Raw genomic sequence first — 60,948 nt, forward strand, 5'->3', positions numbered from 1 at the left:
GCTTAACCATTCAATTAGAGGTAACCTGTCTCCTTCCTGCCACCACTTAAGATTTGTCAAGTTGACCCAGATAATTTTAGCTTTAGGACAACCTCTTAGTAAATAACTCATGTCCTCTCTAGCAGTTTGACATATGGAGCAAGTGTTTGAATCTGTAAGGTTCCTTGTGAGTCTCATCTGGTTTGTAAGTAGTCTACCATACATGGTCAGCTAGAGAAAGCTTTTTAGTTTCTGAGGGGCCTTGATTTTCCAGACCCATTGCCAGTCCAAATCATTCTTATCATGTTTGGTAACGGAATTGTAAGCAGCTGAGGTAGTAAAGTGCCCATTGTTGGTGCCTTGCCAGGTAGGAGTATCCATGAAAGTCACAAACCTAGGCCTGTGGATGTATGGAATGCTAGCTTTGTCTTGTTAGGAGATCAGGTGTTGAGTTGGGATCAAGTCCCATTAGCCTTCATCATCCAAAATGAAGCTAACAGGTGTTGTGCAATCAATGTATGAGCCATGTCTATTGCTGCCCAGTGGTGCTGTGCCATACCACCAATCAATCCAGAGTGAGATGTTATCACCATTTCCCACATTCCATTTGATATTTTCCTTCAATACCTCTCTATTTTTAATTATGTTTTTCTAGGTGTGAGATGTTTTTTTCTTGATGGGCTAATTGAAAATAGAATGGTTCTTAAGTTATTATGATTGAAGAATTTTGCACCAGAGATTATCAGCTTTACTAATAAGTTTCCAGCCCAGTTTGGATACTAGAGCAGAATTTTGCTCCCTGATTTTCCTAATACCCAGTCCACCATTTCTTTTGTTTTTGCAAACTTGGTCCCAATTAACCAAGTGAACTTTTTTAACAGACTCCGTACTACCCCCAAAGGAAATTTCTATTTAATCTATCAATGTTATCACAGATATTCCTAGGTAATTCCATAGTTTGCATGAGATGATTAGGTATGACAAAGGTAACAGATTTCGCAAGGATGATTCTACCTGCTAAGGATAGGTTTTTAGCCTTCCAACCAGACAACCTATTAGCCATTCCCTCAATGATGTCTTTTATATGATTCTTATTGATTCTGCCATGGAGTAGAGGGGTTCTACGATACTTGCCCAGGTCACTGGTAAGAGAAATGCCACAATGGTAACTAAGTGGGAAAGCTTCACTTCTAGGAATGTTGGGAGAAATAAAGATCTTGGATTTTTGGAAATTTATTTTTTGCCCAGATATATCACAAAAATCATTCAAGACTTTCATGATGGCATCATAGTTTCTGCTATTAGCTTTGGCAAAAAGAATAAGGTCGTCAGCAAAGAACAAGTGAGAGATGGGAGAACTATGTTTAGCCGCTTTAAGACCAGTCCAATCACCACTCTGAGTTTTAATTCTTATCATGTTAGAGAGATTCTCCATGCAAAGCACAAATAGGTAAGGGGAGAGACGGTCGCCTTGTCAAAGGCCTCTCCCAACACTAATATTAGGGAGGGCCTCTCCATTCCAAATGATAGAAGAGTTGACATTAGAAACGCAGTTCATGATAAGAGTAATCCAAGTAGGGTTGAAATCAAATTCTTTGAGGGTATAATGGATAAACTCCCAAGATATACAATCATAGGCTTTCTCAAGGTCAATCTTAAGCACCATACCACCTGTTTTACCTTTCTTGGTCCTGAGGATGTGAATGATTTCCTGAGTTATGATGATATTATCAGTGGTAGTTCTACCGGGGATGAAACCACTTTGATTGGGGCTAATTAAATCAAAGGAGAGTGGTCTGATTCTATTGACAATGATTTTGGTGATAGTTTTGTAAGTTACATTGCACAAGCTTATAGGTCTAAATTGTTTTATAGTCTCAAGGTTTTCCGGTTTGGGAATTAACACAATCTAAGTTTCATTGACCTCCTCAGGGATGGTCTGGGTAGAAAAGCATTGTTTAACAAAATTACACATGGAGGTTCCTATAATATTCCAGTTTTGGTGATAGAAAGCAGCTTGCAAACCATCTTTTCCAAGAGCTTTAAAAGCTTTTATATTTTTAATGACAATCCAGATTTCATGATTAGTGATTGGAGTTAGGAATTTATCATTGTCTTCTTTGGTGAAACCAGTATTAGTGATATTCCTCCAGTTATCCAGCACAAGAGTTTCTTCATAGTGAAACAAATCATGGAAATGTTGGCTAATGTGAGTTTTGACATCTTCGGAATTGGAAAGCCAGGTGCCATTATTATCCTTGAGCATATTGATTTTCAGTTTTCTGCGTTTATTGAGGGTAGATATATGAAAAAAAAATTGTATTTCAATCTCCCATGGTAAGCCATTTGACTCTGGATTTTTGAAACTAGATAATCTCTTCTTGGAAAAGGGTCATATTATACTGCTTTATAAGATTTTGTTCTAAGGGGAACAATTTATGGGAGAAGGCTTGGGTTTAAGATTTTTGAATTCCTTCTATTCGGACCAACAGGTTTCTTTTTCGTTTGTACACATTCCCAAAAACATCTTTTTTCATTTTTTAACATTATGGTTAAAGCCATCTATGGCCTCAATCAGATTAGAATCCATATTAGTCCAGGACTTGGTGACAACATCCGAAAAAGTAGGGTGACAGAGCCACGCTGGTTCAAATCTAAAAGGCCTAGAATTATGGTTAGAGGAGTGCATACTTTGTATGAGCACTACGAGTGGAAAGTGATCGGAGTAAGTCCTGGGTAGTGTTCTTACTGTTCCTTCAAGAAATAAAGCTCTCCATTTGTCATTACTCATGGCTCTATCTAGACGCTCCATGGTATTTACCAAGCCTTTTCTGTTGTTTGTCCAGGTGAGTAGGGCTGACACTACCAAGATCAATGAGGTTGCATTTGTTAATTCGTTCAGCGAATCTCAGGACGCGATTGTGGTTGTAGTTAGGAGAGTAACTTCTTCTTTCATTGTGATTGGTGAAGTCATTGAAGTCGCCCGCAACCATCCACGGTTTCCCCATGCTCCTAGCTATGTCTTCAAGGCTGTTCCAAAGTTCGTCCCTTTGCAAAGAGTGATGGCTAGCATAAACAGCGGAAAGAATCCATTTCTCATAATCTTATTTATGAATGGTGGCCTGTATGGCTTGGTTAGTGACATATGAAGCTCGTATAGTGACATGGTTCGTGTCCCAAAGTAGCCAAATGCCTCTTGCTCTTCCTATTGGATCCACGACAGTTGCAGCAGTAAACCCCATGTTGGTGAAGAAATTTCCCATTGAGCTATATGAAACTTTAGTTTCCATAAGGATAAGTATCTCAGGTTTGTGAGTGCTAATTAGCTCTCTCATGTTGCGTTTAAAGACATTATTGCCCGCCCCTAGGCAGTTCCAAAAGAGAATGTTGAATAAATCCATATTAGGGTATTTAGGTAGGGGATCAGTGGAGAAACCAAGCAGTATGCTATAGATTCGTCTATGATCTTGATCCCTTGATCTCATGGATGCCATCTGCACTAAGTGAACTGGAAGCTTGGCTCTGCTGGTCCAGCTTGGTTCTACTCACATCCGTATCTGCTCTATCCACCACACCGTAGCGACGAGGTAAAGTGCTTCTCCCCCTTACTCTGACAACAGAGTCAGAGGGTGGGTCTTCATCCGGTGTGTAATCACCTCCAGTCTTGGACTCTCTTCGGCCTCCATAACTGAGGGTTTTATGTGTTTTGTGGTTATGGTTCCATCTCTCTCTGCTGATGAATGTTCAAGGATAAGTGAGTTGGGTGCGTGGGTTATAAGTGTTTCATTTTGTATATCTGTCGTTGGGATTTCTGGTGATTCAAAATCGGTTCCCAGTGTACTGGGGTTGTCAGGTGGGAGTGACTAGTCTGGTTGGTATGAGGTGCCTGGGGTAGTGTGGCCAGATCCTCAGAGATGATGTCAGTAGAGGGGTTCTAATTAGGTGAAATGTGGGTTTGCTTTGGATTAGCAACAGGCTGTGTGGCCTTGGGCTTGTTTGGGATTTATGGGGCAGATGGCCCAATTTGGGTTTTTTGGTTTGGGCTAGATGCCTCTTTTTCAAGGCCCAATCTTGTTGTTTTCTTGCCCCTACCTGGGTGTTTTTCTTGTTAGATCTCTTTACCCAATTCTGAGAATTTGTTGGAGTTTGAGCTTGGTCCATTGGTTCGGGCCTTCTTGTTGATCACAGGCTTACGCGTTCTCTTTGTTACCATCATCCATGGCCCAAATGTGTGATCTTCTACTGTTGGCTGTTACAGGTGACCGTTAGCACCGGAGCTGTGATGTCCCAAAATTTAAGGACATCACATTAAGATTTAGAACTTAAAATCAATATTGCCACCAATATTACCAACATCCATTAATTAATAACCCCAAAATTTTAAGTTCTTAAATTACAACTTAGTCTTAGTACATAAAATAACACAAATATATAAAAAAAGGAAAACTAAAAAATTTAAAAAATAGTTCATGGAACTTGGACACTCTTCAAGCTAATCAAGGTTGAATGTCACCTTGCAAGGCCTCGGTGCTCCCTTCGGTTTCTTCAGTACCTGGCATAAAACACCAGGGCAACGAGAATGCCAATGAGTGACGAGCTCAATAAGAATATCCACCCCGATAATAATACTCATAATTAATGAATAATGTGTAGTAACAGAATAACAAGTAGCATTTAATAAGCATAATAGGAATGCTATCAGTTGAAATAATAACAATAGATAATAATAAATAAATAAATAAATAAAATGGCAAATGGAAACAGTATTTCATCATAAGGAAAATGCCCACCTTTTTTTTTAAATTCTCATATATTTAGTTTATCAGATAAATTTAAATAACTCCCCGCGAAGCATTATTTCCACTCAACCGCTAAGCAATAATCGCGGGTAATTCTGACTCCCCTTTGGTCAAATATTCAAATGTTACTTGCTGTAACTACCAATGATGCCCACGCACCAGGGTTACGTACCCGAGTCATGACATCACGGTCTACCCCAAGGGAACAGTCTATGTTGTTACACCCGCACCACCAACCTTATATCGCCCACACCGATAGGAGCCGAAATACCTTCCCGTGCCATGTTAGGGTTCGCAACTCACTTGCGCAAGATTCTAAACCAGGCTCACCCTATCACTTTTAAATGTTAATATATCATCAGTTCAATTTCATGTTTCTTTTAGTCACCAATAATGGTATACCAACTCATTAAAATTCCCAATATAAAATATTACACAGGTCACACAATAATAAATCAATGTAAAAAATTAAAATAAATAATTAATTTAAACCATGGTATGAAATAATAATTTAGATATAAAAACAAATAAATCACAATCACATATATGCATGGACTTTTAATTTACAAGATTAAACTAGTACAATATTAAATAAACCACAATACACCTATACATGGACTACTAATTTACAATATATAATGAATTAGACCAACACAATAATTAATTTTTATCCAAATAAATAATTGAAGTAATGATCTTAAACCTGTCCAAAAAATTTCAGGTTATACATTAGCTAATAAAAATTATAAATAAATTATTTATACAATTCTAAAATTAGTGAAAATGTACAGAATATTCAATAAAGATATTTCGGTCATTGTTTAGAAATAATTTCCCAAAAATAAGTTATAAATAATTCTATAAAATTTCCAAAAATTTTTATGACACAGATTTATCACATTTTCTTAAATTCCATATTTAAATTCATAAATCAATTCCATAATCTAAAAATTTATTATGAAACTAGACTTCTCAAATTTCATCTTTTATTTAGAAATTACCAGATTTGGCTTAATATAGAATTTTTAATAAATTTTCAAACATATTGTAAAATCTGTCTTACAGTTTCGGATTTAATTAAAATTTTGTATAAATTTGTACAAAGCTCAATAATTGTTGAAAAAATTTCTAGATGAACTAGACATCATTCTAAACAACTTTTTAGAAGGAATCATCTTCAAATTTTGAGTCTAAAATTTTCTAAAAATTCATACAAATGTTTCTGGCAAATTTAATAAAATCTTCAATAACCTTTTTAATGGCATAAACTACGCATGCAAGTCCAAATTCCACAATATTATCGTGATTTTAAGACTACCAATATCTTCAAATATTTGATATACAAATCATAAATTTACATACAATTATAAATAAAATTCTATTTACAAGTTTAGTCATTTTATCATATGAATATCATATGAATACAATCTAAAAATTTCAACATTTTTTTTTTTTTTTTTTGTGAGGGGGTTAAGAAGGTTTTCTTACTCGGACATGCAAGGCTTCATTATTCATGGAGGGAAAATTTTTATGCATTCAAGAGGTCTTTCAATGTGTGACCATAGGGCAATGAAAATATATAAAGAGAAGATGGCAAGAGATAATGCAAAGTAAGTTAAATCTAAAACATGTAAAATAGGCCCTTCTCTTGTTGAGTTCATTCATACTTCCATCATGAATATAAAGAAGTGGAGTATTCCTTAGTATCCTACCTCAATGAAGTTAAAAAAATTTCAAGTGTTGAGACCCCTTTCTTCTTCCTTTTTCCTTCTCTTCCTCTTTCTCTCCACTCTTTCTTTTCTTTCTCAGCCGTGTGTATGCATTATGGCTGATGGTGAGGTCACTTATATAGGGAATATGGGAGCAACTTTTTGTTTTATTTAATTATTTCCTTTCTTTAGCAAAAAAAAATTTCTATTTGTTTGGAATTGCCATCATATGCCATGTTTGCTTCTCTAGGGACGTTGAGTGTGAAATTTGGAAAACAAGCATGCCTTGCATGCAACAGAGCAGCCTAGGGAAAAGAAGCGGCAGTCAGCCACCTTTCTTGCAATTTGACATTTTTTTTTATTATTTTATTTTGAATTGAATTGAAATTGATGCCAATACGATATCAGTATATATATATATAACCTTTTTTTGGCTTGATGGTTTTCTTCTTACTAAACTCTAACTAGCTTATTTACTATTAATTTAATCTATTTAGTTTTCACAACTGCATTAGCTACAGAATTTTATTTTTTTTTTATCACAGGAAGATAAATAATTTTATTTAAAAGAATTTAAAATTAGTATTAATCATGATGCTATTAACACTATAATATGATAATTTAATAATCACTATTAATTAACTTAATATTGTTATTAACAAACTAATTAGCTGTCCAAAAATTCAGATTCTTTCAACCTATTCCCCTTAAATAATTTCGCCCTCGTATCGCATCCTCTCTTTCCCAAGTAGACTCATCCACTCCTCGATGTTGCCACAACACTCGCACCAAGTGGATGGCTTTGCCTCGCAAGTTCTTTTCTTGTCGATCCATAATCTTTATGGGCCTTTCTTCAAAACTTGTATATTCATTGAGATCAATCCCTCTCCAGTCCATAACATGAGAAGGATGTGGCTCATATTTCCGTAACATTGAGATGTGAAAACATTGTGCACCACTGCGAGCTATGGCGGTAGTGCTAAACGGTATACCACTTCTCCTACTTTGCTCAGAATTTCGAAGGGTCCCACATATCGAGGTACAAGTTTTCCTTTCTTCCCAAATCATGTAGGACCTCGACGAGGTTGAACTTTGAGAAAAACATGATCCCCTACCTCAAACGTTAAGGGTCGTCTCCTTTGATCCGCATAGCTCTTTTGTCGACTTTGGGCTGTGGTTAGCCGTTGTTTGATCAGTTTTATCTTCTCAGTGGTCTCTTGAACCAAGTATGGTCCTAACAAGGTTGCTTCCCCTACTTCAGTCCAACAGACTGATGACCGACAAGGTCGTCCATAAAGTGTTTCATATGGTACCATTCCAATACTAGTTTGGAAACTATTGTTGTAAGCGAACTCAATGAGAGGTAGGTGTCTCTCCCAACTTCCCTTAAAATCCATAATGCAAGCTCGAAGCATATCCTCCAAGGTTTGTATCGTCCTTTCAGACTGCCCATCGGTTTGTGGGTGAAATGTCGTGCTAAAGCATAAGTTCGTTCCCATTTTCTTCTACAAGCTCTGCCAAAATTGAGAAGTGAATCGAGGATCACGATCAAACACGATGCTAACTGGTACTCTGTGTAATCCGATCACTTCTTTGATGAACAATTTACTGAGTGAATCCAACGTATCTGATGACCCAATAGGTAAGAATCGGGTTGTCTTAGTTAATCGATCTATCACTACCCACATGCCGTCATGTTCCTATGGTGACTGAGGCAAACTCATCACGAAATCCATGGTTATGTGTTCCCATTTCTACTCCGGGATTGGTAAGGGTTAAAGTGTACCTACTGGTCTTTGGTGTTCAGCCTTTACTTGTTGGCATGTCAGGCACTGAGACACAAACTTCGCTGCATCCTTTTTCATTCCACTCCACCAATATTGGCGTTTTAAGTCTTGATACGTCTTAGTACCTCTCAGATGTACTGCGAATGCTGAATGGCGGAATTCCTTGAGTACATTTTTCCTTAGTGAGTTGTCGCTTGGCACGAACATTCGACCCTGATATTTCAAACTCCCATTAGTGTGAATTTCCCAACCAGGCAGGGTTTCACTAGATTCCATTTGTGCCTTAATGAATGCTACCTCCTTATCGTACTTTTGTGATTCTAATATCTCGCTCAAAATTTTAGACGTAGCAATCTGAGTACCAAGGTAAGCCTTTTCATCTTGAACCCCCATTTGCACTCCAAATTCATTGAGCGTTCCAACCATATTCCATTCTCTAAGTGCTAAACTAGTAACAATCCCTCTATTCTTGCGACTTAGCGCATCTGCCACCACGTTAGCCTTGTCGGGATGATAAAAAAGGGTAAATTGGTAATCCTCGAGATACTCCATCCAACGTCTCTGACACATGTTCAGATTTTTTTGGATGAACAGATACTTCAAGCTTTTGTGATAAGTGAATATCTCAAACTTTTCACCATACAGGTAATGTCTCCAAATTTTGAGTACGTGAACTATAGCTGCTAACTCCAAGTCATGGATGGGATAATTCTTCTCATGGTTCTTTAATTGCCTTGATCCATATGCCACCACCTTGCCATTTTGCATCAATACACACCCCAGACCTTTTTTGGAAGCATCACAATACACATTATACCCAACGTCATGTTCTGGTACTATGAGAATAAGGGCACTCGTTAATCTTTTCTTGAGTTCTTGGAATGAATTTTCACAAGACTCGTTCCATTCAAACTTCACCCCCTTTTGAGTCAAATGTGTCATTGGTTTGGCCAATTTTGAGAAGTTGTAGAAAATATCAATATCTCATTTCTTGAATTATCAGTGATGCAAGATCACTTATTTATACAACTTATCATATACAACAGATATGTATCTAATAACCTAACTAATCAATCTAACTGATTTACACGTGTGTTAACAACTAGTAATAGATCTTCTAACAGACTCTCTAACCACTATTGGTGTAGTTAGTAAAGCAATGGAGCTACATGGTAAATGTGAACTGATAGAACTCTTCTTGAGCTGATTGAGTTGAGGGAGAGATGGACGACTGAACTAAGTAGGTTCAGGTTTTGAGCTGAGCTGAGTAGGTGGTGTTGCAGAGTTAGTATCAGCAGAGTTAGTATCATCAACACCCCTAGCAAATGAATGGGGGAAGAAGGACACAGTGTGAGCTTGGTTTTAAGATATAAAAATCGAGAAACAGAAAAAGGCTTAGTGAAGATGTGAAAACCCACATTTTATTATTCTTAAAAGAAAATTAATTAATTAATTAATTAATTTTTTCCAGAGTCTATCTGAAATATGTATTAGTGTAAAAGTTAGTTTTAAATTAACCTAATTCAATCACTAACAAGGATATTAAAAATAAAAAAATAAATAAATAATAATAATAATTTTGTGGGTGTTCAATATTTGTTATTTATAAATTATTTTATTAAGGATTTATTTTAGAATTAGAAATTGAACGTCCAAATACCCTAAAAATGTGAAATTAATAAGTTAAATCAGTTTAATTGCAAGTATTGGACCCTATGAAAGTGTAATTAAATATTCGATTCAGTTTAATAAAACTAAGGTTTGATCAATTGGGTCCGAATTGGAGTTAATTTAGTTGTGAGGATTGAGAATTTAGATTATTATGAACTAAATTTATTTATGAGGTACTCAATTGAATATGTAATTTATAGATGGAGATTTTGAGTTTGATTTGAAATTTAAGGCTTTAAAGATTTGAGAAACCAAAATTGATGAGCTCAATAAGTTTAATTTGATATTTGGAGCCTTTTGGGAGTTTAATTTGAAATCTGATTCAGAATGATAAATTAGACAAAATTAATTAGGCATTAATGGAAGTCAAATTAGACCAATTAAATTATGTGGGATTGTGATTACGTTTGATTAATTTAATTATGTGTTAATCAAGATTTATTAAAATTAAGCGGTGCTCAATTAAATTAAGCAAAAATATAAATTGAATTATGTAAGAGTCTAGAAGTGAGAGTGTTTATGGGTATGGGTGTATTGAGAAATCTGTTGTGGGTGTGTGTGCATGTGAGTGATGTGTTGGAGCCTCAATGAAATGTGTTATGTCCATGTGCACACGTGTAATGGAAGAGTGAGGTGTATGTATTGTGCATTGTGCTGAGAGCATTTCCACCAAAAAAAAAAAATATATATATATATATATATGGGTTTAAGAGTTGAGACATTGTAGAGAGAGAGATTTCAAAGCTTAGAATTCATGTGCTGGAAATGGTAAAGAAAGGCTAAGGAAAAAGCTTGGGAAAGTGAAGAATTGAAGAGGAGTTCAAGATTTTGTCAATGATTCATTAATTGAAGATTTTAGGTAAGAAAACCCTCTCAACCCTCTCATTTTTTTTATATGATAAAATATCTAAACTTGTAGATAGAATTTTATTTATAATTGTATGAAAATTTATGATGGTATATCAAATATTGGTAGTCTGAAAATCATGATAATATTGTGGAATTTGGACTTGCATGTATAGTTTATGCCATTAAAAAGATTATTGAATATATTATTTGGCCCTTTAAATCTGCCAGAAAATTGTACGAATTTTTAGACATTTTTATACTCACAATTTGAAGATGATTTCTTCTACAAAGTTGTTGATAATGATGTCTAATTCATCTAAAAAAAATTTCAACAATTATTGAGTTTTGTGCGAATTTATACATATTTTTAACCAAATCTGGAGCTATAGGCAGATTTTGTTATATGTTTGAAAAATCATTAAAAAATTTATATTAAACCAAATCTGATAATTTCTAAGCAAAAAATGAAATTTGAGAAGTCTAGTTTCATAATAGATTTTTAGATCATGGAATTGATTTATAAATTTAAGTATGGAATTAATTTAAGAAAGTGTGATAAATCTGTGTCATAAACACTCTTGGAATTTTTAAGAATTATTTATAATTTATTTTGAAAAATGACAATAACATGTTTATTGAGTATTCTATAGATTTATATGAATTTTAGAGTTGTATAAGTAATTTATTTATAATTGTATTTGCAAGATATACATTCTAAAAATTTTGACAGATTAAGGAGGAATAAAAACCTATCTCTTCAATTGTTTATTTATAACTTATTTTTGGGAAATTCTTTCTGAAAAATGGCCTAAACATATTTATTGAATATTCTGTACATTTTCACGAATTTTAGAACTGTATAAATAATTTATTTATAATTTTTATTACCTAAGGTATAACCTAAAAATTTCTGGACAGATTCAAGACCATCACTTCAATTATTTATTTGGATAAAAATCAGTTATTGTGTTGGTCTAATTCATCAAATATTGTAAATTAGTAATCCATGTATGGGTGTATTGTGGTCTAGTTAATATTGTGCTAGTTTAATCTTATAGATTAAAAGTCCATGCATGTGTGTAATTATGATTTATTTCTTTTTTTTTTTTTGTATCTACATTATTATTTCATATCATAGTTTAAATAAATTGTTTATTTAAATTTTGTACAATTGTTTATTATTGTGTGACATATGTAATATTTTATGTTGGGATTCTAATGAGTTGGTATAACATTATTGGTAATTAAAATTTGAATTTTTGTGAATATCTCAACAAGTAAAGAAACACAAAATTTAACCAATGAAACATTAAAACGTAAAAGTGACGGGGTGAGCCCGGTTTAGAATCTTGCGCAAGTGAGTTGCGAACCCTAACGTGGCACGGAAAAGTATTTCGGCTCTTATCGGTGTAGGCGATATAAGGTTGGTGGTACGGGTATCATAACATAGACCGTTCCCTTGGGACAGACCGTGATGTCACGACTCGGGTACGTAACTCTGGTATGTGGGCATCATTGGTAGTTACAGTAAGTAACAATTAAATATTTGACTAAGGGGGAGTCAGAATTGCCCGTGGCCATTGCTTAGCGGTTGAGTGGAAATAGTGCTCCACGGGGAGTTACTTAAACTTATTTGATAAACTAAATCTATGAAAATTTAAAAAGAAAAGTGGGTATTTTTCTTATGATGAAATACTGCCTTTGTTTGTCATTTTTATTTATTTATTATCTATTGTTATTATTTCAACTGATGGCATTCCTATTATGCTTATTAAATGCTACATGTTATTCTGTTACTACGCATTATTCATTGTGGGTATTATTATCGGGGTGGGTATTTCGGGTTGTAGTATCTTATTGAGCTCGTCGCTCATTGGCATCCTCGTTGCCCTGGCGTTTCGTGTCAGGTACTGAAGAAACCGAAGGAAACACCGAGGTGTTGGAAGACAACATTCAGCCCGGATTAGCTTCAAGCGTGCCAAAGTTCTATGAACCATTTTTCTGAGTTTTCTAGTTTTTCTCTAGTTTTTTTTTTATTTGTGTACTAAAACAAAGTTTTAAGTTTGACTGGAGTTGTAATTTAAGAACTTTTAGTTTTGGTGTTGTTAATTAATGGATGATGGTAAATTTGGTGGCAACAGTGATGAGGATTTTTAATTAAGAAAATTGATTTTAAGTTTTAAACCTTATTATGATGTCCTCAAATTTTGGGGCATCGCAGAAGATGTCAGCCAGTTGATCAATTGTAGGAATGTACTGAAGAACTAGCTTCTTAGCCAAAACCTGATCACGCACAAAATGGAAATTGACCTCAATGTGTTCAGAGCGTGAGTGAAAAACAAGGTTGGAGGCTAAAGCAATTACAGAAACATTATCACACCAGAGTGTAAGGAGTACAGGAGAGACAACAGACAGATCTTAAAGAAGCATACCAATCCAAGCTAATTCAGCTGCAGTATAAGCAAGGGACCTGTACTCTGCCTCAATAGAAGATCTGGAAACTGTATGTTGCTTTTTGGCTGACCAAAAGACAAGATCACTACCCAAAATTATGCAGTAGCCTAAAGTGGATTTGCATCAATGATATCACCAGCCCAGTTTGAATCAGAGAATGCATGAACATCAAAAGAACTAGGGGAATAAGACAGACCATGAGTAAGAGTGCTTTTGACAAAATGAAGCAACCTTTTCACAGCAGCAAAGTGACCAACTGTGGGAGAGTGCATATGTTGGCAAGGTTGATTGACTGCTATGGAAATGTCAGGTCTAGTAATGGTAAGGTACTGAAGAGCCCCAACCAGACTACGATAAATGGTAGGATCACGAAATGAGTGATCAACATTTGGAGGAAGAGTGGGCTTAACAGAAATAGGAGATGAACAAGGCTTACATTCAGCTAGACCTGCTTTCTTGAGAATGTCTTGAGCATATTTGGTTTGAGACAAAACATAGCCTGAGGCAGTAGTGGTGATAGAAATGCCAAGGAAGTAGGATAGATCACCCAGTTCTTTCATGGAAAAAGCTGTGTGCATATGAGAGATAAGGGACTGAATATGAGAATGATTATTACTTGTAAGCAATATATCATCAACATAGACCAAAAGAATAGTAAGGTTTGTGCCCAATTTCTGAATGAACAAAGAAGAGTCACGCTTGCTATTATGAAATCCCTGAGAGAGCATATAGGCTAAAAATTTTGAGTACCAAGCTCTGGGGGCCAATTTTAGGCTATATAAAGCTTTCTTGAGATGACAGACCTGGTGAGGATGAGCTGAATTAACAAACCCAGGTGGCTAGAGCATAAACACCTCTTCTTCTAGGATACCATGCAAGAAAGCATTAGATATATCTAACTGTTTTACGGGCCAGCTATGATGAAGAGCCAAGCAAATCAAAATTCTGATAATAGGAAGTTTGGCCACTGGGCTGAAAGTTTCTTGAAAATCAACCCCTTCTTGTTGAAGGTAACCCTTGGCAACAAGTCGAGCCTTATGCCTAGCAATAGTTCCATCTGAATTTCTTTTAACCCAAAACACCCACTTGCAACCAATAGCATTTTTATCTGGAGGCAAAGAAACCAAGGACCAAGTCTGTTGCTTATGTAAGGGATCAATTTCTTCTGTCATTGCTTTATGCCAAATAGGGGAATGAAGAGTCTCCTTATAGAAAAGAGGTTCAATATCAAAATAAAGAGGAGGAGAGATAACAGAAGGCTGAGGATTAGTGTGAATCAAACAATATGAAGAAGCCTTGGATCTAGTAACCATGGGATGTACATTAGAAGAAGAAGAAGGGAGGAGAGGCAAATTAATAGAAATAGATGAAATAGGAATAGGTGCATGTGCAAGAGAAGAATTAGGAGGTGCAATAGGTGGAGGAGAAATAGGAGAATGTGAAAGGACAGCAAAAGACTGATTAGAAGTAGGAGAACTCCTAGAATTAAGAACAACAGCAGAAATGGAGGGTGAAACAGATGGAGACAAGTTAGAAGAAGAAAGATTAGATGAAGACATAATAGACCAAAAGAATGACTGAAGCTGAGGTAAAGAAATGAGAAAAGAAGAAGAAGAAGAAGAAGAAGCAAAAGGAAAAACAGACTCATTAAAGATGGCAAGTCTTGAAATATAGAATTTGCCAAAAGAAGAGTCAAAACATCTGTAACCTCTAGCAAAAGGATGATAACCAAGAAATACACAAGAAAGAGATTTATAGTGTAGCTTATGAGAGGAGTATTGCGGAAGCTAAGGATAACAAAGACAACCAAACACCTTGAGAAATGAATAATCAGGAACCTGGTGAAACAAGACCTCAAATGGAGTTTTATGATTTAACTGAGTAGAAGGAAGTCTGTTAATCAAGTGAGTGGTTGTAGCTATGGCCTCAAACTAGAATTTGAGAGGCACAGAAGAGTGATGAAGTAAAAAGACAGTAGTCTCTGTGATATGTCTATGCTTTCTCTCAGCTGTGCCATTTTGTGGTGGAGTGTACGGACAGGAATGCTGATGGACAATACCATGAGTTGAAATAAAATTTTTCATTTTAGCATTACAATATTCAATACCATCATCAGTTCGAAGAATTTTCAAAACAGTCTCAAATTGTTTCTCAGCATAGGCTTTAAATTCTAAGAATTTATCATATACTTCACTTTTGTAAGTCAATGGATATAACCAAGTGAACTTACTGAATTCATTAACAAAAATAACATAATACTTGAAAATAGAAGAAGAATGGAAAAGGCCCCATACATCACTATGAATGAGAGAATCACTATGAATGAGAGAAAGGGGCTTATTTACAGTGCTATTTCACAAGTGAAAAGGAAGCCTATGGCTTTTGGCAACACAACAATCTACACAATCTAGACTATCATATTGAAGAGATTTCAGCTTCAAGTGTTGCTTGAGATGATGAACCTTTAAGGATGAAGGATGGCCCAATTGATTATGCCACAAAGTAGCAGATTCAAGATTAGTCTTAGTTATGTAAGCATGAGACTCAGATGGAGATGAAGTAGATGGCTGAAATTGGTAAAGACCATGGATGCTAGTTCCCTTGTGAAGGACCTTCTTGGTAAATTTGTCCTGAATCACAAAGTTAGAATCATCAAAAATGATAACACAGTGATTATCTTGAGCTAGTTTTTGAACTGAAACCAAATTAGAGGAAATTGAAGGTGAATGCAGAATATTGTTAAGGCAGAAGGAATAGTGAGGAGTAGGTAAAATTCCATTACCAGTATGAGTAATAGGCACTGAACTTCCATCTCCAATAATAACCTGATTTGCCCCTTGATATGGTTAATAGCATGTGCGATTAGACAAGTCATTAGTGATATGGTCAGTGGCAGCAGAGTCCAACTACCATAGACCTGGAAAAGCAGATGAAGATGTATCATTAGATAAGGCAACAAAGGCTCTAGATGTGGAATTAGGCATAGTAGTATGTAAATCCTGATTTTGAAGAGAAGACTAGGAAGACTGATAATAAGAATCCATTCTATGCCAACAATCAAGAGCCAAGTGACCAAATTGTCCACAAATCTAACAAATCATATTAAACTGAGAATGAGAAGAATAAAATCCCCCTCTACCTCTAGGAGAAGTGGTGGATCTGCCAGTACCATTGCTAGATCTACCATTGCTTTTATAAAATCTGCTTTCTCTATTACTCCGAAAAGAATTGCGACTTCTAGAATAGCCGAAATTATGGCCTCTGGTTTGAAATTGAGTAGAAAATTGTGGTGAAAAACTTTGCTTTACTGAGGAAAATGTAACTGTTGGCTCTGACAACTTCCTAGTCTTTGCATCTATATGAATTGCTTTAGAACACAAGAAAGAAGACAGATCTTCCATAAAAATAGTACCAGATCTAGCTCTAATTGTAGTTTTAAATGCATCAAACTCATCTTGCAGACCATTCAAAGTTAACAAAACAAGATCCTCATCATCAATAACTACTGACGCAAGAGCCAATTGATTAACAATCTCTTAAATCTTTGAGAGATAAGCCTCCATGGAATCAGATTTCTTAACAACAGAGTTCAATTTATTCTTGAGCTGATGTATATGAGATCGTGAAAATGAATTGAATTTCTTATTGAGTGTAGACCATACCTTAACACAGTGATAAAACTGAAGAATAGTGGAGTAAATGAAAGGAGATAATGTTGCAGTGAGACAACTTAAGAGATATGCATCGATTAAACTCCATTAAAGAAAATCTAGATTTAAAGATTCAATACCAGTGTTATCAACGACTATAGAAGAAGGACGAGGAATTATACCATCAACATATCCCAAAAGATTGGTAGCACAAAGCATGTTGGAGATCTGACTCTTCCAAATGATAAAATTTGTTGAATCTAGCTTTACAGTAACAAAAGAAGAAAGATTCGAAATAAGAAGAGTTAAATTTGATGGAATGGAAGATGAACGAGATGAAGTGGTAGCCATTGTTATCTTGCTCGTAAGAGCTTAGTAGCTCTGATACCATATAAAAAATATCAATATCTCATTTCTTGAATTATCAGTGATGCAAGATCACTCATTTATACAACTTATCATATACAACAGATATGTATCTAATAACCTAACTAATCAATCTAACTGATTTACACATGTGTTAACAACTAGTAACAGATCTTCTAACAGACTCTCTAATCACCATTGGTATAGTTAGTAAAGCAGTGGAGCTGCATGGTAAACGTGAACTGATAGAACTCTTCTTGAGCTGATTGAGCTGAGGGAGAGATGGACGACTAAACTGAGTAGGCTCAGGTTTTGAGCTGAGCTGAGTAGGTGGTGCTGCAGAGTTAGTATCTGCAGAGTTAGTATTCTCAACAGAAGTCTTGAATGAATCTTCGATAGTAACCGGCCAATCCTAAGAAACTAAAAATCTCAAATGTGTTCTTAGGTTGCTTCCATTTTGTCACTACTTCTACTTTAGTTAGGTCTACTGATATTCCATTTTCAGACACCACGTGACCCAAAAACTTTACTTCCTCCATCCATAACTCGCATTTACTAGCCTTAGCATATAGTTGGTTCTCTCTCAAAGTTTGAAGTACTATTCTCAAATGTTGTTCGTGGTTTCCTTCAGACTTGAAATACACCAAAATATCATCTATGAAAACTACCACAAATTGATCTTAAGTAAGGCATGAATATTTTGTTCATTAAGCTCATGAACACGCCTAGTGCATTGGTTAGGCCGAAGGGCATCACTACGAATTCATAGTGGGCGTAACAGGTTCAGAACACAATCTTAAGAATGTCTTCTTCCCAAACATGCAACTGGTGATACCCAAACCTGAGGTCTATCTTTGAGAAATACTTTGCTCCTCTAAGCTGATCGAAAAGGTCATCAATCCTAGGTAGTGGATATCGATTCTTAATGGTGACTCTATTGTGTTGTCGGTAATCAATGCACAACCTAAGTGTCTCATCTTTCCTTTTAGCAAATAAGGCTAGTGCTCCCCACAGGGACGTGTTTGGCCTTATAAATTCCTTATCCAATAATTCTTACAACTGTGTCTTTCGCTCTCTCAATTCAGCTAGTGCCAGACGATGTGGTGCCATTGAGATCGATGATGTACCAGGTTGTAGTTCAATGGTAAAGTCTACTTCTCGTTTTGGGGGTAGTCCTAGTAGTTCCTTTGGGAATACATCAGCATACTCGCACACCACACGAGGTAGCCCTAGTTCCATACGTTCTTTGTCTTCCAGAACTAAGCTGGCTAGCCACCCAGCTAGGTGATCGTGCCATCTTAACCTTCGAAGTGTCGGTGATAGAGAATTTTGTCTATCCCCCTTAAATTGGAACTGTGTTCCATTATGAGAGTAGGCAGTCACTGTCTTTTGATAGCAATCAATGGTAGCTCTATGGGCTAATAACCAGTCCATTCCTAGGATAACGTCAAAGTCTAACATTTCCATGACTTGTAGGTCGCAAGTTAAATGCAAACTAGAGACTCCTAGTTCACATGATTTACATACGAGATCTACTCGAGTCTGACCTCGTAGCAGTGAAGCTACACTCATAGGTGTTTCTAATCGTTCAAGCTCTAATCCCAAAGTTGCAACACATGAAACAGATATGAAAGAGTGTGATGCTCCAGAATCAAACAAGACTTGTACACAAGAGTTCATAAGGATGAGTATACCTTGAATCACTGAATAATTTCCAGTGTCTTTTCCTTCTTGGAGTGCAAAAACTCTACCGGTGGCACCCTGATGTGGCACCCAAGGTTTCCTTGCATTGGTATCTCCTAGTTATTGAGTCCTCAATTGTCCCACATTCTGATTAGCTGGCGGCTGACCTCTGCCGGATTGGGAATTTTGCACAGCTCGTGTTCCCCTAAGTTGGCGCGCATTTGTTTTGTTGAGTGGCTTTCCCTTGATTGTTGTAGTAGCCTGACCTTTAAGGGAAATTGTTCCTAAAATGCCCTTCTTGGCCACATTCATAACAGCTTCTAGCCCCTTCCCTACCACGTTGTTCAGGATTGTATCCTTGTTGTTGTTGTAGCCGCCTAGCATAGGGTACCGAAGTAGTAGGGGTCCTATTGTTCCTTGAGGGTCTTCCGCTTCTTTGCTGGTTGGCCCTAGACTGCTGACCTTGAATCCTTGCAGTGTTCATCTTCCCTCTTTCTAGAGTAAGAGCCCTATCTACTACCTATGCATAAGTAGGTAGCTGCACTGCAACCAACTTGTCTCGGATCCCCAAATCAAGTCCCCACTCAAAGCGCCTTACTTTCTCTATTTCATTTGCCACTATAGCTGTGGCATGTCGAGAAATGGCCTCAAATCGATTGGCATACTGTGTCACAGTCATGTCCCTTTGTTTCAGTTGGAGAAATTCTTGGATCATTTCTTGCCTTACTGAGTTTGGGAAATACTTTTCCATAAATAGTTCCTCAAACTGTCTCCAAGATAGTTCTGTCACTTGACGGCTTTCCTTAATCATCGTCCACCAGAAATCGGCCTCCCCGTCGAAGAGAAATGAAGTGAGGGACACTTGGTCCTGCTCGTTCTGAATCTCTAGCATCTCCAATATTTCCTTCACTTGCCTTATCCATGCCTTAGCCATGTAGGGATTGGGTTCTACAAAAAAAATTTGGGGCCTGAGTTTTTGAAATTTCGCTATTAATTCTGCTTTGTTGTTTTCACGCCTTGATTGGTTTCTTAGTTCATTAGTAATTGCCTAAACAAAATTCATGATGTCACTGTTGTTGTTGTCGTCATGGGATCCATTTGCTCTAGTTTTTCCAGCCATTTTCTGTACGAAGGATATTATTGTTACACCATTTATTTATTTATTTATTATTATATATATATATTATAGATAAAATGCAAGTAAAATAGTCCAACACACAAACGTTTAAATGCTCGGATTTTATTAATGAAAATAAAAGATCAGTATATTCATAAAAAAAAATTCATTTTGCCCCTTCCTATCTCATTGTGGTATTCTTACCAAAAACCCTAAGTTAGAAACTAGGACTATTGCAATTAAGTGCTGCAAAATTTGTTGTTGTCCTAACTTCTACACTTGTTATTCCCTAACCAAGCAAATGGGCACAACGTGGACGCACTGTCTCCTTCAACTCCCATGCCTCATCGGGTAGCCCATAACAGCGGACAAGGACCATCCGCACCCCATTCTAACCCACCATTCGTTTAATCACGTAGGTAGGGATCTCGTGATATGTGGAAGCTCTATAAAAATCCACCAATGGGTCTAGGGTTCGGACAACATGACCGAAAGGAGGTTGGGTAGTCTGGATATCCTGGAGTAGAAACGCATCACCCTTGTTGGCGACTTACTGCGGTGGTAAGTTCCAACCTCGATAGAAATTATTGTCCAGACATTCCCTTATCTGAACAGGCCCGATAAACATGTCCCTTCTAGGCGAGCTCCTCCAATAGCATAACCTAGTTAGGGTAACCCTCACAAATACTGCCTTTCCATGTAGCAGGACAGGCGGCACCATCATGTGTCTCAAGGACGCCTCAGGGCCATCCTCTATTGAGGATTTAGGACCAGACTCCTCCATTCTCTGATCCGAGTCAAACTCAGGATCGGAATCACCCTCAACTCCTACTTCGAATTCTTCTTCTAAGTTCTCTTTTGGCTCTTCTTCTAGGTCCTCCTCTGGATCCTCCGCCCAGTCAATAGGCTCATCTAACATCTCAAGTTCTTCCTCCAACCATCCATTTTGATTTTCGTTTACCATCTACAAAAATCAAAATTTTACTTGTAACTAAAATGTTCACTATAACTACTAATAAGTTATTTAACAAGCAAGCTTAAGGTTCCTCAAGGTCTCAAGGGTTTCTCAACCTAAGCTCTGATACCATATTGTGACGCCCCAAAATTTAAGGAAATCATATTAAGATTTAGAACTTAAAATAAATATTGTCACCAATATTACCAACATCCATTAATTAACAACCCAGAAATTTTAAGTTCTTAAATTACAACATAGTCTTAGCACATAAAATAACACAAATATGTAAAAAAAGGAAAACTAGAAAATTTAGAAAATAGTTCATGGAACTTAAGCACTCTTCAAGCTAACCAAGGTTGAATGTCGCCTTGTAAGGTGTAACGACCCAGAACCGTATACTATGATTACCAGTAATTAATTATGTGTTAGCATGATTTAATTGAAGATTATCTGTTGAACTTAGAAGAATATCTGTTGAGATGAGAACTTTGGGACTGAAATTGATGACCGTAATGGGTTCGGAAAACGAAATTGAACACGCCTATGTGATACCGGGAATTTGTAGAACCATTTGGGAAAATAAATTGAGAACTGAATTTCGTCTGATTCGTTAAGTCTTGTTTGGCTCAAGATAATGGCACAATTCTATTTTTATGGTATATATATATATATAAAGATGTTGACCATGTTTTGACTCAAAACAAAAGAGAAGAAAAATCTGGAAAGGAGAGAGAGAGAGAGAGAATTCGTGAGAAAGGGGAAGAAGAGGAGAAAAAGAGAATCAAGCTTAAATCTTCCTCAATTAAAGAATCAAGGTAAGGATCTTCTCTAAATTCTTGAAGTAAGGTTGATGCATCAATGATCTCATGTTAAATAAGAGGATTGAAAGGGGAATATGTGTTTAATTTGAGCATGCATGGCATGAATAGATGATTTATGGTTATATTTGTCATATTTTGAGGAAGAACCTCCATGGATATGAAGAAATGAAGCTTTTACATGAATAGTTATGATTCTTCACTTTAAATCATGGTTTGATCTTGTGCATGATGCATTTGGGTTTGTTTAGAAGCTAAAATGTTGAAATCAAGTGGGTTCCAAGTGTTTTGGGACTTGGGTTTTCATCAATGTTGAAGTGTTTTTGCAAAAAGGAAAGGTTAAAGCTTGAGAAGAGTCCAGAATTTCAGATTTTTCGCGCGGTCCGCTCGAGCGGAGGTATTCTCGCTCGAGCGTGAAAATAGGCCTCCCAGCAGTTTCGAAAAATTGTGCAGTCCGCTCGAGCGGACAAAATGGCGCTCGAGCGGGGACCTCTTTTCAGGAAATTTTGAGAGGTTGAATTACTTGATTTTACCATGTTATTGACATCATTTAGCATCTCATAATCATAAAATAGAGTAAAGAAAGGATAATATGGCATGTATTAAGTGATTTAATGATAATGTGTATGGAGAAATGTGTTCTAATGTTGATAATTGCAGGTCAAGAGGCGAAGACCGTGCAATCGGTTTTGGAAACCCACTGTGAGTAACATTTCTGTAAAGATATGTTAGTATGATCTATGTTTAAAAGTGCTACGTTATGCTACGGTTTTGAAATGATAAATGTTTTCTGTGAACGAATGTCCAGTTTGCAAATCTAGTATGGCATCCATAGATAGTCCTAAGTGGACCAGTTTACGAGATCTCGGTATGTGTTTAATCGGTGTCCGGGACCGGTTACTCTAGTCGTTGGACGACAAATGTTATGTTCTATGGAGTATGCCATTATGTATGTTCTGGTATGAGATGATTATGCTTATGGATGATTTATTTTATGGTATATGAATGTGGAATCCGTTCACTACCCCTTTACGTTAATGTTACTTGCTGAGCTTCAGCTCATTGTTTGTATATATGTATTTATAGGTGAGCACTCTGGGAGTCAAGCCTAGGCGGGGTCCGAGCCGAGCCGCCGTTTTGAAGCCTACCCGGTGTTTTGGTGCCTCCGAGTTGGGGCTAGGCCTAGAAGGCCGTTAGGAAGCTTGGTTCTGGCTGTGCATGTGGCGTGAGCCTATGTTTTGTACATGAATCTTGTTTATATGTGATGTACAGTTAGTGGGTAAATTAACCACATTTTTGGCATGTAATGTATGTTCATATAAATGCACAGCTCTTTGGGCTATTAGTGGTTATTGTTTTCGCTTCCGCGAGCCCTTTTTTTTTTTATGTTTTGTATAGCAAGGCCTGTGGTAATCTAGGATTACTGGCCGGTCTCGTTGCCAAACTTCTAGGGGCGAGTTTGGGCCGTGACAGAGTGGTATCAGAGCGCACGAGTTAATTTACCCACACACGTGTCCATCAGAGCTGTAGGGTGTCATAGAAAAGAAATAGAGCATGGCATATATGTGTGCATGTGTGTGTGTGTTTGAAAGAGAAAGAAACGGGAATTGTACGATGAGGCAACAGAGGAACTGTTATGTGAAAATGAGATGTTGTATTTTCTATGGGTTCTATAGACCAATGGAGGACGCCAATGCAAGAAATGCAGATGAAACAGGACCTTCTGATGCTAGAATGACTCGATTAGAAAGAATGGTTGAAGCTCTGACTGGATTGGTTAGACAACAGCTAGAACAAAACCAACAACCACAACAAAGACAACCTTTTCCACCACCTCCTCCACCACCTGTTCAAGTGGAACCGATCAATTATGATGACATCATTACAATGACACAGAAATACAAGAAATTGAAACCGCCAGAATTTGCAGGAGGTATTGAGCCATTACAAGCAGAGGCATGGGTACTTGAGACTGAGAAAATTTTTGAAGTGTTTCCATGTAATGATACATATAAAGTTCTATTAGCCACATTCACTTTGAAGGAAGAAGCGAGAAGATGGTGGATGCTCATTCGAGATATGAATAGGGACTTAACATGGGATCGATTCAAAGAGACGTTTTATGAAAAGTATTTTCCACAATGCATGCGAGATAGAAAAGTATCCGAATTTGAACAGCTGAAGCAAGGAACCATGTCAGTAGCGGAGTATGAAGCGAAATTTACCGAACTAGCTCGTTATGCTCCTCATATGGTTGATACGGATTACAAGAAGGCAAGGAAATTTGAGGGTGGCCTACATGTTGAGGTACTTGACAGGGTGAATGTGTTGAAATTAGAAAAATATGTTGATGTACTTGACAGAGCCTTGATGGCTGAAACAAATATTGCTATCTTGAACATGTCCAAGTCTATAACTACACCTGAACCAGAAAGTAAGAAATTCAAGAAACAGAAAGTAGAAACAGTTAGTGAATCCATGGGCTCCGTGAATGAAAATTTGGGGTATTTGTCGCCGTGGAACTGGAGTCTGTTTCAAATGTGGACAAAAAGGACATATAGCTAAAGCTTGCCCACAAGTTTATGTAAGAAATGAAGGACCCATTGCTAGTGGAGTTAACTCAACAATGACACCAAAGACAAACGTAACATCTGCTCCTGAGGGGAATACATTGAGGCAAGGAAGGGTTTTCACCCTAGTTTCAGAAAAGACACAGAATACTGGAAAAGCGAATACAGGTATGATTTTTTTATTATCTACTGTGATGTTAGCACTGTTCTCTATGCGATGGCTATGTTACTTATGCGGTGGAAATATGAACATATGACCATGACGGAATAATATACCTTTGTTATTACTTGTTAAGGAATGATTATGTCTATATGACTACTTTTATATTGAACATTTCTGACGGAAGAATTATCACGTACAACCGAAATTTCTGATTTGAATATTATCAGCATGAGCTAAGTTTGGAGGACCAAACTTTTTAAGTTGGGGAGAGTGTAACGACCCAGAACCGTATACTATGATTACCAGTAATTAATTATGTGTTAGCATGATTTAATTGAAGATTATCTGTTGAACTTAGAAGAATATCTGTTGAGATGAGAACTTTGGGACTGAAATTGATGACCGTAATGGGTTCGGAAAACGAAATTGAACACGTCTATGTGATACCGGGAATTTGTAGAACCATTTGGGAAAATAAATTGAGAACTGAATTTCGTCTGATTCGTTAAGTCTTGTTTGGCTCAAGATAATGGCACAATTCTATTTTTATGGTATATATATATATATAAAGATGTTGACCATGTTTTGACTCAAAACAAAAGAGAAGAAAAATCTGGAAAGGAGAGAGAGAGAGAGAGAGAATTCGTGAGAAAGGGGAAGAAGAGGAGAAAAAGAGAATCAAGCTTAAATCTTCCTCAATTAAAGAATCAAGGTAAGGATCTTCTCTAAATTCTTGAAGTAAGGTTGATGCATCAATGATCTCATGTTAAATAAGAGGATTGAAAGGGGAATATGTGTTTAATTTGAGCATGCATGGCATGAATAGATGATTTATGGTTATATTTGTCATATTTTGAGGAAGAACCTCCATGGATATGAAGAAATGAAGCTTTTACATGAATAGTTATGATTCTTCACTTTAAATCATGGTTTGATCTTGTGCATGATGCATTTGGGTTTGTTTAGAAGCTAAAATGTTGAAATCAAGTGGGTTCCAAGTGTTTTGGGACTTGGGTTTTCATCAATGTTGAAGTGTTTTTGCAAAAAGGAAAGGTTAAAGCTTGAGAAGAGTCCAGAATTTCAGATTTTTCGCGCGGTCCGCTCGAGCGGAGGTATTCTCGCTCGAGCGTGAAAATAGGCCTCCCAGCAGTTTCGAAAAATTGTGCAGTCCGCTCGAGCGGACAAAATGGCGCTCGAGCGGGGACCTCTTTTCAGGAAATTTTGAGAGGTTGAATTACTTGATTTTACCATGTTATTGACATCATTTAGCATCTCATAATCATAAAATAGAGTAAAGAAAGGATAATATGGCATGTATTAAGTGATTTAATGATAATGTGTATGGAGAAATGTGTTCTAATGTTGATAATTGCAGGTCAAGAGGCGAAGACCGTGCAATCGGTTTTGGAAACCCACTGTGAGTAACATTTCTGTAAAGATATGTTAGTATGATCTATGTTTAAAAGTGCTACGTTATGCTACGGTTTTGAAATGATAAATGTTTTCTGTGAACGAATGTCCAGTTTGCAAATCTAGTATGGCATCCATAGATAGTCCTAAGTGGACCAGTTTACGAGATCTCGGTATGTGTTTAATCGGTGTCCGGGACCGGTTACTCTAGTCGTTGGACGACAAATGTTATGTTCTATGGAGTATGCCATTATGTATGTTCTGATATGAGATGATTATGCTTATGGATGATTTATTTTATGGTATATGAATGTGGAATCCGTTCACTACCCCTTTACGTTAATGTTACTTGCTGAGCTTTAGCTCATTGTTTGTATATATGTATTTATAGGTGAGCACTCTGGGAGTCAAGCCTAGGCGGGGTCCGAGCCGAGCCGCCGTTTTGAAGCCTACCCGGTGTTTTGGTGCCTCCGAGTTGGGGCTAGGCCTAGAAGGCCGTTAGGAAGCTTGGTTCTGGCTGTGCATGTGGCGTGAGCCTATGTTTTGTACATGAATCTTGTTTATATGTGATGTACAGTTAGTGGGTAAATTAACCACATTTTTGGCATGTAATGTATGTTCATATAAATGCACAGCTCTTTGGGCTATTAGTGGTTATTGTTTTCGCTTCCGCGAGCCCTTTTTTTTTTTATGTTTTGTATAGCAAGGCCTGTGGTAATCTAGGATTACTGGCCGGTCTCGTTGCCAAACTTCTAGGGGCGAGTTTGGGCCGTGACATAAGGCCTCGGTATTCCCTTCGGCTTCTTTGGTACCTGGCATAAAATGCTAGGGTAACGAGAATGCCAATGAGCGACGAGCTCAATAAGATACTACTACCCGGAAATACCCACCCCGATAATAATACTTACAATTAATGAATAATGTGTAGTAACAGAATAACATTTAATAAGCATAACAAGAATGCTATCAATTGAAATAATAACAATAGATAATAATAAATAAATAAATAAAAATGGCAAACGGAAGTAGTATTTCATCATAAGGAAAATGTCCACCTTTCTTTTTAAATTCTCATAGATTTAGTTTATCAGATAAATTTAAGTAACTCCCCACGGAGTACTATTTCCACTCAACCGCTAAGCAATAGCCACGGGCAATTCTGACTCCCCCTTGGTCGAATATTTAAATGTTACTTGCTGTAACTACCAATGATGTCCACGCACCAGGGTTACGTACCCGAGTTGTGACATCACGGTCTGTCCTAAGGGAACAGTCTATGTTGTGACACCCGCACCACCAACCTTGTATCGCCTACACCAATAAGAGCTGAAATACCTTCCCGTGCCATGTTAGGGTTCGCAACTCACTTGCGCAAGATTCTAAACCAGGCTCACCCCATCACTTTTAAATTTTAATGTATCATTGGTTCAATTTCGTGTTTCTTTGTTTGTCGAATTCACAATAATTTAAATTTTAGTCACCAATAATGGTATACTAACTCTTTAAAATTCCCAACATAAAATATTACGCAGGTCACACAATAATAAATCAATGTAAAAAATTAAAATAAACAATTAATTTAAACCATGGTATGAAATAATAATTTGGATATAAAAATAAATAAATCACAATCATATATATGCATGGATTTTTAATTTACAAGATTAAACTAGTACAATATTAAATAAACCACAATACACCCATACATGGATTACTAATTTACAATATTTTATGAATTAGACCAACACAATAATTAATTTTTATCCAAATATATAATTGAAGTAATGATCTTAAACTTGTTCAGAAATTTTCAGGTTATACCTTAGCTAATAAAAATTATATATAAATTATTTATACAATTCTAAAATTTGTGAAAATGTACAGAATATTCAATAAAAATATTTAGGTCATTTTTCAGAAATAATTTCCCAAAAATAAGTTATGAATAATTCTGTAAAATTCCCAGAAATTTTTATGACGCAGATTTATCACATTTTCTTAAATTAATTCCATATTTAAATTCTTAAATCAATTCCATAATCTAAAAATTTATTATGAAACTAGACTTCTCAAATTTCATCTTTTATTTAGAAATTACCAGATTTGGCTTAATATAGAATTTTTAATAAATTTTCAAACATATTGTAAAATCTGGCTTGCAGTTTCGAATTTAATTAAAATTTTATATAAATTTGTACAAAGCTCAATAATTGTTGAAAACGTTTTAGAAGAAATCATCTTCAAATTTTGAGTCTAAAATTTTCTAAAAATTCATACAAATTTTTCTGGCAGATTTAATAAATTCTTCAATATCCTTTTTAATGGCATAAACTACGCATGCAAGTCCAAATTTCACAATATTATCATGATTTTAAGACTACCAATATCTTCAAATATTTGACATACAAATCATAAATTTACATACAATTATAAATAAAATTCTATTTACAAGTTTAGTCATTTTATCATATGAATATTATATGAATATAATCTGAAATTTTCAATATTTTTTTTTTTTTTTTTTTTTTTTTTTTGTGAGGGGGTTAAGTGGGTTTTCTTACTTGGACATGCAAGGCTTCATTATTCATGGAGGGAAAATTTTCATGCATTCAAGAGGTCTTTCAACGTGTGACCATGGGGCAATGAGAATATATAAAGAGAAGATAGCAGGAGATAATGCAAAGCAAGTTAAATCTAAAACAACAAGATAGACCCTTCTCTTGTTGAGTTCATTCATACTTCCATCATGCATTATCAAGTATATCAGATTGTTTTGCATGCATTTTCAAAAAAAAATATAAAGAAGTGGAGTATTCCTAAGTATCCTACCTCAATGAAGTTAAAAAAATTTCAAGTGTTGAGACCCCCTTCTCCTTCCTTCTTCTTTCTTTCCCTCTTTCTCTCCACTCTTTTTTTTCTTTCTCAGCCGTGTGTATGCATTATGGCTAGGAATGGCAACGGGGCGGGGCGGGGCCGGGGATCACCCTCCCCGTCCCCGATCCCCGATGGTGAAAATTCCCCCGGCCCCGGCCCCGATCCCCGACGGGGAGCCTATCACCGTCCCCACCCCCGCCCCCTAACGGGGATCGGGTTTCCCCGACCCCGAATATTCCCCGACCAAAAAAAAAGAAAAAAAAAAAAGAACAGCAGCTGGAGAAGATCTGGAGTTACCGAGATCTTCTAGAGTATCATCAACATCAATATCAACAACAAAAAAATGTATATACAACTATACAACAGATCAGCAGTGGAGTATCATCAACATCAACAACTAGAGTATCATCGTCATCAACATCAACAAAAAAAAAATGTATATATACATCTATACATATATATTACCGAGAAGATCGGCGCGATGGAGAAGATGTGGAGAAGATCGGCGCGATGTATATATATATATTCATCTTCTCCGTCGCGGCTTAGATCTGGAGAAGATCGGCGCGATGGAGGACGGAGGAGGTGGAGCGGCGGTGCGAGGTAGACAGAGGTGGAAGAGAGGTGCGAGAGTGACGAGGTGGACGAAGGTGGAGAGTCGACGACGGAGGTGAAGCGGCAGTGCCAGTTGGACGGTGGTAGTGGTAGATCTGGATGAGAGACGCGGTGGTGGTGGTGGTGGTGGTGCGAGCTGGACGGCGGTGGTGGTGGATCTGAGAGAGAGAGAGAAGTCAGTGAGTGAGTGAGATAGAGGGAGATGAGAGACACGGCTCTGAGAGAGAGAGAAAGAAGTGAAAGTGAGATGATCTGTGAGATGAGAGACGCGGGTTTGGTTAATATGTATATATATATATAGGGGTAAAACCGTAATTTCACATCGGGGATTAACCGGGCCGGGGAACGGGGACGGGGCCGGGCCGGGGCCGGGACTGGAACACTTATCCCCGTTCCCGGCCCGAAACTGTTCGGGGATTGGTTTTTGAATACCATCCCCGTCCTGTCGGGGATATTTTTCGGGGAAAACCCGCTCAATTCGGGGTCGGGGGGTCGGGTCCCCATCGGGCCGGGTTCAAATTGCCATCTCTAATTATGGCTGATGGTGAGGTCCTTTATGTAGGGAAAATGGGAGCAACTTTTTGTTTTATTTAATTATTTCCTTTCTTTAGCAAAAAAAAATTTCTATTTGTTTGGAATTGCCATCATATGCCATGCTTGCTTCTCTAGGGACGTTAAGTGTGAAATTGGAAAAACAAGCATGCCTTGCATACAGCAGAGTAGCCTAGGGAAAAGAAGGGGCAGTCTGCCACCTTTCTTGCAATTTGACATTTTTTTTAATTATTTTATTTTGAATTGAATTGAAATTGATGCCAATACAATATTAGTATATATATATAACCTTTTTTTTTTTTTTAACTTGATGGTTTTCTTCCTACTAAACTCTAACTAGCTTATTTACTATTAATTTAATCCATTTAGTTTTCACAACTGCATTAGCTACATAATTTTTTTTTTATCACAGGAAGACAAATAATTTTATTTAAAGGAATTTAACATTGGTATTAATCATGATGTTATTAACACTATAATTTGATAATTTAATAATCACTATTAATTGACTTAATATTGTTATTAACAAACTAATTAGTAGTCAAAAAATTCAATTTCTTACAAGAGCTAGTTATTGGAGTTTGGTCCTGGTTGCTTGCAACGATTAGTTGCATTCCCTCCAACAATGGGTTGCTCCGGTGAACTGCCTGTTGCTTGGGATGCGCTGCTTGATATTTGCACAATTCCTTGCGGTGGTTCACCCTGCCATAGAAAAAGCAAAATGAATGAATAGATTCATATTCTATGTTATAACTTTTCTTACCTAGGAGGAATCTAGGGCAGAGTGGCTTGCGTAGATCCACTTCGATACAAACCCTTGCGAATCAGCCTCTAGTAGCCATAGCTGTGGTGAGGTCAATCTTTAGAGGTTTACCAATCTGCCTAACAATCGCATAAAGGACTTTCTCTTGGAAATATTCAATCGGAAGCTCCAGAAACCTAACCCATACGGCAATAGTGGTTTCAAAAGCTTCCGATGCCTTAAAATCAGGCTCCCATTTACATACAGTGAGATAATGGTCCATAATGACCTACGATCATCCGGAGTATACTTTTGCACAGTCTTCTATTGAGGAAAATTTGAACAAGAAATAGTTATTGCCCAAATCTATAGCACTAAAGTCCTCTTGTAGGCCTCATAGATTCTTAACATTTGTGTAGAGCATCCTATACCTGATGTTCTTGCCCAGTAGTCTGATTATCAGTGTATTAGTCCAAGGTTTGCGAATCTATTCCAGAAGTTTTTTCAGGAGATGTACTTGTGGGATGCCTTGTTGAGTTGGGTGCAGGTTTCCTTCATGGATGGTTGTATCGCCCTCATCATCCTCCTCGTCGACTGAAAGAGAGTCCATAGTGTCATCAAAATGGAAATCAGTATTACGTGATGCTGTTAGAGCTTCCTTGAACGATTTGACCTTCTAGCCCTCGGCAGTCAACGGTTGAGGGGGATTGTCTTTTGGATCCTAATTTGATAATGAGATAGGAGGGAGACTTGGACTTTCAGCTGTATCCATGGTCTCTCCCTCTGTGTGGTCCTTACTCTTAATTTTCTTGGTACTTCTGACCAAGCGGTCTTCCTCTTCTTGAGATTTCGTGGCTGGGGCTGAGTTGGAGGTCACTAAATCGCATATTCTGAGCTAGTCATGATTCTAACACTATTCAATTCAATCATTGTCCTGCATTCTCTTATCGGTCGTCCAGTTAGTCATCCGATAACAATGTGGCAGCCGCAGTCAACATGAATGACAACCACAGTAGATAAGTGTTGTACCGGTTATTCTGATGGTCGTCCGACCAATCAACCAGCATGCACAAAACGTGGCCTCTCCCATACCTTTGGATCCCTAGTTGCCACGTGTTTTAATCAAATGAAGAGTGCAGGAGAGTGCTGGAAAGAAGAACGCAGGAGAAAAGGCAGACCCACTATATGTATTTTTGTAGATTGTCTACAATAAGTGGTAAGTGGCCTCCCACTCCATATTCTGTCCAATCAACTAACTGGAACAAAAAGTAATATATATTTACTGAAATTGTTATACTGGTTAGGTTTGAGCTTAAGAGGGTGAATAAGTCAAGCTTCAACTAAATTTAATTCAATAATGTTAGAAATATTGATAATTGTATTAACTAGAGGGGTTGTTTAGGGTGTCCTAAATAAGTGCACTTTTTATCTTTTTGGACTAAAAAATTGAGGAAAAAAATATGGATGTTTGGGTTAACTTTTTGACTTTTTATGAAAAAAAATGTATTAAAAAATTATATAAATTAGTGTGTAGGAGAAAATTATGATTGGGAGTTGTGCAACCGTAATTTTTTACTTTTTGTGAATAGTGATAACTTTTTAACTTTTTGATTAACTTTTTGACCTTTTGACTTTTTTGAAACTTGACCTTAATTAGCATTTAAAAAAAAAATGCTAGTGTTCTTAGCAATTTAATTGCATGAAATGATTAATTAAAGTCAATTATAACCATTTCCTTATCAATTAATAATAAATTAATCCAATATGAATGCTAACCATAACAATACCAAAAACAAATCCACTAAATCAAAACAGTTACAAGTTTAATTAAATTTTAGTGTAAATTACAAATACACCTCCTGAGATTTGCTTAAAATACAGATTGTCCTATGTGGTTTAAAAAATTACAAATATCCCCTTGTTAGAATTTTTTATTTAACAAAATTAACTAAAATAATAAAATTCATAATTGCTCTCCTATATAATAATAAAATTACCTAAATTATTAACTGAAACATATTTCTAACATCATTAAAAACTATTAATTGACTTGATGATTTATTAATAAAAGGGGCGATTTGTTACTAAATTAGAAACCTGAGGGAGTGGAATGTAATTTTCAAAATTATAGGAAGCGATTCATATTTAATTAACAGTGATGCTACGTAGCTTGAAACCCCTCCCCCGAACCAAAAACGACGCCGTTTTTGGTTCGCTTTTTTTTTTTTTTTTTTTTTTTTTTTTTTTTTTTGCAGATCAGAACCAGGAAGAAGAAGAAGGAAGAGGGAGGAGGAGGAAGAGAGACTGGAGAGGGCATAATATTCGGGGGAGGAGGAGGCGGAGGCGGAGACGGCGGTTGGAGCTGGAGCTGCTGCGACGAGCTGGCGGTGAGGCGACAACGGCAGGCGGGCGAGACTCGCAGCCCTCTTCTTCCTTCTTCTTCTCTCTTTCTCTCCCTCTCCCTCTCCCTCTCCCTCTCCCTCTCCCTCTTCCCCATGCGTTTCAGTTTCAGACTGAAAATGGAGGAAAAAAAAGAAAAAAAAAAAAAAACCTAATGCCCAAAACGACGTTGTTTTGGACATTATGAGGATTCAGGGGAGGAAAGTCTCGAGCTACCAAACATTATTCTTTAATTAAACCTCATAAGTATATTTATAATTTACCCTAAATTTTATAATGCATCACGAGTCTCTTCATGTTTAATCTCCACTCTAAAGTGGCATTGATGGTGTCAACCTCCATTAGCAAATTATTTTTAAAAAAAACATCTTTTGAGAAACAGTTTTTAAGTTATTTTTAAAATTCTCAAAAGTTACTTATGAATTAAAAGATGAAAACAAGCAATATTATTAAACTTTTCATTTTTTTTTTAAAATCAAAACATGAGAAGTGAAAACTTAAAAAATAAGAACATTACCAAACGTGTCCTAAATGTCCTAACCATGCCGACATCCTTTTAATGTTCCAAATGAGGGGCCCAATATTAAAAACGTGAGGCATAATTGAGCCCACACCACAGTGAGCCCTTTTCACAGGTTTAAAAACCCCCCGGACCATTTTTTATTTTTTTTTAAAATAAACACAAAACACCTGAATTAATTCTCAATTCCAACCATTTTCAATTCAGCTTGCAAAAATTCAATTTAATTGAAGTGTTTTACAACTATACGCTCACATTAAATTCAAATGAAACTGGAATGGAAATTCATACCATATAGACAATACATTTTTTCTCCAATTTAAATCAAATATTCATAATTTTTTTTAAAAAAATTATATACATTATTTATAAAAAAAGATGTTCATTATGTTTGAATTTGCTAATTCATATCCATCTTATTAGACAAATTCAGATTTCAAGACAAACAAACATTGATCAAGCTCGAGCTGAGCCCATACAAACCCTAAACTCAACCGAACCTAGCTCCAAACCTAAAAAAAATAATAATAACAATAAAATATTTAAAAAAAAAAAAAAAAAAAAACCGCCTGTGACCTAACTACCATTCACAAGGAGTGTATGAGTGATGAATCCACCGTTACAACTTGTTTCTGTCCTGTATTTTGTTGGAAGGTGGCCTGCTTTCTTTGGGTTTTCTTTCTTGGTTTTCTTGGTTTGGTTCGGTTGTGCATTCGAGGGGTATATCTGCCTCAAATCCATCGAATATTATTTCTCCACTAAATCCTCTCTTTGTGGCTGCAAACCCTTCTCCAAATTTTCTCCTTTTTGTCTGTTTGCCAAGCTGTTCTTCCCCACCTCCCTCTCTCTCTCTCTCTACAAACCCCAAGCCTCTCAATCTGACTTTTTTTCTTTTCTTCCTTGTTTCTTTTGCTACAGAGAGAATATCCATTTGGGTTTTCCCGATAATGACCTGAATGGATTGATTATTGATTGAGTGTCTTATCGCCTCTGCAACCCATAAACAACCATGCAACATTCAAGTGTGAGTACTCAACAACCTGGTAATGTGTTTAGTTTTGTATCCAAATTGAGTCACTTTGCGTTTGATTCTAGGTTTGACAGCCTGATTTCTGATGGGTACTCTTCAATTTCGCCTAATTACTTGTACTTTGATGGAATTGGAGGTTGGGTTGGTGAGAAGAAACCCAAGTCTAACAAGGTTGTGGCTTCACTGAGTTTGAGTAGTAGAAGTGCTTCTAGTATTCGAAAACTTATCAATGAGTTCAATAGGGTTGTCAAGTTTCATTGTGAGAAAATCCCAATTGGTTTCGCCTCTATTAGGGTTGGTTCGGGTGATGCTAATGGGTTGAGAGAAGATGGATGTGGTGTTTTGGAGGATGAAGGAATACACTTGAATGGTGTCGAATCGGGTAGTCCTAAAAAAGTTTTAATTTTGATGAGTGACACTGGTGGTGGTCACCGGGCTTCTGCTGAAGCCATTAAGGCCGCATTCAACGAAGAATATGGTGATGAATATCAGGTCAGTTTTGATTGCTTGGTTTTCATAATTTAGTAAAATGTTTAGTGGGTATGTGTTAATTTATTGGTTGATCATGTTCTATGTGTTAAGAGTGTGTGTTGCAGGTGTTTGTTACTGATTTATGGACAGATCATACCCCTTGGCCATTTAACCAATTGCCTAGGAGTTACAACTTCTTGGTGAAACATGGGACTTTGTGGAAAATGACTTATTATGCCTCAGCTCCACGCGTGGTGCACCAATCCAATTTTGCTGCAACGTCAACATTTATAGCTCGGTGAGATGATTTGTTTGAAAATTCATGTAAAGTATTTATTTTAGTTTATTTGTCTTCTGAAACAAGCCATTGTGTGCTACTGTTCTACAATATAATCTGGTTATTAGTCCTCCAGTGAATTTCTATGCCAGAGATTGGTCTATGGTCCATCTTGGACAAAACATATGATTTTGGAAACTAAATTAAGTTTCTAGAGGCGTATGCTGTAAATGTTTTCATAATCCTGTTTTAAAGGCTGTGACATGAATGCAATACAGTTTTTTACAGTTTAATCAAAGTCTGCTATATTAATTCGCTCAAGTCTTCAGCTTCAACTATGGAATTTGCTCATGTGACTCAAGTAAGCTGAACAAAATACACTTTCTTAAATTTGGAATGAAATTGTCAGACACAAATTGACATAGAAGTCATGAGACTATTTTTCTTCACAGAATATCTTCATCTAGTAGTGCAAGGAGGATTTACTTCAATCTATCCCCTCCATACAAATGGCCAATTTCTTAAAAATATGATCGTGTTGCAATACCCTTAGGTAATTGATTTTGAATCAGACCTGTGTGGCTTATATTATATCTTTGGTCTACTTATTTTGAATCCCTAGATTCCAAGGTAGTGTCTTGTAGTTCTATTTTGCATTTTCACTAATTGTTATCCCCATCAATCAATGCTACTTCATAAAGCATAAAGCAATAAACCTCACAGGGAAAAAATTGATATCAATTCATTGATAACCAGAAAAGAGACTTAAAGCTGACTCTTGATGTAAGCCATTTGTAAGGGAAAGCACTTTTGTCTTACGAACTTCCTAGATTGCCTCTGATTTGAATTGAGTTGCTTGATATTTTAAATTCTTGTTGACTTAGAAATTAGCCAAATGAAGTCTCTCTCTCTCTCTCTCTCTCTCTATATATATATATATATATATATTATGTCTTTTGCCTAGTAAAAGATTATTCAAGACTTTTTCTATTCATTTTGAGATTCTCTTTTCTTGTTTATTGGCATCGAATGGTTTATAGTTCATGTGTTTGCTGTCTTTTATTTATAATTTGGTCACTTATCTTTTTGTTCTTCCCCAAATCCCTTGAAATAAATGCAACTTCTAGAAAATTAAAATTGTTCATTTTAATTTCATTTGTAGTAAGGCAGATATTCTGGATGCATTGATTGTTATTCAAATCTAATTTTGTTATCCTGTATTTTTGCAGAGAGGTGGCCAAAGGTTTGATGAAGTACCAGCCAGATATAATTATCAGTGTGCATCCTCTGATGCAGCATGTTCCACTTCGTATTTTGAGGGCAAAGGGTCTTTTGAAGAAGATTGTGTTCACCACCGTAATTACAGATTTAAGCACTTGCCATCCAACATGGTATTTTCTGCACTCATTGTTTCCTGAATGCACTGTTCTTTGTGTAGTTTTGATTTTGTATGCCTTTACTCCTGTTTAGGTTTCATAAGCTTGTGACAAGATGCTATTGTCCCACAGAAGAGGTAGCAAAAAGGGCATTGAAAGCTGGACTTCAGCCCTTTCAAGTTAAGGTTTTTGGCCTTCCTGTGCGACCATCCTTTGTTAAACCTGTTCGCCCAAAGGTTGGTTGAGTTTGTAACCAATTATTTTTTTGAAACTTTGATGACTATTTGACGCGTATGCTTTGTTGTAACATAGTGTTTCATTAGGAAAATTGTGCCTTTTGAGCGAATCATTTGTGTACTCTGTAGGAAAGATCATGCAAATTGTCTACTAGAATATCATAAGCGAAAATGTTCATATAACTAATCCATTGTATTGTTGCTAGTAAATGATTTGGGTGGATCACATTAATTATTTTGAAGATTTATGAAGTTAAGTTGTGTCCTCGATTGCTTTGTGATTTTGAAGCTAGGTGTATATGAATTTGTGGCATAGACACTATATGGACAAGGTGAGGACGTGGCAGTATATAAGTATAATTCTTATATACACACATAAAACATAAGTAAACAACTTACATATACACTTCGATAGTAAGAGTGTCATAATGTGGAAGATGAATCTTGACATGTTCATTTGATTGTTTTATTCATACGTAAAAAACTTATACGTACTTTGATAGTGACAATTTATTTAATTTTTATGTACATTGGGTCAAGCCCAAAAAAGGCCTTCATGGTGGCATGATCCAGGTAGGAAACCTGATTAGGTAAGATAAGACAATTTGACGAAGTATAAAATCCCACTTTATAAGGGATAGTGTATGATTATGATAAATATACGTTGTATCATTGTGGCTATATGAACACAAACATTTTCTCTCAAAGGACTCCCTCCATCTCTCCTTTCCTCTCCCTCCCATTCAAGAGAGAGAATTAGCCTATACAGTCTGCATTGTGGAAAAGTTGGGTTACACTCATCATTTGTAGTATAACTCCATCGTGAGGGTTATTTGAAAATCAATCTTGTTCAAGAAAGACGTTTGGAGTGTGTGAAGTAGTCTGTCATATACAATTCGCCGGTTTATTTTGTTATAAGTGCCAAAAGGTTTGCCCAAATTCATGCTTGCTTCCACTTGGTTAACATTCTATATTGGTGTCAGAGCCGACATAAGGTGTTTTTGTGCTCTAATGTCTTGATTAATCTCTGGAACGCGTTTTAAATCATAATTAGATTTTCTTTTTATAAATAGGTGATTTATATCCTTGGACATGCTATGAGGACACTCTCCTTGTTTGAAATGATAATTAACCTAAATTGCTTTGCATGCTTGTTATCATGTTTTAGTTTCACTAAGTTCAATCTTATATAAATAGGATGAATTGAGGAGAGAACTGGGGATGGATGAGGATCTTCCTGCAGTGTTGTTGATGGGTGGTGGGGAAGGAATGGGTCCTATTGAGGCTACAGCACGGGCGCTTGGAAACACATTATATGATGAGAATGCTGGGGAACCAATAGGTCAGGTCCTCGTAATATGTGGCCGCAATCAAAAGCTCACCAACAGATTGCTTTCTATTGATTGGAAAATTCCTGTCCAGGTATTAACATCCCATTGGAACTTCAAATTACCGCTTTGCTCATACTCTGGCCTTCTAAAATTTATTAGGGTTAATTATATACATGTTGAAAATTTATACGAAACTTTCATACAAATTGATTTGACCATTCACTTTAAAACAAAACATTCTTGGACATGAGTTTTATTTACAAAAATGGCATTGCTTCATGATTCTTGTAGTGTTTTTTTGTATGATTATTCTGCAGGAATAGAGTTTTCCATTTATTAAATGTTGTTTAAGGAGTTAAATTGTCTTGTGATGATTAGTCACTATTTTCATTCCAGTGGACTGGTGATTTTTTTTACGTATAATCTTCATTTCCTCTACAATCACAAAATCACGTACCCTCCCCCCCTCTCTCTCTCTCTCTCTCTCCAAGATGCTTGCCTTCCCTCTCTAAAGTTCAATTTGAGTATAGTCTTCAAATAATTCTTAAACTCCTGCAATTGTGCTGTGAACGTGTACATAATGGATGCGCATCTATTAACTTACAGTATGGTCCAGATATAATACGGATAAGGTGTGTGTTTTTAATTACTGTAATATGTATATATATATTGCCATGACTTATAATAGAAGATGCTTGTAACCTTAGATAAAGGGGTTTGTTACCAAAATGGAGGAATGCATGGGAGCTTGTGATTGCATTATTACGAAGGTAAATCTCTCGTGGCTTTGATTGCGGTTGTAATAACCACCATTAACCATTTGATATTTATTTATTCATTGACTTTTATTATAGGCTGGTCCAGGGACTATTGCAGAAGCTATGATCCGAGGACTCCCCATAATTCTCAATGATTACATTGCTGGGCAGGTAATTCTTAATTTTTAACTTTCATTGTTCCTTATAATAAATAAACATGAAGTTAAAAAAATAAATAAATAACAGCTTATATTCTTATGTCCTTGCAAACGTAAGCACACGGCCTTCAATAGTCAAACGTTCATGAAAGTTAATTTCTCGCCATTGGATAGTATTAGAAGTGTGCTTTCTAGATTCAGGAAACTATGCTTAGAAACAAGAGCAACTCAAACACCTAATTAAAAGGTGACACATGGGTGGGACTAGAGTTGTGCAAAAAACACCCAACCCACCCAAACAACGCCAATCGGCCCCACTCCACACTGTTTGAGAGTGTTGGCAGAGCAGGTTAGGCGGATCTAAATATGATTTACAGCGACTTGGTTGATGTGTGGTTCATAATTTTACAAACTGCCTCAGCCAAATCAACCTCCCCAACTATTGTGCACTCATCTACAATCAATACTCGGACCCTATGTTACATGGATTCTTCAAAATATATCAAATACCCGTGTCAGACACCCAACACTTAGACAAGGGTATGGGATATATGTCTGATACAAGTTTGATGGATCCAACATCTATAAAATTACTTAAGCTTTTGGGTTCAAAGTTACAAAAGCTATGGTGCTCTTCTAAACGTCAATTTTTCTGTTTCTGTTTCATGTTACAGGAAGCTGGAAACGTGCCATACGTGGTGGAAAATGGATTTGGTAAATTCTCAAAGTCGCCAAAAGAGATAGCGAATATTGTTGCTCAATGGTTCGGGCCAAGAGGTGACGAACTGAAGGCCATGTCGCAAAATGCACTGAGGCTGGCAAGGCCAGATGCTGTATTTAAGATTGTCCATGATCTTCATGAATTGGTCAGACAGAAAAGCTTTGTACCCCAATTTTGTTCAACCTAGCTCAAATTTTCAAACACATTTTTGGTTCACAGTTTTCCAATATAATATAACATAATTGTTGGTTAATATGCATGTTTCTTCTCTGCCCTTTCATTCAATTGCTCTTTTCGCGTTTTAATTGATTTAAATGAATTTTGAGCTGTTGGCATGCCATATCACTTTCTCCAACATGAAAGTTTCATGACCATTGTCATTTAGACAGTTTATGATCTTCTTTAGTAGTTTGACACCTCCAAATTAGAACTCTAAAAGGAGGTTACTTTGTTTGCTTATTGTGTGCATACTAGCTAGCCGTTTCGGTGTCCCAACTTAAAAAGATAAATATTTGGCATATAAGATTTTTGGACTTGTAACTGTTTAACTGCTGGATTGATTGAACTTGAGATGATAAATTCTAATCAACCTCACTTTCTATGATTTATTAATCTCAAATATTTCTTAAAAGATCAATTCAAACATTTGTTAATCGGCTTAAATTTATTTTATTATTAAATTTTATTAATGGCACAAATTTAAATAATTATTAAAAAGGAAAAAATGACGGGAAAAAATTATAAACAAGTAAAACACTTATTTGTGTTACAAATTTGTACCAAACTAGTTTTGTTTATACTTGTCAAAAAACGTTATTAAGTAAATTTTTGTTATCTCAATATATATTTTACATGTTTCAAAATATTTGTACATATTTTAAAATAATTTTAACACATTTCAATTTTTTTTTTTTTTTTTTAACATATTTTCTAATATTGATAATAATCCTTAGGCTATTTTTAGCAATTTTCAAATTCAATTTCAACCGAAGTGAAGCACAATCCCTCGACATTTTATCAATTTCATACTCTTTAAAATTCTACTTAGATTGGTTGAGAATAAAAAGACATTTAAAAAGTGAATATATATATATATATGTGTTTGTAAAAAGAAAAAAAAAATTACATTTCATATAGTTTTACACAGTTTTTTTCCTTTCTTTTTTTAAATCGTTCAATCAACCATAGCTTTATATTATCTTTGGTTAAGAGATTTGGAGAGAGATTTAGAAATGAAAAGGAAAAAAGTGTGTGACACTAATGATGTGTTTGGTTGGGGGATTTGGGGAGGGATTTGGAAAGGAAAAGGGAAAAAATGTGTGAAATTATGTGAAATATATACATATTTTATTCACATTTCACTTACCTTTTCCATTTCTCTTTCCAAATCCCTCCCCAAATCCCCCAACCAAACACAGCATAAGTGAAATATAGGTATATTTTATTCTCATTTCACTTATCTTCTCTTTCTCTTTTTAAATCTCTTCTCAAATCTTTCCATCAAATATTACATTAGTGAGTCTCATGCACATCATAATAGTAATTAGAAAATTTTATTTTATCAGTTTTTAACAGATTAACTAATTGTGTTTTATTGTATAAAATTGATGCCAAATATAATTTTTAAGTATGTTAAAGTCCGATCAAATTATTATTATTATTTTTTTTTTATACGTATTCTTCGGTAATGATTTTGGACAACGACGAAGTGATATGTTGAGAGACACGAACATGAGAGTCACAAGGAGCAAGCTTCCTGAAGAAAAGGCAATGGAGGTGCAAATACGGGCAATTATTTAATAATTTCGTAGCATGTTTGATTGGAAGGATTAGAGTATGGAATTGGGATTATTAATTCGTGAGTTCAATTATCCTAGGTTTGTTACGATATTTTGTTTACGATATTTTGTTTTAAGATTATTAATCCAATAAATAATTAATCAAATAAATTTGTAAGATTATTAGTAATAGGGTAGGGGTGGGATTGTGAATACCACACTAATTTGATAAGATTATTAATACCTCACTATTAATCTTGTGAAATCAAACATAGCCTCAAAGTATAAATATGTGATATTTTATAATATTATAATTGATAATGAAGATATGTAAGTGAGGTATTATATTAAGAGATTAGAGTACATAAAAAATATATTAAATGATGTTTGATTAAGAAATACACATACTCCGAAAATATTTAATAATTTCCTGCAAATACGTCATAAAACCCGAACTCCCTGCTCCTGCCACGTTATCCTAGAATTGAATGAACCGTTATGTTATTATGCCGACACCTCTCTTTCTCTCTATCTCTCTCTCCTCTTTTCTGTCTCTCATCAAAGTGTGCTTGCTGCCGAGACCGACCTCTCGGACAAATGTGCAACGCACTGTAAAGTAGAAACAATAATAATGAGCTAAGCCGTTTCTTTCACACACCTATTTGTTCATTTCTTGGAATCGGTGGACAATAGACAAGTGATCATGCAGATTTCTTAAGAGAAAATTTTCATTATTCCATTCAGATTGTGTGTTTATAACGATATTGGAGAGTGTTTGGTGGTGTTTTGGGAAATGGGTTGGAGGTGCAAGGCTGGGTTAGCTTTGATTGGGATTGTTGTTCTCATATGGGTCACCTCTGCTGAGGTTACTCAGGTTTGAATTTCCTCCTCTCTCTCTCTCTCTGATTGTATGTGTTTGTGAACAATTTATTTTGCTGTTTTGTTGCTGTTGGATGGTTTGATACAAAGATGAATTGATTTGGCTGTTGGGTTTTCCATGAAATGTTTTGGGGCTTGAAGGTTTTGTTGAGTTGGTTGGGTATGGGGAAGTAGAAAATGAACATTTGAGAGTCTGTCTCCCGCTATTGTCTTTTTTGTTAGGATCAAAGACACCCAGAAACTTATCTCACACACACAGAGAACACAATATTTACGTAGTTCGACCCAATGCCTACATCCACGGACAGAAATGAGAATTATCACTAAAATGGAGTAAAAAATACAAATACAGAGGAGGAGATGAAACTCACTCAACTCACAGCTCTCACTCTCTAATTTCTGATGATCTCTCAAACCCTCCCCTCAGCCTCCATTTATACACTAACAGAATGGTAGATAGAGGGGCTGGCCAGCACATGGCCAGCTTGTGCCAACTCTCTTGTGTGTTGGCTTCACATGGCCAAAGGTTTCCTAACATGGCCAGCTCTTGTGTTGGCTTTGCACATTGCCAACTCCTTCTTCACATGGAGAATCATCCCTCACATGGGTGATGATATCCCACATTTTTTAAGTTGATTAAGATTTTTCAAACCCTTTTTTGCTTCAAAATTGGGTAATACTCTTTTTGATTATATTATGGGCTTTTACGTGTTTGGGAAAATGAATGGTTCGCCCATGTGGGGTGTCAATGGAAAAGAAAATCCGTAACATTTAATTGCGTGCATGCAAGAGATGGTATGAATTATTCATCATAATGGCAGGGTGATGTGCAGGGCCACTCGGGGAGGGGATGCGTGATAGAGATGTGAAAGGTGTGAGATGTAAAAACACAACAAGAAGCCTATGTGGTTGGGGTTAGGGTATTTAACAAGTTTCAAAATTTGTTCAATCTTAGTTCGTTAAATTCTTAAGTTGATCTCAAACGAGTTTTCGTTAAGCCGAGTATTTTATAATTTCATTTTTTATTTTTTAAAGTTTCCATACATCTGAAGGATCTGATGATTATCCATGCTTAATTTATTAAAATTCAAATTAACAGTAGTAATGTCTTGCAGAGAATCTTTAAGGAGTATACACAACCATTTGCATTGACGTATCTGGGGACCTCTCTTATGGTCATCTATCTACCTATAGCAATTTTCAAAGATTGGATTTGCAGCTTGCTGGACAAAAATTTGCTTAAGATCCTTTACAATGATAGCCCTTTCTTGAGCTCTTCAATTGGACTAAATATGCCACTAAGAATCAATGACATGCATTATATTCCAGAAGATGACGTTAAGAAGTTCCTAATTACTGATGTGGACTTTAATCAAGCTGAAGAAGGGCGGTCTTTGACATATAAGAATAAGGAAAATGAGACACAAATGCTTACAGAGAGTTCTGAGCTGAGTTCGTGGGACATTGCCAAATGTAGTTGTTAACATATGAATATCATATATATGAATATAATACTATATATGTCAGTATGTATAGATAGTATTAATATAATATGTATATATAATATACAACGATAGCTTTAGGTTGCTTTGCTTTAGGATTGCTTTCGGTCGCCACTAACTTTCGGCGTCGCTTTTCTTATTTTATTAATTTACATCATCATGATGTCTTGTATCCGAGCTCCTATATTAAGGAGTCTCTATTGTGTTTCTGATATAGAGTTAACATAACAGAAATATTACTCTCTCAACTCTCTCAATTTCTCTTTCATGGTATCAGAGCACAGGTGCTTTTCCTAAGTCTCTGCATCACATATTTTGTTCTGTCACAGATTACTGTGTATCTTGTCCTTACCTAATACACAGATTGGACAATACCACCACCTTCGTCTCTTCACGACGAAGCCAACGCCACCAGATTCATCATCATCTGCCGCCGCACGCGCCTCCACGCGCCGCCAGAACATTAGGCCACGCGCTCACTCGGTTCAAACGCGCTCTACGCGCTGCCGACGCGTTGCCTACACTGCACGGTGCTATTGTGCGCCCCAGCATCATCTGCTAACGTGAGCCGCATGTTTCTGACATCAGCTGACGTCAGCCCTAGCTGCTTCCGTGCGCCGTGTGTCTCTCACCTGCTAACGTGCGCCGCGCCACACTCTGCTAACGTGCGCCGCGCCCTGTGACATCAGCCCTGCATCACCTGTTTGACCAGCTTCGTTGACTTTTCTATTTTCTGCCTTTCTGGTCATATTTTTGGTCAGTTCACTCCTTTTCTGACTAATTTCGACCTTCTGAATTCACTGGTAACCTCAGTTTTTTCAGATTCTACCTCATTTGTACTATTTTTCTCTCATGGATCGCCTGGACTCCACTACTCATCCTATTTCCGCTATTCTTGACGGGACTAATTATGTCCTATGGGCACAAGCTATGTCTGGCTTCCTCAAAGGAAAGAAACTTTGGCGCATCATTACTGGGGATGTGTGCAAACCAGTTCCAGAGACCACAGATTCCACTGCCACGGACTCCACTGCCAAATATATCGACCGACTGGAAGATTGGGATAGTAAAAACTATCAGATCATCACTTGGTTTCGCAATACTTCTATTACATCTATCAGCCTTCAGTTTGGTCGGTTCCAACTTGACTCTGCTTCCTCTCCTGCCAAAGCCATCTGGGATTTTTTACAAGAACGCTATCAGACTACTGGCCTTGCTCACCAATATCAGCTTCTGAGTCATCTTCACGGTATGCGCCAAGAAACCACTCAAACCATTAATGGATTTCTCTCCCAAATGTATTATGCTTGGGATCAGCTTGCTCTTTCTGAACCTCCATGGGACTGTACTAAGGATGCTACCATGTTTACTACTTACCGTGACCAACAGCGCTTGGTTCAGTTTCTCATGGCTCTCACTCCTCGATTTGAGCCAGTACGCGCATCTCTCCTTCATCGAACTCCTTTACCCACTCTTGAGCAAGCAATTTCAGAATTATTGTCCGAGGAAACTAGATTTGGTACTCTCCATCCGCACCCTGTGGACTCTGTTCTTGCCACTCCACAAATTCGGAGCTCTCCCTCCTCACCTTCACCACAGAGGTCCAATGCCTGCAATTACTGTCACAACCGCAATCTTCCATCGACTCATCTTCTGGTTAATTGTCCAGTTCATCTTTGTCGGTTTTGCAACAAGACTGGCCCTGGTCATCTCCAGCAAGATTGCTTCCGCAATCCCGCCCGTGCCTCTCGCAATGGTCCTTCCACCGGGAATTTTTCTCGCAACCACTCTCACCGTTCTGGGACTCCGTTTAAACCAATACCTGCTCAACGCACTGCTGCTGCTGCCTCCGAGGATTTACCTTCCTCTGTTCCTATAGACCCTTCCACCCCAGTCTTCTCTCAAACCGATGTCGCAGCCATGTTTCAACATTTTTTGCAGAATTCCGGTACTCCTCCATCTACTGCTTTATCTGTCACCGCAGGTAACACTTCTTGGTACTTTGACTCCGCTTGTTGTAATCACATGACTTTTGACCCCACTATTTTTACTCCTCTCTCTTCTCCTCCTTCTGTTCCTTCTATCCATACTGCTGATGGGTCTCTTCTGTCTGTAAGTCATGTTGGTTCTGTTTCAACCTCTCACTTATCTTTATCACATGTCTATCTTATGCCTGCTCTTACTTTAAATCTTATTTCCATTAGTCAATTATGTGAGCATGGTCTAACTGTTACCTTTTCCCGTACTGGTTGTTTGGTGCAGGACCCTCGGACGGGGCAAACTCTTGGGATAGGCCGTAAGCATGGACGTCTCTACGAACTCATCCATCTTCATGTTCCAGATTTCTCTCAGATCACAGCTCCTACCACTACTACCACTGCTACCACTGCTCCTCCTTTATCTCCTTTTCAGCTTTGGCATTGTCGTTTAGGCCATCTTTCTGTTGGTCGTTTAAAATCTCTAATTTCCAGTGGTCATTTAGGTCATGTAAGTTCTGATGTTTTAGATTGTGTGTCCTGTCAACTTGCCAAACAACCTGCTTTGTCGTTTAATAAAAGTGACTCTGTTTCTCTTGCACCATTTGATCTCATTCATTCTGATATTTGGGGACCTTCTCCTACTCCTACTATGGGAGGCGCGCGCTATTTTGTTGTTTTTATAGATGATTTTTCCCGTTTTACCTGGTTGTTTCTTATGAAAAATCGCTCTGAGCTCAAACAACTTTATTACAATTTTGCTACAATGGTTAAAACTCAATTTTCTAAAAATATTAAGGTTTTTCGCTCCGACAATGCCATGGAATATAAAGATTTTGATTTTCTTTCCTTTCTTCAGAGTCATGGTACTCAACCTCATCGTTCCTGTCCTGGTACGTCTCAACAAAATGGACGTGCTGAACGGAAACATCGACATATTCTTGACACTACTCGAGCTCTCCTTCTGTCTTCCTCTTGTCCGGAACATTTTTGGGGCGAGGCAGCTCTCACTGCTGCTTACACTATCAATTGTATCCCTACACCTGTCATTCATAATCACACTCCTTATGAGCGTCTGCATGGCACCCGTCCCCCTTACACCAACCTTAGGGTCTTTGGATCTGCCTGTTTTGTTCTTCTCCAACCTCATGAACGTACCAAACTTGAACCACGTTCTCGCCTTTGTTGCTTCTTAGGGTATGGCATTGAACACAAGGGGTATCGTTGTTGGGATCCTCTCTCCCAACGCCTCCGTATCTCTCGTCATGTCATCTTTTGGGAACACAAAATGTTTTCCTCTCTCTCTCTTTTCCGTTTGTCCGTTCCCTCACCCTCTCTGTTTTTTACTGACCCTTCCACGGATCTGTTCTCTGATGACCTTACTCCCTCGCCCTTGCCAGCCTCTCTCGAGTTCTCTGATGAGCTTACTCCACCGCCCCTGCCGGCCTCTCTCGAGCATGCCTTGCCTTCTGGTCTGTCCCATACCCCTGCTCACTCTGATGGTCCTGCTCTTGCTTCCTCGGGATCCTCCCCTCCTGGTGAGTCTCTTCCTCTGGCTCCTCCTGCCTCTACTCGACCACACCGGGTAACTCAACCTTCTACTCGTCTTCGTGACTTTATTGTTGGTTCTACTGCTTTTTCCACTTATGAACCGACCTTCTATCGTGAGGCTCGCTCTAATCCTCTTTGGCAGCAAGCTATGACTGATGAATTGCAGGCTTTAGACAAAACTCACACTTGGGACATTGTTGATCTTCCTCCTGGCAAGACTGCCATTGGTTGCAAATGGGTCTACAAAATCAAAACTTGTTCTGATGGATCTATTGAGCGCTACAAAGCCCGCCTTGTTGCAAAAGGCTTCAACCAAGAATATGGTATTGACTATAAAGAGACATTTGCTCCTGTTGCTCGTCTCACCTCTGTTCGCAGCCTGATTGCAGTTGCTACCTCCCGACACTGGGATCTTTATCAAATGGACGTGAAAAATGCTTTTCTTAATGGTGTTCTTCTTGAGGAGGTCTACATGCAACCTCCCCCTGGGTCTACTTATCCCCCTCATAAAGTCTGCAAACTTCAGCGTGCTCTATATGGTCTCAAACAAGCTCCACGCGCTTGGTTTGCCAAGTTCAGCTCCACTATGCATGACTGTGGTTTCACCTCCAGTTCTTATGATACTGCTCTTTTTATCCGCAACACTACTCAAGGGACTACCTTGCTTCTCCTTTATGTGGATGATATGATTATCACCGGTGACGATCTTGATGGTATTGTATGCCTTAAACAGTTTCTTAGCCGTCATTTCGAGATGAAAGATCTTGGTCCTCTCAGCTATTTCTTGGGTCTTGAAATCTTCCATGATTCCACGGGGTCCTTTCTCTCTCAGGCTAAGTATACCTCTGATCTTCTCACTCGCGCTGGTCTTACGGATTGCAAGACTGCCTCCACTCCCCTGGAGTCCCAGAGTCGTCTTACACCTCTTGATGGCACTCTTCTCTCTGATGCTACCCTATATCGTCAGCTGGTTGGCAGCCTTGTCTATCTCACTGTTACTCGTCCTGATATTGCCTATGCCGTTCACATTGTCAGCCAGTTTATGTCCGCTCCTCGTACCCCTCATTATGCCGCCTTAGTTCGTATCCTTCGTTATCTCAAAGGTACCATGTTTCATGGACTTCATTATTCCGCCCACTCCTCTCTACAGCTTCGTGCCTTTTCCGATGCTGATTGGGCTGGGGATCCTACTGACCGGCGCTCTACTACAGGGTTCTGCTTTTTCTTGGGTGATTCTCTTATTTCTTGGCGCAGCAAGAAACAATCTCTTACTGCTCGCTCCAGTACCGAGGCCGAATATCGTGCTCTTGCTGATACTACTCAAGAACTTCTCTGGCTTCGTTGGCTTCTCACTGACATGGGTGTTTCCCCCTCTGGTGCTACTGCCCTCTTTTGTGACAATCAAAGTGCTCTTCAAATTGCTCACAATGATGTTTTTCATGATCGCACCAAACACATTGAGATTGACTGTCATTTTATTCGTCAACACGTCACTCATGGTACTGTCCATCTCCTTCCAATCTCCTCTGCTGATCAACCTGCTGATATCTTCACCAAAGCCCATTCTCCTGGTCGCTTCGTTGAACTTGTCTCCAAACTCAAGTTGGTTGATGTTTGTCCTCCTTGAGTTTGCGGGGGGCTGTTAACATATGAATATCATATATATGAATATAATACTATATATGTCAGTATGTATAGATAGTATTAATATAATATGTATATATAATATACAACGATAGCTTTAGGTTGCTTTGCTTTAGGATTGCTTTCGGTCGCCACTAACTTTCGGCGTCGCTTTTCTTATTTTATTAATTTACATCATCATGATGTCTTGTATCCGAGCTCCTATATTAAGGAGTCTCTATTGTGTTTCTGATATAGAGTTAACATAACAGAAATATTACTCTCTCAACTCTCTCAATTTCTCTTTCAGTAGTTTTTATCTTGCTCCTATATGGTTTGTAACAGAGGTAACTGTGTTAGATCTTTTAGATTTGATTACATTATAAAGAAATTTCATAATGCAATCTAGGGTACGTAGCCACGATCTGGTGACTGCAAAGAAATTTCTTTGTGAAGTCTATTTTAACAGGAAAGTATTTCAAACCATGCCTTCCTTTCACTAGTGAAAAAGGAATGGTGAAAACATTTCCACGAAAATAACTTATGGCGTGGTGTCTTTCAGAGATGCTTCTAGGTTCTTTCAATTAACAATTTGTAATCATAGGCTTTACATGGCCATGGGAGCAACATAATAACTCGAGCAAAAATTTGTCTTTCCAGAATAGTTTAATCATACCAAATATGATTCTTGTATATCAATTCAATTCCTTATTAGAACTGCATTTCATAGGTGGGAAATCATTTGATTTACTTCTATAGTAAACTTTTCGGGGACTATATGTATTCATGTTCTTGCATGACTAAAATGGTAAACCAGATAAACAAAAATGTCATGTTAGGTCCATCAAATTTCCTTGATGCCCCGATGCGGTATTCTTTTAAAATCCCTGTAGTTTACTTAATGCCAAGGTTGGTATATACTGAAAAGGATTGGTAGGAAATTATTGGGTTTTTTTAGAACCAATTGAAATTATGGTCCTTTTCTTTGTGACTTGGATCCAAATATATATATATATATATATATATTTAATTTTATTGTACTTTTTTGATGCCATGCAGTATTTATCGAACTCCGCATTAGCAAATACCAGCGTTACAAGTACGACTGTCTTCACTTCTACATCAGGGCTTTTCACACTCTTCTTTGGAGCACTTCTTGCTCAGGACTCCATAAATACTGTGAAGATCATATCTGTTTGTATTAGCATGACTGGTGTTGTGATGACTACACTAGGAAAAACTTGGGCCCCTAATGAAGTGCTGAGCGTCTCTGAGTAAGTTTAAAGGCCAATATCTTCGTTTAGATCTGTAAATTATTAAATGTTGGGTGATATTTCACAATTTTGTGTTATACTGTAAGAGATATATTTTTGCTAGAAATCTATTAAGCTTCTATTTGCATTTTTTCCCTTAAAAAAAAATGTATCATTGTTATCTTGTCAAGGAGCACAAAGCATTCCAGCATTGGAGACATTTTTGGTCTTCTCTCAGCAATGTCATATGGCTTATTTACAGGTAGGACATCCCTTTTAAATGTCATTGGTTGCTAGTGTTGATTGATTTTGAAGTCTCTTTCTTAATTTATAAACTACCGGGCCACTTAGTGCAGTGCTGCTCAAGAAATCTGCTGGATTGGAAGGAGACAAGGTTGATGTGCAGAAGTTCTTTGGATACATTGGACTGTTTACTCTTCTTGGACTCTGGTGGCTTGGTAAGATACTAAAAAACTTCATTTTTCCTTGGTTATTGCAAATCATTGTTAGTTTTGAAGCTTTTACATAGCTAAACCAAATCTAACAAAACTGTCCTGTTTCCCAATCAAGTCAGGTCAGTTACATATGAATCTTTTTTCTCCATTAATCTTTAACATAGCTCTCAGCAATTATTTTTACAATGCTACATTATTCCTTGCAGTATGGCCGCTGAATGCTGTGGGGATAGAACCTCAGTTTACGTTTCCACGTTCAACATCCCTAGGTGAATTGGTGATGTTAAATAGCTTTGTGGGGAGTGTTCTCTCAGACTACTTTTGGTATGTATAGCATCCTTCTTGTACGTATGGCATGAATCTTCTGGGATTTATTAGCGTATGAACATAGTATTCCAACGAGAGGGAGTTATCATTTTGAAACATAAGAAAACATTTACTTCAATTAAAATAAATAAATAAAAAAGATTTGGATTCTGAACAAACTGAATTGTATCCAACATTCTTGTGAAAAGATTTCTAAAAGGATTTGAATGATTTCATGTCGGATGTGGTGTAGTGGCCTTGTTTGGTTCAGCATATCTTATTTTTAAAATATGTGCCAAAGTATTTGTTGCACCTTTTGCTCACTGTGTATTAAGCATAAATAGCTTAAATAATTTAAAAAAAAAGAAAGAAAAATTGATTATTGGAAAGCAGGGGAAGGAGCGGTTTTAGCTACTTATTATCAGCTTGCAGCTTACAGTAACTGCGTCAAACAGGCTCTCTCTCTCTCTCTTTGGTCTTTTTTCTTTTTACAGCTTTGTTGTAAACGGGTCCTGTTGGTAATTGAAAAAATATATATTAATTAAGAAGTATCAAACAGGGCCCTTTCTGTAGTTTGGACAACCCCATTAGTGGCAACTCTGGGCATGTCCTTGACAATACCCATTGCAATGGTAGCTGACATGGTGGTGCATGGCCGTCGCTTTTCTGCAATCTACATTCTTGGATGCATTCAGGTAGGGCCTATTTCTGTGCTATTCAGATTCATTTTTAATGGATTCTTTTTCTTAATATTTTTACCCCGGGAACATCTCTAACCAGTCCAATTTGATTCAGGTTTTTGTAGGATTTGTTGTAGCAAACCTTTCTGACAAGCATTCTTGTAAGGAAGTAGTAGAATCAGAAGTGGAAGCTGAAGATAAGTAGACTAATTTGGTGAAGTATTGGCCGCCTTTTGTCGGAGAATAATTTTGGTTGTTTCTTATCAAATTCCAAAGTCTCGAGTATTTCTTTTATTTAAAATCTTTTTTTTTTTTTCATGATCTTGCAATACAATTTACAGGGATTTGGATCTTCTCCATTAGTATTTTCCGGGGCTTTTGAGGCAAGAAGAGAGCAAAAGTGTTGTGGCATTGAGTTGTTTTCGCAATCTTTTGGGTTATTTGGTTGAAATGGAATGCAAGGATCTTCGAAAACAAATTTGAAGACTTGGATTCATTGTGGGAAAGTGTGTCACTTAACATCTTCCATTTCTCCACATTTAAAGGGATTTCGCTCTTTTAAGATTTCTAGAAATTGGAGAGTTGTTTGTAGTGTATAAGTGTTTTTTCTTTGATTTGTTTAGTGATGTGCTTTCTAACCTTGTAGAGGGATTACTTGTTCTCTCTTTGTATCTCTTTTTATATTTTTCAATAAATTTCAATCAATATATTATACATAATGTAATTTTCAAAAAAGATTTTTTCAAAGGCATCCAATATACTATTATGGCTCAAATTTTATTAGGCCATCTCTAATCATGACTAAAATTTTTTCTCAAGCTGAGTAAAATTTTTATTTGATATAAAACACTTTAATAGTAAACATCAATTTTTATTCACATTTTTTAAAATAATTCTCATCATATTTTAATAATGGCAATTTAGTAAATAAATGAAAAAATTATGACCTTTTGGACATTTGAGTCCGTTTTTGAGTTTTCGTTTCTTAAAAATTTGAGTAAAATTTAATTTGATATAAAATTGAATCAACACTGGATTAAGGGTTTTTATTTAAATTTAAGTTTGAATCAATATTTGAGAATAAAATTTAATTTGATATAAGATTGAATAAACCGTGGGTTTAGAGTCTTTACTCAAATTTATGTTTGAATCAACATTTGAGTAAGAATTGAAGATATCTTTACCTAATCAAGACCCTTCATTCTACTCAAACTTTTTTTAGAAGGTTCTACTCAAACTTCCATTAATTCCATTCTATACTTATTGTTTTGGTAAATAGAAAAGTTAGGCATTATAAAAAAAAATTTTATGAAAATGATCATGAAAGATTTATGATCTTTGGATTACCTTAATTAGTGTGTGGTGTTTTATTCTAAATATAATCTAAGGGTTACAAAGATTTCATGATTATTTTCATAAAAGGTTTTTCATGATACCTAACATTGTTGTTTGGTAAATTAAACTAAGTTCTCTTAGGATTTAAAAAAACAAATACATTAAATTCTAAAAGCGTGATGTAATTACATTGAATTTTTGTAAAGTTTTAATTTATATAATATTTTTTATTTATTTTTATCAATAATTCATTAATTGTATAGTAAAAAAATAATATTATTTTATCTTATTTAACATGTATCTATTCATCATTTGGATTACTTTTAAACCTTAATAAAAATAAATTAATATAATTATGTTAAAATGATCAAAGCTTTTCCTACCAATATTTGGAAAACATATCTTTTGGTCCAAATCAATTTTAATTTGGATTGATGCGTGAGCCGACTTGTAAATTATATTTTAATATAGGTAAATTATAAATATATTCTTAAAGTTTTTGAAAATTTTACTTTATTCTTAATATTTTTAATTTTATAATAAATCGTTCTTTTTATTAATAAATTATTAAGTTAATTAATAATTTTTAATAATATTAGAAATATATGTTAATTAATAATTTAAATAATTTTGTTATTATATTGAAAAATAATTATAAATTTTATTTTTTAATTAATTCTATTAAATAAGATTTTTTGACAATTGATATTTATAATTTTTTAAATCATAAGAAATAATTTCTACTTTAATAAAATATCATTTATAATTTTCATATATATATATATATATATATTATTGAGAAAAATACGAAATACATCGTTACGGTGCTGCTGAGAGAGAGAGAGAGAATCAGAGAGCCCTCAAAGATTTGTGTAAGTTGTTTGCCTCGTAATAGCTGAAGAAGATACAGCGATTGATTGGAACAAAACCTAACTTCGATCATCATCCGTAGATCATCATCAACCTGAAAAAGTGAAACAAAGAGAAAAAGATTCATCAAATACTACTTTCAGATATTTTGAATGGATAAAGGGAAAGGAGTGGTAATGAATCGAAGATGGGCTATCGATTTCACTGACAATTCAACTGTTCCTTCATCTCGCGACATCCCTGATCCCCCTGGTTTCTCTCGTGCTCCTCTCGATCAGGTCTCTCTTTCTCTCTCTTTGTTGCATTGTGGGTTTGAATTTTTGTTTTTGTTGTTGTTATAGCTCTTTTGATTTGTTTGATTTGTTGTAGGATGATTCAACGTTGAATCGCCAAAAGAAGGATGCTGAAGCTAATTGGAAATCTCAGGTAATTTCAATTTAACCTCTTTTTTTGTTTTAATAATTAATTTAAATTTAAAACTAGGTTTAGGATGTTGATCTGGGTTTATGAGATTTGGTAAAAGAAGGAAACAATTTTGAATCTTGTGTATGTACGGAAACAAGACTGTGTTATGGAAAAATTTTGTATCTTGTTTTGGTGTGGGTTTTGAAGTGGGGGCAAAATATACAAAGAATGTTGGATTTTTACTAATGTGTTGCTGGGTGTTTTACATGTCTATTTCGCCAATTGAATCCGTTTACTTCTACTTTTGCATTCTAGCATGCCGGACTTGTTGCCAAAGTATTTAATGTATCTTCTTCTAGTGCCCATGTTGGATTCATTTTTATTACCATTTAATTATTCAATATGTTGCTCTATGTTTGTCATGCTTTTTAGAGAAATTTTGTAACTATTTAAAACAAGAGTCGCCCGTGAAACAGTCTGGGCAATCTGGGGTTGCAGTCTGGGAGTCGCCAGTGGGGTCTTGGGTATGGGGGTCGCCAGAGGTGGAGGGTGGGGGCTTGGGTGCTGGCAGGGGTGGGTGTCCAAAGAAAATGGTATAGTTGGGATTATGGTGGGGTTTCAAAGAAGTGGGATATCTAAAAAAAAAAAGGTGGAGGCTATTAGTAGCACTCGGCAAAAGATGGTGCCAAAAAGTAAATTCTGCAACGTTAAGGATACTGTTGGGGACATGGTTTCTGATGGCCTTTTTCTTTTTTCTTTTTCCTAAAGTGGAATATTAATTTTTATTGATTGCAGATGGAGGACAACTAACATTGAAATTGTACTGATGGAATTGAATTAATAGATAACAAATTTGTCTAATTTCTCTGAAATTTTCAGCTCCCTAATTTAATTGGCAGTGGTTTTTTCTTTCTTCTTATACTCAGTTTTGGGTACCATAATTGCTAATTTGCAACTGACTGGTGTTACTTTTTGTTATAAACTTACTATCGCTTTCTGTTTGAGCAGAAAGCATGGGAAATGGCACAAGCCCCTTTCAAGAATTTGCTAATGATGGGCTTCATGATGTGGATGGCTGGAAGTACAGTGCATTTGTTTAGCATTGGTATCACATTTTCAGCTCTTTGGCAACCGATAAGTGCTCTTCAAGGAGTCGGGAAAGGTAAGGCACTAGATATAAATTTTATCTTTTACTTTCATATTCTTTGAACTTCTATGTTTTTGGCAGTGCAGACTTATTTTTCATAAAAAATGATTTTTTTTTTTTTGGTGGGGTAGGTTCATGGGTGAAGGTCGAGGGATGTAAGAAAACTTAAGAGCCCCTTTATGGTTCTCTTCATCTTTTCAGGCCTTTGATGTAAAATGAGATTGGAGTTCATTGATTGATTTTCGTTGTTAAAGAATGAGTGTGAAGGCATTACCTTCATTCCTCTGTATGAGGTGATTATTTATGGGCATAGGTTTGTGCCCTCTTCTATGATGTGCAGTATGCTAAGGACAATGGTTTTGGATTCTTTAGTCAAAGGAGAATCTTCTACATGATGAGGTGGGGGAAGTTGTGTATTCATGGTAGTTGTAATTATTGGCATTACAGGAGGGGGTTCTTGACATATGGACGGTGGATTTTCTTGCCAAGCAAAGAGTGTCTGCATCATAGATGTTTGGGGAACATTTCTATCCTCTTTGATGGGTTTTCTTTGTTTACCTTGTTTGTGTTAGTATTTTTATTGATTCATATTTATTTAATGATTGAAGGACAGTTGTCTTTTTTATGTACTACTTTCTCTTTGCCATAATTTATCTTCATTTCCTGTATTTGAAAGAAAAAAATAAAAAATTTGGTCCAACTGCGTTATGGATTCTAATATTAGATTTTGACTGTTTGATTCCATTCTCCCCTCTTGTTCTTCCGCATTCCTCTTTTTTTCCTTTTATTTATTGTTTGTTTGTTTTTATTTTGCTTGGGAGGTTGGGGACTGTATTTCAAGTAGTGCATTCTAAAAATTCTTCTGTTATATTCAGTAGTTATTATGCACCAAAAGAAATATAGCTGGTTCTATCAATTGCCACTTTGCGTAAATTTATCAGATTAAGCCAGTTGACATGATGACCTGATTAAGTTTTCATGCTTTTCACCTCTGCACTATATTTTTCCTTGTAATGCTGTGGTTTGGTATACTTGATCATGTTAACTGTCAATTATTTCTGCAGTTTTTGCGCCTTACAAGGACAGTAAAGTAGATCTTCTTGCACCCAAACTACTGTTCATCGCCCTCAATTTGGGGGGCTTAGCACTAGGTGTATGGAAGGTCAGATGCATTTTTCCTTTCCTTATTTTGCATATGTAAGAAACTTAAAATCTTTGCATCACATTCTCTTACATTATCAAATGTTTGATGTTGGCAGCTTAACTCATTGGGTCTTCTTCCAACCCACGCATCAGATTGGGTTTCATCCTTATCCCCTGCTCAGGTTCAATCCTTGAATCTAATTGGCATGCTTATTCCATTTTCTAGAATTCTTTCCTGTTTAAAATTAATGCTATTGGAGGATTTTACTCATCAGAATTAGTGGATTAAAAAGCTATGACCTGGGGAATAAATAATTGTAGTAGGACTAGATCAGTTAAAATCGTTAAATACTTATGGTCCCAAACCTCCATTGTTTCATTTTCTCATTTGAATCCTATAAACAGTTATAAGCTTCAATGGGTGTCAAATTTTTTGTGGTGTTATCTGGACTGTTATGACTCAGGAATTTAAATGGTTGCACAACTTGCCTTTGCATTTGATTTCATGTGCATCCCCTTGCTTTTTAAGAAAGCCCACACACTGCTCGCACGCGCACGTCCCTTGCACAGTCATGCTAGTATGACCATCACCAACATTTGAAATCATAATGCCTAGGCTGTGTCTCTGTGTCCAGGAAATAAAGACTTATTGGGAAGGCTGTTATTGATTTTGGCTAAACTATTCTTAAAAATAGTAATAATAGTAGTAATAAGGAAATAGTTAGTATGGTTCTTGTTAGTGAATTCCATAAATGCCCATGAATGTCAGGATGCCTAAAATTCTGTGTTTTTGCTACTTCATGGTGTTTCTTCTAACTTTTAAGGCTACAGTCTAATATATATGCATACATCTTCTTTTAACTTCTAGGGGATGCCTGAGACTTGTATATTTACTACTAATGCTACTTCATTGTGTGATAAAATTCATGAGTTTTCTCATTTTCAGGAGATTGAGTATTCTGGCGGGGGTATGCCTTTGCATTAAGGTGCTTGATCAGTTTGACTCCACATGACGTGAATGTAACGTAGAATTGAAGTTGATGGGGCATGGTTTGCGGCATGGAAGCTTCACTGATGTTATTGGGGCATGGTTTGCTCGTTATGATTTCATGGACCGTAGAACTCTTTATCATTTGGGCATGAAGTAACTTTGTAGTGTCTTCAATGGCCCGTGACTTATCTTTTATTATATTTGTGTTTACACTTCCAGTGAACAGATATTGTCAGCACAAAAACTAGTGTTCTTTGAAACAAGTTGCTTGAAAATTCAAATTAAGATACGGGAAATGTGATAGTTTGGAAACTGTTTTGAAACTGGACAGGAAGTTTGTAATCCACCTTGGAATCTATTGTTGTGGAAGTACTAGAATTATTTATTAACTTGTTTAGAGGTTTTTTTTCAGGTATTTGTGGTATTTGTCTGTTCTTTATGAATCTGATGAGGTTATTCTGCAAGGGGAATGAGTTTTCCTTGAAAATTTGTAATCCATTCATAGGATATCCTAAACTGGGATAGGGCTACATGGGATTACAGATTTGGGGTCCTATAATCCCAGATTTTGTTTTGGCTTGTAATGCCTTGCCTTGGATATCCTGTGAGTGCTCATTTTGGTTGACACTTATACAATGCTTGATAAGCTAACAACATTGCAACAATAATATTATTCCCCTCTTAAATGAAATCATTTCGATCCCAATGTCTATTTAATAAAATTGTAAATTGAGGAGGGTTCTCTCTTTCTATTTGTATGTTGTTTGAATAAGAGTGATGATTAAATTAAACATTTAACTTCGGCTCCAAGATCCCATGGGCTGACCCAATCTACCTAGGGCTGGGCCTTTTCACATTCGGAACTATTTCAAATAACTTCTCAAATTTTGAATAGTTATTGAAAGAACTAATATATATATATATATATATAATCTTGAGATTTAGGGCTAATTTAGAAATATGCACAAAAAATTAAAAGTTAGCTTTTAATTCATTTTGGATTACATCACATCACCTCTCACATAAAAAGTTTAAAAAGTTTAAAAAATAAAAATAAAAAAATTAATTTTTAATCATTTTTTCAAAATGAGGCATAGTGAGAATGCCGACAATAAAGTGGAAGAAGAGAAGAATGAGACGAGGATAACATGGCGGATAACAAATTGTTGACAATGTTAATAACGGATACGAATGAGAAATAAGGATGGGGAATAAGAATAAAAATGAGAAAGAAAAATGAAGAATATGAAATCAAAATTTGATAGGGTATTACATAAGAAGTATAAATTGTCAAAATTAAAATTAATTGTCTACACCTTATTACCCATCTAACATAAATAACATTAGCAGTTGACCCGTGCAATATACGTGCTACTAGTGTATGCCCGTGCCTAAAGGCACGGTGTAAATAATATTGAGATCGAAATATATTTGTAATTTATACACGTATCATGTTAAAACATGTGGAGTCTGTAACATTTTTTCTTCTTAAAAAACTTTTAATAATTTTGCTTGTACCATACCCTCTACAGAATTCAATTAAAAATAACAACTCCTCCTAGTCTTAATGCAAATTAAGGAATAAACATATAAAATTTATAATGTTCATTAAAATTAAAATGCTAAACTAATGTTCTGCAATTATAATAAAATAAAATTAACCAAATGCACACCAGCTAATATTCTACAATTCTAAAAAATTAAAATTGGATGCCAAACAATGCACATCAGCGCTCTGCAATTCTAAAATAATTTAATTAAAACAAAACAACAAACAATGCACACCAACCAATCATTTGTAATTTAAGACCAAACAACAAACAATGCACGCCGGTGCTTTCCAAATATGAACGTAAGTTCAAATAGTCTTGTGGGGTGTATTCATTCTGGAGCCCAACCTCCACTAAAGCCTTGTAAATGGTTTCATACATCATTTGCATTGTTTTGTTCTGTACAATAAATGAGAGATAATTTCAAAATAAAAAATTGATCCTTCTGAAGTATGTACACTGATGGGCAGATTAATAGAATTTTTTGATTTCCCATATTAATCCAATGAAAAAAAAAAGCAACAAAGTTATCCATCTCTGAAGCTGCCTTTAAAATGCAGAAGCATAATGCTATGCGTTGAAGTCATAATTGGTTCATACCTGCCAAAATAAAATCCTTTGTGTAGCAGCACCTGTTGGATTGCCTTCTGGCCACATCGGAATAACAATATAAGCTGCAAACCTCTCACGTGCTTCGATTTTCTCAGCAATTTTAAGTGCAATTTCCATGGGAATCAAATTGTTCGCACCTACAACAAGAAAATATGCTCACAATCAGTATTCAGTAAAGGAATTCCAGGCATAAAAGCTTAGGAAAGCATTTATTTATTGTCATATCAAAGGCCACTTCACTCTCAACTAAAACACGATGTAGCAAATCAAAAGAACTACCTAATCCTATTAAACCGTCTACCGTAAGTAAAGACACAGAAAAAATCCTCAACCAATCTCCTTGTTTGCTACAACCAAGCAAGTTTCACTACCATCACATTGAAAGCTTATGTTGTTAGAGAAAGGAGTAACTTCATCAAGATGTATGGGTAACTTCATTATTTGTATCCTTAACACTCCCACTCACATGTGAACATGCTCTCATTCATTAATGGATAGATCACCAGTTATCCCAAAAGCTTAAATTGTCAATAGATGAGCCCAATAATGTATGTTATGTTAACACTCAATAAATAGTGTTGAAAAAAAGAAGCATAGTAACATACCCTCTTCTCATGGCATCCCAAGCAGCCTTTTTTCTTTCATTCTTAGCTAAAACAATAGAGCCCCAATGCAAGGGCAATTGAACTCACAATTATTAAAAAAATATGAAGTTATCACCCCAATTAATTATTGAATAGGTCCTTAGAAAATCAATATTCTGTAAGTCATTATTGAACCTCACCTCTAAAATTCATTAGACATTCCACCATAATCTCCTCCATATCCACCTTGATAAATGAGAGCTT

The 60,948-nt window shown here is 36.4% G+C and overlaps 3 protein-coding genes across 5 annotated transcripts; all 3 read left to right on the top strand.

Annotated features, from left to right (window-relative positions):
• The first annotated feature begins 34,247 nt into the window (after positions 1 to 34,247).
• Positions 34,248 to 40,297, top strand: MGD1 (monogalactosyl diacylglycerol synthase 1). Of its 3 annotated transcripts, XM_082901345.1 has the most exons (9): positions 34,248 to 34,710; positions 34,782 to 35,208; positions 35,313 to 35,485; positions 36,694 to 36,855; positions 36,935 to 37,076; positions 38,274 to 38,498; positions 39,115 to 39,177; positions 39,262 to 39,336; positions 39,998 to 40,297. In XM_082901345.1, exons 2-9 carry the CDS (start codon positions 35,125 to 35,127, stop codon positions 40,229 to 40,231), a joined length of 1,158 nt encoding a protein of 385 aa, XP_082757471.1. In that variant the 5' UTR covers positions 34,248 to 34,710; positions 34,782 to 35,124; the 3' UTR covers positions 40,232 to 40,297. The 3 variants fall into 3 exon arrangements, with proteins under 3 accessions (XP_082757471.1, XP_028052149.1, XP_028052150.1); XM_028196348.2 differs by having other exon boundaries at positions 34,258 to 35,208; XM_028196349.2 differs by lacking the exon at positions 39,115 to 39,177 and having other exon boundaries at positions 34,258 to 35,208.
• Positions 40,298 to 42,434: 2,137 nt separating this feature from the next.
• On the top strand, positions 42,435 to 52,389 carry LOC114256641 (thiamine-repressible mitochondrial transport protein THI74-like). Its single transcript, XM_082901346.1, has 9 exons — positions 42,435 to 42,696; positions 43,817 to 44,174; positions 49,663 to 49,700; positions 50,413 to 50,627; positions 50,798 to 50,868; positions 50,963 to 51,064; positions 51,268 to 51,385; positions 51,927 to 52,062; positions 52,163 to 52,389. Exons 1-9 carry the CDS (start codon positions 42,616 to 42,618, stop codon positions 52,250 to 52,252), a joined length of 1,209 nt encoding a protein of 402 aa, XP_082757472.1. The 5' UTR covers positions 42,435 to 42,615; the 3' UTR covers positions 52,253 to 52,389.
• Positions 52,390 to 54,160: 1,771 nt separating this feature from the next.
• LOC114256678 (uncharacterized) lies at positions 54,161 to 58,327 on the top strand. The gene is made up of 6 exons (XM_028196347.2): positions 54,161 to 54,530; positions 54,622 to 54,678; positions 55,666 to 55,819; positions 56,869 to 56,966; positions 57,064 to 57,129; positions 57,894 to 58,327. The coding sequence occupies exons 1-6, from the start codon at positions 54,405 to 54,407 to the stop codon at positions 57,930 to 57,932; spliced, it is 540 nt and encodes a 179-aa protein (XP_028052148.2). The 5' UTR covers positions 54,161 to 54,404; the 3' UTR covers positions 57,933 to 58,327.
• Positions 58,328 to 60,948: the final 2,621 nt, after the last annotated feature.

The sequence above is a fragment of the Camellia sinensis genome, chromosome 13 (assembly GCF_055761805.1).
Source record: "Camellia sinensis isolate YWXY chromosome 13, ASM5576180v1, whole genome shotgun sequence".
Lineage (NCBI taxonomy): Eukaryota > Viridiplantae > Streptophyta > Magnoliopsida > Ericales > Theaceae > Camellia > Camellia sinensis.

Bases quoted from the DNA above. Each gene is read 5' to 3' on its own strand.
- MGD1 (XM_028196348.2), top strand. From the start codon at position 34,696: ATGCAACATTCAAGTGTGAGTACTCAACAACCTGGTAATGTGTTTAGT. The intron at 35,209-35,312 runs GTCAGTTTTGAT...TGTGTGTTGCAG, and splicing joins AATATGGTGATGAATATCAG to GTGTTTGTTACTGATTTATG. The intron at 37,077-38,273 runs GTTGGTTGAGTT...TTATATAAATAG, and splicing joins TTAAACCTGTTCGCCCAAAG to GATGAATTGAGGAGAGAACT.
- LOC114256641 (XM_082901346.1), top strand. From the start codon at position 42,616: ATGGGTTGGAGGTGCAAGGCTGGGTTAGCTTTGATTGGGATTGTTGTT. The intron at 42,697-43,816 runs GTTTGAATTTCC...AATGTCTTGCAG, and splicing joins CCTCTGCTGAGGTTACTCAG to AGAATCTTTAAGGAGTATAC. The intron at 51,065-51,267 runs GTAAGATACTAA...TATTCCTTGCAG, and splicing joins TCTTGGACTCTGGTGGCTTG to TATGGCCGCTGAATGCTGTG.
- LOC114256678 (XM_028196347.2), top strand. From the start codon at position 54,405: ATGGATAAAGGGAAAGGAGTGGTAATGAATCGAAGATGGGCTATCGAT. The intron at 56,967-57,063 runs GTCAGATGCATT...TGATGTTGGCAG, and splicing joins TAGCACTAGGTGTATGGAAG to CTTAACTCATTGGGTCTTCT. The intron at 57,130-57,893 runs GTTCAATCCTTG...TCTCATTTTCAG, and splicing joins CATCCTTATCCCCTGCTCAG to GAGATTGAGTATTCTGGCGG.